This window comes from Phaethon aethereus (genome assembly GCF_964289735.1).
Source record: "Phaethon aethereus genome assembly, chromosome: 2".
NCBI lineage: Eukaryota > Metazoa > Chordata > Aves > Phaethontiformes > Phaethontidae > Phaethon > Phaethon aethereus.
The window spans coordinates 125,188,074-125,260,162 of NC_138582.1; the positions used below are offsets into that span (position 1 = coordinate 125,188,074).

Sequence of the window (72,089 nt, forward strand, 5' to 3'; positions counted from 1 at the left end):
CTGCAGCCACAGCTGGCCTTCATGACATTAGCAACATTAGAAACAGGGCTGAAGTGTCCTCAGAAAGTCTTATTCACAGCCTCCCTGCCTCCAGGCAGCTCCACTACACCTACTTTATTTCTATTTCTGGAGAATAAGACATGTACGTTGCCTGTTCTTAAAAACCCTAGTGACAGACCCTGAGCATACCATTGGCAATCTTTTTTTCCAGTACATCTATCCTTGAAGAATGTTTGTCCTAATGTTTAACCTAAAATATCCTGGTTGCAATTTCTGCCCATAGTGGACACAGAAAACAGGTTATTTCCATCTCATCAGTAACTTCTCACTGATTTGTGCACTGTTGTCATTCTACTCATCTTATTCTTCCCTAATTAACCAATCTGAAATAATTCAGTATTTTCTCTTGAACATTTGCCCCTTGACATTCTGTTTGCTCTCCAGGTGGTCCACATCCTTCTTCACATGCAACATCCAAAACTAGCTTTACAGCTGCTATGCAAAGCAGAATTCCTTGCCAAGTCTTGCAAACTCTAATCCTCATAATACATCCCAGCAGGATGCTTTTTTTTTTTTGCAATAACAAGCCATCGTTGACTCACACCCAATGTGTGACCACTCAAAGCCTGAGTTACTGTTGTACAGAACTGCCACCTAACCAGTTTTCCCTACCAGCTGATTATTCCTGCTTAGGTTGGTAGCTGTTTTTGTTGACTAGCTTCCCATTTTTTTTCATATTTCTAATTGAAGACAGGTTTTTATTCTGTCCCTGTACTCCAGCATACGTATTCTTTCCCAGTCTGATACACATGTGAATTCAATAAGCATTTTTCCTTCTATAAGTATTCCTCAGGTCACCAGATTCTGGGTCTGTGCAATCCAACTTGATACACATTTCCATTTTGATAGAGAACCGCCCTGTTACTCTGGTTTCCCAACAAGCTTTGCATGCACCTAGCTGTAGATCAACGTAGAAGACACTTTATTAATTTGTTTATGGGAATCACAGGAAAAATTACCTGAAAAAAATCAAGACATATCACATCTATAGCTCTTCTCTATCCACAAGACATGTCAGCCTGTCGTAAAGACAATCAGTTTTTTGAGACGTGATTTCTTGCTGACAGTTACTCATCCCTATGTTATTTTTCAGGGATGTACTATTTTTCTAGAAATTTAAATTAATTTGCTTAATCCATAATTCCATACTTCCTCTTTTTTCTCCTCCCTCTCCTCCACCATGCTTGTCACTTTATAGCCTCCTTCTACCCTACTTAACATCCATAACTTCTGAAAGACATTGATTATTGACACTGAGATTCTGTTAGAAGATCTTTAAATATGCTAGGACGAAGTTAAAGAGAGACTTGAGGTCAATTTGAAAATACCTGACTTCAGTACTCTACGCTATTCTTAACAGGGGCTAATGCATTGGTTTCCTTATTTTACTGATCTTTTGTAGTGAAGTCTAGAAGATACTGGCTTCCTGACACCTTTTAGTTTTCTCACTTCACAGTTAGAGAACGCTTTCTACCTCATACAATTTGTGGGCTTATAGTGTGATGTGGGTTTTTTTATTTTGCTTGCTAGTTGCATTTCATTTCATGCTTGGATCTTTTTTTATTTTGCCCCTACATGCTTCTGTTATATTTTTATTCTCAGCCCTAATAGCCTAACCTGCTTTCTCCTTCCGTATAGGTTTGTTTCTTGACTTTTGAGTGATTTAGCCAAGCTGGTTTCCCAACTACAGTTGTTGACTTCACTTCATAATGAAAACCTGTGTTTGTCCCCTTAATACTAGTGACTCCTGTATACAAGCTTCCCAGGGGACCAAGTTCATGGGGTTCATGCTGATCCCACTCCTCATTCTGGTCCCGCAGATCACTAACTCACTCTGCCATTTTATTGACAGTCTCATCTAGTGTTTACCCTGACCTTTTCACCTAGTTGCTTCTTAGTGGTTGTAATCAAAACTAGAATAGCCTCATTGGTCTGTGTGGACTTCTCCAGAAAGCCTAGAAGAAGTCTCCACAACCTGTCACCAGCTTGTGTGTTCATGAAGGTATTCACATTCACAGACGAGTAAGAGAAAACAGAAGGCTGTGGCACAAAGATACTGCTTAGATTACACGCCGCGTCTCATGCAGCTGAATGTCTCATTGACATGGGTTCTCACAGCTGGCACATATGATCCAGGCAGATGCAGACACAGTCACAATACCCTTGATGGGAGCAGCCTTCCACCCACCTGAAAACATGAGACCTTGTCTCTCCCCAGCCACTCCTGTACCCAGGAGGGAATTTCAGGTTAATCACGTGAGTCATGTACTCTGAGATAGCCAAGCATGACAATATGGAAGTTCTGGCTAGCAACACAGCCTGTCACAGCCTCAGCTGTTGCCGATACTGATATATCAACAAAGATGTATGCAGGCATTGCTCTTTGCTCTTCACTCGCTTCTTGGAGCACTTAAACTTCTCTTGGCCTCCCCATAGCTTGCTCTTGCACACAGTTACACAATTTCCTACCACAACTCCTGTGGGCACAGTTTCAAAATGGTGCTATAGGGGCTCTGAAAAGCAAACCCACTCTGAGATGTTGTAAACAGCAACTCAGTCAGTACTGCTATTTACTTTGCTTACATGACATGACCCTGGTGAAGTAACCAGCAAAACTTTTCTTACAACTCTCCTCAACTGCACCTCTTTTGTTCAAGTGCCAAGACTCACAGATGCTTATTTGCCTCACCCATTCATTTCAGGACCATCCCCTCACAGGCATGGCTACAGTCTTGTAGGCTTCCCAGTCCACAGCCAGCCTGCTCCCAGAGCAGGATCAGACATGAGTCTTGGAAGGGGCACAAGAAAGCTTGCCCACCTGCACAACAAGAAAGTGAAAGGACAACAGGCTGAGACAGGTTGTTTCCCTACACGGGGCAGGCCTCAGGCACAAGGACCATAGGAAAACACTAGCCTTGCTTCAAGAAGTGTCTCCCGTATCACCAACATCCCTCACAGCTTCCAGAACTTCAGGTATCTGCAGAAATACCCTCCTTATGCTCACCAGGGGCAGAACCATGTTGTGTGGAAGATGTTGGCAAAATTCACGTGAAGGAGGACCTCCAAGTAGTTGAACACTTTCTGGTCAACTTACACTGATTTTAAACTCCTTTCCCACACCTAGATATGTCTAGGAAACAGGATCACATGGAGCAGTCACACTAGGAACATAACAAGCATGCTGCCATTGGTCTCAAACTGCCACTCCAGTTTGCAGGGGAGCACTGTGACGGTCTACAAAAAAGTAAGGCAAAAAGTTGAACAAGCTGCCTGTGGGCTGCAGTGCCCCTGTAGACCACTGGGGTCTAAGAGTGCCCAGTAATATGAATCTCCAGACTCCACTGAAGACTGACATGGTTATTACTTTTCCTTTCTTCACTGACTTATCCAAGGCTGAGACATCTAGCTGTGATACTACCATAATACTGAGGTCCAGATCCAGGCAGCAAAGGCTCAGTTTATGTCAGGATTCCTCCCGCACCTCAGCAACACCAAGAGCTCTTCCCAGAGGAATACAGATGACAGGACTCTGGACAGACTTCCTCATTTACTCATCCTGAAAGCTGTGTTAAATCTTCAGTCCTCCAGCCCTGTTTGGGCTTCTGCTCAGACCTAGCCACAGCTAGCTCCAACACCTGCAGCTCCAGTCCCTAAGGTAGCCGACTAACATAAGGGTTCTCCCCTGAAGAAGCACAGCAGGTAAGTCCTCCAGTGACAGCAAGGGATGGATAGGAGTTCCCGGGAACATCCTATGACAGCTTCAAGGTCTTCTTGCCATCATCAACAGGTTAATTTGCAGAAACCAATCAGTTTTATTATGCTTTTTCCTTGTTATCCTAAGTCCCCACAAAACGTCAAAATAAGGTGGCTCTCCTTTTCAGCCTGGGCACCTGGGATGCAAGGCTCAAATTTTCAGCTGGAAGTTATGCCTGAACTAAAACAGTGAGGTTTAGGTCATGTTCTCCACTGAGAACATGTGGAGTAGACACTCAGAGGAAAAGGATCTGTTGGAGCAAGAAACAAAGGGCCTGCAGAGTCTGTATGGTAATAAACTATATGACTGCTGAAGGACCACAAAGATGCAACTGATATGAGCCCCTTCGTTTGTGAGCTGGGATGCCATCTTAGCTTTTGCTACTAAATCAGAATAGGCATGGTATACAATGTTCCTTTCATCAAGCTGCTGGTTTTATCACTTTCATATAAATAACATAGACAACCTTCTCCCCTTGGTCTGTATATACCTTCTCTATGGTTTTTGCTTTTACCTTTTTTGCTTTTGGTTTAGACTGATTTTAGCAAGCTATGGTGCAGGTTGGAGAAGTAGCTCACAAAATGGGTCATTATAAAAAATGTGGGTGATAAACACTATTGCTCTCTTTTCATGCTTCATTAAGTCACAAGCTCTAGCTGACAAGTACCTACTTCTGTTGGATCAAAAGTAGGATCACAAGCATAATACATGTAATATAGAAATTGTGCGTATTTGAAGAATACTGACATAGACAATGGTACAACCGCAAATCTTAAACAGCTAAGAACAATGATACTGTGAACTGACCTCTACCATAGATAGTCTGAAAGTTGTTATATGAAATCCAGAGTAAGCAAGTTGGTTTTGACACTCAAACTGCTGTAATGTCATCTGGAGTCTTTTCTCTAGCATGGAGATTGACTTTTTTTTTTTTTAAATCTCGGTCCAGGACAAGGAGGATTTGTGAGATCAGCTGAATTGCTTTTCTGCTCCCAGCAAAGGGAACTTGTTTTTTCTTCTGATGCTAGCAGGAAAAGATGTTTGCCTTGAAAAAAAAGTATTAACAACAGAAGCTATAAGGATAACAACAAAGTGAGCAGACATCTGTTGGGTTTTAAAAAAAAAAATTATTTTATCACTGTGAGAGAGAAAAGTCTCTCTATTTTAACCTTATCTATGTTAGATGATGGGATCTGAAAATAAAATTCTGGCTTATAATAGCAACCTCTCGTTAAAGAGAAAGGCATTAAACTAATTCAATAAAAAGGGACAGATGCAAGTCCCACTAAAAATCAACATAGAGAAGTGGGAGACAGATCAGCATCAGGGACCATTCCTTTAGAGACATTTTCAGTGTCCAGAGGGTCCCGTGAAACACAAAAATGGAAAAAGTCACCTGAACTATTTGCTTCTCATTATGATACAGCTGTCCTTCATTCATTTACACATCAGCCAACTGATGCATGACCCTCACTTTTCTATCAGCGTTATTGCAGTCATTTCTTCATGCACAGAAATACAACTGATTTATCCACATAATCAAATCGGCTCCAAAGAAACCCAGTCATCTCTATCAAAGGCTGAGATGTACCAGAAAGAGGGGCTGCTAAGTGAGTGTGGGCTACTCGTACATTTACATTCTTAAACAAGTGTAACCAGTTAGTGCTTGTGTGAGCACCACTGATGTAAAGTCACAGAGATAATTGCATCTGAACACTTGAATATTCCAGGAGTAGGGTGTAAGTCTTGCTTATGAGGTTTTAAAATTACTATTCCACTGAAATTAAGAAGAAAAAAAAAATCGTAGCATTCAGAACTATTATTTCAGGCCATTTGCAACTTCTAGAGAGCATTGTTGCAAGTGTTTGCCAGTGATCGTATGCTTGTGCAGTTATATTCACATTTTTGGTAAATAAAATCTTTCACAGCAATAATAAAAAATAGATACGCCCTCCAAACAAAAATGTCAGATTGCCAAACCACCGTGACACAGCCAAACAAACTTTAGCTAAGATTGTGTCATCTCAACAATCACTGTTGTTAAAATTGCAGAATGGTTTTAGCCGAGAGTAATTTCAGCTATTACCAAATTAACCTTATGTCTTTTATCAGAGGATTTCAGAAACCAAAAGAAACAGTCATCAGTCTTCCATCTTTTCTAAAGTGCTTCGGGTCAGTGGCAAAGTTCAGAAGAAATGCAAGACTTAAAACCTTCTCGCCACTCCTTCCACTCACTGCACCTTGCTGCTGTATTTCAGTTCAGGTTTGCCGATTGTTCAAGACGAATGCGGCTCTTACGCAGCTGAGCAATAACGCAAGCTATAGCACGAGGCTCAATGCCGCCCAACACAAGCACATCCCTTTCCCCCAGCATTCTCCTCCCCATAGGCGTGGCTGCAGTTCAGGCTTTCAAAACACTGGAAAATGACAACCGCAATAGGTCATCTACTCGTAATCGTCTCAGGGACGGACACTATTTCAGTTACGTCCAGCGCTCACAATTTGCTTCTTACATGTAAAAACAAACACAAACCGCCAGCCTGAACACCGGCCACCGCGGCTGCCGGCGCTGCGCAACAAGGCGGCAGGGATCTCTGTTTGTGGAGGGGCCGAGACTTCTCCCCGGCCTCTCCCACCGCTCCGGCTTTATCCGCCAGCTGCGCGCTGGCACAGCGGCTGTGCTCTCTTCCCCATGCAACCGCCTGCCGCTCCGTCCCCCTCCCGTAACGCGGGGCGTTGCGCAGACTTTGGGGATACACAAACCCTTCCACCCACCCCCCTCCGGCCGCGCGCGGCGGCGCTCTGGCCGTTGGCTCTATGGCGTGGGTGGCTGCCGCGGGGATGACGCAGCCGACGGGCGGGCGGGCAGACGGGAGGGAGGAGCCCGGGATGGCTGGTGCTGCCGCCGTTGCGCTGCCCCTCGCTGCGCTGCCGGCCGCCGCTGCCACCGGTGCCCCTCCGCTGCCAGCTCCCGGCCGCCGCGCCGCCGTTATGGCCGAGGAGGAGACCTCCAGCGAAGGGTGAGTGGAGCGGGCCCGAGGTGGCCCTCGTCCCCTCCATAGGTATCCTCGGCGGGGCGAGGAGGCCTGTCGCGGCGCCCCGGCCGTTCCCTGCCGCTTACAGGCTTTGCCTGCCTACCTCTTCCCGCCGCTGGCGTGCCTCGCCGCAGCCCGTGCGGGGAGGGAGGCCGCTGGGCGGCCGGCGGCGGCCGTTCCCGCGGGGCCAGGGGCCTGGGGCGGGGGCGCTCCCGCCTCCCCGAGAAGCCCGCCGGGGTCCCTGCCCCGCAGCGGCCCCGGTGCGGCCGCCCCACCTGCCCCTGTGCGCTCCTGCATCGCCTCACTGCTCTCTCTGCCCCTGTGCGCTCCTGCATCGCCTCACTGCTCTCTCTGCGTGCGGGCACGCTGCCTGCCATTTTTTCTGCCGCCCAGACCGCCTTCCTGCTATGGCTTCCTCGTGTATGTACAGATGCGTCCTCGCACGGGCAGCTTCCCGGGAGGTTTTGCCACCAGCTCCGTGCGAGCGCCGTGCTCTTTGCTGCTTCACCTTCTGCATACGAGCTTCGTAGTTCCTGGCCCAGCTGTTGTAACTGCACACCTGCCTGCGTGTATACATGCGCATTTCGCTCTCTTCTTCACTGTGGCGTATGTACGCACTTTTATTGTGTACATCTCTTATCTACCCTTCCTTTGCACTCCAGGCTCCAGTATGCGCACACCTGTATGTACTGTTGCCCCATGCTTTTATGTGCCTTTGCAACTTTACCTGTATATACAAATATCCTATCTTCTCATTCTATCTGTTCTATACATTCATGTAGATGTAGAGCAGACAGTAAGGCTTGTCAGCCTCTCTGCCACTGTATCATCATTCTTCTGTGTAATCCTTGATACAAGTAAGAGATGAGAGCACATCTTTAAATTGCAAACCTATATTCTGTGGCCCTAACTTTTCCCTTTTCTAGTACTGTATGCCTGCCTCGCCTCCAGCTATCTCTACTGACCTTTCCTTTCACTATCCCAAGTCATTCACATCTACCAAAATAACTCCTCTGGCCTAAATTATCCTGCCCCTATTCTTAACATATATCCCTAATACTTGTTTGTAACTACTTACTCACACTCTCGATACATGACTTCATGACAGCTATTAATCACTCTTCTGCCTGAAATTACATAGTTCCACACTATATCTTTTGGCTGTGTACATTCAAATGGTTCCATAATAATCAGGTTACTAATCAGTGGTCTGCTCTTCTTCCATTCACATATTCTTTACTTGCATACACCTTCTCATGCCTTGTCTTTCAGTGTATGTTGTCTTTCTCATTGTACACTTCAGCTTCCAGTACAGATCTGTTCTTATACCCTTCCATTGCCCCCAAATATATTGTCTAACATCCTTTATCGCACTATAGAATAATATAGTCATCCTATCTTGGAGTATGTTCACCAAACATACCTAATATGTCTGCTGGTCAATTATCTTCCAGTTTGTCCCATAATATTCTATGGTTCTAGTCCAAAAAATACTCTATCAGAAAATATCTAGCTGTGTTGTAGTCAAACGTATGCTGTATCCCTTCTGTCACATGTGTAAAAGTGTCTTGTTTATATGAATTTTTCCTATTTCTCCATCCTTTAAATATCAGGTGGTGTATCTCACTGCTGGTTGCCTGGCCCTCAAAAAATCATTAATTGTGTTTTCTTCTTTATATCCCTTCTCTCATAATTGTCCTGTGTTATTTTGAGAAACTCCACTTAAAATTCTTTAGCCACTTCCATGAAAATCACGCTGTGCATTCATGACTTCATATCAAGGATGTTACTATTTGCGTGTTGTCATGTTATGTGTCTATTCTATTATCTTTCAAAACTATGTGCATTCTCAGTCTTGTTCTCTTTTTAGTCCTTTTTCCAATGTCTGGCGTTGGTATTTCATCTTACGTATTTTGCTGCTTTGCCAGCTTAATCTGTCCAGAACTGGACTATCCAACTTTTCCAAACTACCTGTTATGCCTTTATCACCATATATATACAGCTTTTTCTTTTCAACTATAAACTTCAAAGGCTTCCCTTTCAAAGCACTATCCAGTTTCGTCTCCACTGTAACTGTGCTCTGCTCCTTTCCTCAAAGTAGCTTTTAAAAATAATCTTCCCCCTCACCCTGCCTTCTGCAACATTACCCATTTGAAACTACAGTCCCCTTCTTGGTTCTGTGTTCTTTCTGACCTGTTCACATTCATAAAGATATACATATGTGTAAAGCCTCTTGATGGTTTACGGGTTTTCTAAGTAAGAGTCTTAAAATAGCTCTCCCTCAACCTGTTTGGTTTGTTATGTTCATTCAGCGCATTAGCCTGGACTGTATTAGCTGTCTGGTTTGATCACACAGAGTGCCGAGTGCTGCTGAGACAGTGCCAAGCACCCTCAACTTCAGTAGCCTGTCAGGATTGTAACACTAGATGATCTGGACCTAGAGCTAGGAATTGCAGGCTAAATTTTCAAAAAGGTTATGACAAGTTCCTCATCATGGTTTACTCAGATGGATAGCTTTAAAAGGGGGGTTTGCTTTCAGGATGTTGTCACTGTCCCACTTCTGAGCAATCAGACCATTTAATGTGAAATCTTTCAGAGTAAGCCCCCCAATTCGCTAAAGACTTCTAAGAACAAAATCTCATCCGTCTTTTCCGTGAATTCAGAAAGTGCATTAGCTTTGATGGAATGTTAGTGCTCCAAGTGGTTAGTGATTTTCTTGGTCTGTTTCTAACAATAGTCAACATTAGCATTTCCTCATCTTTTCAAGTTCAGCAAAGTTTGGTACCCAGGGGAAATTTGTAAACAAGGGAAATACATTAAATATTTTTTGATCTAAAACTCTGTGGCAGTGAGAGGAGGAGTTAAAATATGCCATCAAAACCCTGGATTAAATTGCTAGTGACAGGTATATACAAAGAGTAAGTATGAAGTTTACTTTATTGCTTTGAAAAAAGTAGTGTGACTCAACTTGTTATGCAATACACTCAGTTTGTTGAAACCTGGTAACTGTATAAGCATGGTGAAAACAGAATAGCAGTGGCTCAGTTATGTTCTAGAAGATCTCAGTTGAAAGATCCTCATGACATTGTCCTAACTTTGAATGAGAAGATTGACTAAACAAATGCTTTGGTCTTCATTGTGGGAGGGATTGCTTGGTTAACATGTCACCTGCTAACAATTTCCAAACCTCTTTACAGCCTTGGACCTTCTCTGCATAGGTTTTAGATGTAGATTTCTACCTGTGAGGCAGACAGCCTAGCATAAGCCTTTTGCCAGTATCGAATTCACTTAATACGCACTCTGGATTCAGCTGGACTGCTTATGGCTTATAACTAGTAATAACAGCTACTAAAAGTGTGTACATATACAGAAAAAAATGCCAAAACCGGAATGCTGCATTCTTCCCCCTTGAGATAAGTGGAATAGCTTTCTTTAAGACAAAAATTTTAGGAGATCTGCACTTATGAGCCTACATCAAGTTGCTTGCAAGCGGCCTGTAGTCTCACAAAATAATGGCTTGGAGTAATAGGTAAAAACACACACTACAACACCAGTAATCACAATTATTTTTATATTACCCTTCAAACTTGTTTGTACTATAGAATTCTTTTCATAATTTTGAACTGAGCTGTTCTATTAATAAAAGGGGAATAGTCTGTTAGGCTTAAGAGCCTATGTCTGCCTGTTAGTAGGATGGTTCACAGGGAAATCATAACGGTATGTTAAAGCATCATATTACAGCTTGAAGGGACACTCAACTCAAAGTTTTTGCTTGATTTTTTTTCTCGTGTCATCTCGGTTTTAAAGCAGTGTGGTGCAGTGTGGTAAGCACATGTGGGAAAACATTAAAGGACGTTTCCTTCCTCTTTTCTGATTCTGTCTTTTTCGCTGGCAGGGTTGTGTCAATCATAGCTTTGGTGCTTAATGCCTTTTGCGTAACATTTGTGTGCTCATCTGAAAGTATATGTATGATCAGGTTTTCAGGCATTTATAGGATTGTTTCAGTTTTCCTGTCCTTGTATGAATTTGGGAAGGGAAAGTCTGTGGTGATCAGGAAGATCTCTCTTCTCCCCCAGCATAGACTCAAGGCAGAGAGGGAAAGAGGGCAGTATATAATAGGAGCTATCTTCTCATTCCAGTGGCAGAAGAAGGTGATGGCAGCATGGTTGTGGCCCTGTCCCTGGACAAGGAAGAATCTCATCTAAATGCCCCCATGAGAGACTTGATTAAACGCTATAGGAGATAGAACTTCAGTTTTTCCTGGCTGGCCACCATAAACAAACATTATGGAAAAAAGTTAAGAAAAAATAATGCCGTGAGTGTATAGAAGTAGATGATCCGTTCAGCTCTTTTTACTTGGTTTTAACTACTCTTTGGGTTCCCTTACTTATGGGTATTCTTTGACTTAGGCTTGCGACAGAGATTCAGAGTTTCTTATTTGTTAAATTTTTTCATTTGCTTCACCCATTTCACACTGGTCCTCCATGGTTATATGTGATGTACTTACCTTTGTGATGGGGATTTTTAGATTTCAGTTAGATCCATTTATACATGTACCTACCACTTTTCAAGCTCCCTCAATTTAGCAAGAAATTAGATACAGGATTGCTGGCAGGGAGTCGCTGAAGGACCACAGCCTTGATGAAGATCTGTTCATGAGGTGACAGTGAGGCCCCTGGACTTTCACAGTTTAAAAACAAACCAAGTAAAATTAGGGCGTCCCAATACATTTAGTTTATAATTCAACAAATACATTTGTGATTTTTCAGATAACTCTTCAGTTCTTTGTAGTTCTTTATGCCTTAGGAAATATCATCTAGAGGTTTCAATGCCACAGGTTGGACACGTCTAGGCTGAGAGGTCTTTTTCCTCCACTCTTTCTGAAACTTGTTCTTGTATTAGGCAATAGGAAGAAAGGCCACACCAACATACTCCAGTGAGCTGTGGAAGGTCTCCCCCTCGCTCTGAGCAGCAGGGCATCCTCTCAGTTGCCATTCCAGTGGCCTGTGGAAATGCTGGTTGCCGCCTTCCGTGAAGCAGCGTTCAAGTGTGTGGTTTCCGCTGCCACCACTGGGCATTGCAGGTGACCCCATGCTATGTGCGTTTCACATTTCATGTATATAGTAGATGGACACAAATGTTTATGGATACTGCCACAAGAGAACAGACACTTTCAGTGTCTGGCCTGAAGGTTTGCACTGCCTCCCGTAGAAGATCCTACTGTCCTTCAGTGATTATGTGGCCAAGTCATCTGCTATGACAGAAATCCCCCATAAATAAAAAAAAAATCTGATTAGATTTATCAGCCACCCAGCTCAAGTCTTTAAAAGAAGATATAAGAAGCGGAGGGAGGAAGATAGTAATTATGTCGTAGCTTTTAATTTACATTTAGGATGTTACTAGTGGGCGGTAAGGCAGGTTAAAGAGGCAGCATTAGAAAGTCTGCTACTAATTGTGTGGGTCAGATGAAAGCTTTCCATGTATCAAGCAAAGACTCTACTGCAAAAGTTGTCAAAGTAGGATTAGGATAAGGGTGAGTGAGGTGAGTTGTAGCCTCAGTGGAAATTAAAGTGGAGTCATAAATGCTGTGGGGTTGCCGTAGTGTTGGTGACTGTGGGTCATTGGAGAACGCAAACTTTAGGCAATGTCGTGTGCGTTTAGGTATGTTCAAAGTGTTTTAGAGCCTGGTAAGGGGCTAGTAGGTCCAGTTAGAGACCTACTCCTTCAAAAGATGCTGTCAAAAGACAACATTTGAGCCAGCAGGATCTCTGACTTTTCTGAATATTTATGGGACAATATGAACAACTTTCCCAACAGATAAATTATTAAAGCATCTTTTCTCTTCCTTCTTATATAGCGGTTTATTAAGATTGCTTGTTGAGGAAATTTTCATTTTCTTGTTTCATAACTTTTGAGTATTTACTTGCAACTCTGACGTTCTTTGAGGATAGAGTTTTGTACATGATTTGTATTGACAGCTAGAGAGAAGAGGGCATGAGAGGAAAGGTGAGTGTCTGCCTTTGCATTGGCTCTCAAAGATCCAGATGAGAAGCTGAGCAGCAGGAGAGAGGTCAGTGGAGAAGAGAGGTTTGTGATTCAGTGAAGCTGTGTAAGGGAATGAGGTCAGTCTGGAATAAGGTTAAGAGGGTGAAAAAGGAGGATTTTTAAGTGACATCAAGAAAACATGGTGAGGAATGGCGGAGGAGGAAGGTAGTCTGAATGAGTTGTAATAGAAAACTCAGGATCATAGGAGACTACAGAAAGGAGGGGAAGATACAGGCATAAAAATGCATTCTGTAGCAAAAGATGCAAAAGCGCCTATTGCCATTGAGAAAGTCCACTCATACGTTGAAGTGATGAAGAGAAGGGTATGCAATGAGGAAAAAAAAAGAAATGGAGTGGGTTAGTGTTAGCAGACTGTTATAGAGGGTTTTTTTTAATTACATTTAGTAAGTGTCTTACTGACACTAAAGGCTTATTAATTATATCAGAGCTTCCATAAGGGGACATTTGCAGTGGCTTTTTAAACCCATTTAACTTCTTACCTATTTTTTAAGACTACTTACATTTCCTCAACATCTAAAGTATTTTTAGTCTAGGCATGTACACAAAACAGTCTGTTATGAAAAGGGTTGTGCACTTCTTAGATTTTCCAAGAAGTGGAAATGAGGCTAGATAGCCAAAAATGTTGAATACCAGTTCCTGAAGTTTGACATAGCTAACTGTTAGTCACCGTAGGTGACTATAATAAAGGAATGCAACATAGAAACTGTTCTAATGATCTGCAGTGAAACAACCTGTCTTTAGTGTGCTTTCACAGTCGAGTACGAGTGGGGTTTGTGTATAGTGAGTTTGGAGCTAAATAATCATGTGCTTTAGATAGTCTTTTATCTGTGTTCTTATATGGCTCCTTATGGAAATGCCAACCATATCCTGGGCCATATCAAAAGAAGCGTGGCCAGCAGGTCAAGGGAGGTGATTCTCCCCTCTACTCTGCTCTGGTGAGACCCCACCTGGAGTACTGCATCCAGCTCTGGAGCCCTCAGCACAGCAAAGACATGGACCTTTTGGAGAGGGTCCAGAGGAGGGCCACAAAAAGGATCCGAGGGATGGAACACCTCTCCTATGAGGACAAGCCGAGAGAGTTGGGGTTGTTCTGCCTGGAGAAGAGAAGGCTCTGGGGACACCTTACTGCAGCCTTCCAGTACTTAAAGGGGGCTTACAAGAAGGATGGGGACAGACTTTTTAGCAGGGCCTGTAGCCATAGGACAAGGAGTAACGGTTTTAAACTAAAAGAGGGCAGGTTTCAACTAGATAAAAGGAAGAAATATTTGACAATGGGAGTGGTGAACCACTGGCACAGGTTGCCCAGAGAGGTGGTAGATGCCCCATCCCGGGAAACATTGAAGGTCAGGTTGGACGGGGCTCTGTGCAACTTGATCTAGTTGAAGGTGTCCCTGCTCATTGCAGGGGGGTTGGACTAGATGACTTTTAAACGTCCCTTCCAACCCAAACTATTCTATGATTCTATGAAAAATTAAAACATGCATCTCCTGTTTAAGTTCTAATTTAAATTGTGTATAATACACTAGGCAATATAAACAAAAATAAGCAGGGTAGAGTGTGGGTGGGCAATGGTGCAGATTTATGAGAGGTGCCTATTGCATGTGTGTTCTGTTCTTGTCCTGTTTGACGGAACTCAGGAACAGTCTGAAATGTGGGCCTCTGTTATGGTAGGTATGAGAAGGCTGACAAATAAGGTTGAAGTAAGGTTGAGGTTATGCAGTATCTGAAGGGCAGCAGGAGTACATTGGTAGGTGGATGAATAAAATGAAAGTAGTAGAACGTTATGGAATATCTGAAGGGCAGGAAATTTTCATTTTCTTTATTTTAATTATGCTTTTCTTCACAAATTCTTAATGCAGTGTGTTGTTTGTAAAAACACCTAACAACTGTGGCAATGCCCAGTTCTATCAGACATGAGTTTACTGTGGAGGAGGCAGAGGGATGTAGGTCCTCAGTGGTACCTAACCTACCTGTTACATGTGATCTCTGTCACAAGGTTGAGTAGTTTTAGTGGGACTGTGCAGCTTCCCCCTTTCCTCTCCTCTGCATCTGCATCTTTATCTCTCTATTCTGTATTCTTCCATACCTGGTCTGTAGTTGCTAATATGATTTTTCTCTAGATTGTGTTTGATTTTAGCTTTTAAATCAAAAAATGAAATAATGGGTCCTTAGAAGAGATGGAAGGAAATAACTGAGGGCTTGCTTAGCTGGTTACTATTAACAGTTAGTGGACTGTAAAGTTTTTAAGGGGAAGTGCCTGTGTGTTAGGGAGTGTGTTGTTAAGTTAGGGAGGAACAGCGTCTCTGAAAGCTTATTGGAATTAATTAGTTCTCTGCTCTGTAGTGTATTTGTGGCCTGGCTTTAACCTGACTGCAGAGAAGACTTCGTGACATTTTGAAGGATGGTAGGACACTACCCTTGTTTGTAGATTTGGAACCTATATAGCAGTGAACAGTAATGGGAAGAAGTAATAGCTTTATGACTATTTTAAGTTTCTTCCTTATTGCACACATGCTTAATGGTTTCTTGCACTGGGTACCAACACAGCTATTTTGTAAGCAGTGTGAGTGTTACAGGTTGCAGGCTTGGCTGGCAGTCCACAGATAAACTTCATTCTTGTGGTACGTACTGAAAAAGCACGTGCCCTGAAATGGACACCTTTAGGTATAGCTAGAAAGGGGAAGGAAGGCGTGACAAAAACACGTAAAAAGGATACATATGGATTAAAAAAAAAGGCAGGCAATACTAGGAGACAGAGAAGAAAATGGGGAGGGGACTGCAATGATGCAAGGTATACAGCAGGGTGTACCTATGGCTGAGGTTCAGTACGAGAGGGAGCAAAATTGTATGTCCTCTCCACTGTCTGAATGCTCAGGTTGCTCAAATGAATTTAAATAACACGGTAAACTTCAGTATCACTAAAATAGCCAGAAAATGCTCATTGGTTATGGATTCATGTTCATTATTTACATTTTCAGGTTAATTTTGATAAGTGATATCCTGTGTAGCACTGTTAATATAAATAGAGACAGTAATAAAATTTGCTTCTGAATTTTTACATTAATTCTGATGTTGAATGTTCTGAATACAGAGTTCAAGATGCAGTAAGTACATGAGGAATGCATTGTTTTTACCTCTGACCTAGTGTAGCAATATTCTGCAATAACCTATCATGGGCTTTTTGTTGGAATAGGGCTGATGTACATTACACTTCCTAGAAATATTATGCAGAGGTTTTCAAAACATTCTATTTTAACATTACTGAAGTGCCCAAGAGTTTCACAACATGTAATTGCATGGAACATCTTGGCTTGAAACTCATCTAAACAGAACTTTATAGGCAGGGTTATAATGTCATCTGCAGGAAAAAATTGGTTTCCTTTTTAACCCATTCACAGCAATTTCATACATTTTTTGGTCACCTCATGAAAATGGTAAACAGACATTTCTTAAAGGATTGAGGGTTTTTGTTCCCATACCATATTCCTAATTCTTGCTTCTGGGTCTTGCCTCTTTACTATTCTCCTCAAGGTCTTTTTCTGAGGATTACAACATTTTTGGTTTTTTCATGCAATGATTATGAAGTGGAACATGGAATATTATTCTTCTCCAGATGTTTGTCTGTAACTGTCAGAGCCTAATTTTTGTCCTAGGAACATCTCATTCAAATTGTTGTTGTGGTTACCACATCTGACTTCTACTGTATGGGCAGAAGCTCTGCTCCTGGATATACAGCCTTTGCAATAACAGTTACTGTATATAGATTGTGTATGCTTGAATGATTCTGACTGTATTCATTATTTTCAGAAAACTGAAGCATTAAGGAACATGCTGCACTTTGGGGACAGGAATAAAGGATTACAAGGACTCCTAAAATTGGTTATGCTTTTAAAGTTCTCATGAAACCATATCCTGAGCCGTGTTCCTGAGACATCCGTGCCCAGTTAAACCCAGGCTGACTGAGGTCACAAAAATGATCCGAGGGATGGAACACCTCTCCTATGAGGACAGGCCGAGAGTTGGGGTTTTTCAGCCTGGAGAAAAGAAGGCTCTGGGGACACCTTACTGCAGCCTTCCAGTACTTGAAAAGGACTCACAGGAAAGATGGGGTCAGACTTCTTAGCAGGGCCTGTAGCCATAGGACAAGGAGTAACGGTTTTAAACTAAAAGAGGGCAGGTTTTGACTAGATCTAAGGAAGAAATTCTTCTCAATGAGGGTGGTGAACCACTGGCACAGGTTGCCCTGAGAGGTGATAGATGCCCCATCCCGGGAAACATTGAAAGTCAGGTTGGACGGGGCTCTGAGCATCCTGATCTAGTTGAAGATGTCCCTGCTCACTGCAGGGGGGTTGGGCTAGATGACCTTTAAAGGTCCCTTCCAACCCAAACTGTTCTGTGTTACTGTCTGTCACTGACAGCTCTGACTTAAAAGCTTGCCGTCCTCCACCTTGCGTTGCTAGTCTTTTTTTTGCACCTTGTTAGCGTATAGGTCTCCTGGTTAACTGTTTGGCTTCTCTGTAGCTGGGTCTCCATAATTATATGTTTTAAAACATAGTTTCTTTTAAAGCTGAATCATTTCACAAACCTGATGGGGAGACAATCCACAAAACAGTTGAATTGGCAAAATGGAGGGAATAGAAAGCTTTTAGATCTGATCTGCTGGTAGTGAAGATGACCTGAGCTTCAGGCATTACATCACCCAGCTTACTGCATACTGACAGCAGCAGGAATAAAAACGCAGAAGTAGGGTGCTTCTCGGAGTTGGACTAACACACGGACTTCTTTGTGTGTTTTATCTCATTTTTAAAATTGGCTTTCCTTGACTTAACAGACTAACACTGAATATTAACTGCAGCCAAATACTTCTGTCAAAGGTTTAAGTCTAATATATATTTATTTGCTGCATCTTGTTCTCAGTTTCATGCAGAGTGTCTTGCTTTCATATGATAAACATATTTTTCTAATTTCCTAAACTTTCCAAATGTGATTAGGAAATTCGAGTCCTCTTTTATGCTAATCAGTTATGCATTCTGTCATTTTCAATTAAATGTGGTTTGCTTTATAGTTTTTACTTCATTTTTTAATTAATAAAATCTCACCGTTATATTCTTACATATTCTTTGAACAGAAGGAGCATTTACCTTGGTGTTTAAGAAGTTATTTTATTTACTTCTTTACATTAAAACTTTCTCCATCCCAACTTTCCCTCTCGTAGCAAGATTTCTACTTTAAAGTAGTACCAAGCTTGAATATGTAATTTTATTGGATTTTTAAGTGATTACTGTTGTTGAAATGCTGAAGAGACTGCTGGCTTGTCTGCAACCACATAGAAGAACTTGAATTTGTTCATAAAAGTAGATCCACAATGACTAAGTGACATCCTAGTTTTAGTGGTACTACCTTATGTGTTTTTAATTTCTTATTACTATTAGAGATTTAAGATTGTGTTAGCAAACAGAAAAATGTTATCAAATTTCATTCAGAGATATGCAGTTCCAATATATAATAATCTTAAATCTTTCTTGAGTTGAAAATAGTTGCCAACTTCTGTATCTCCTGAAGTTTACTTTTTAATTTACTGGAGTTTTAGAAACATGTTTTCTTGTTCTTTTGCACACTAGTTTGAAATAGGTTTATTGCATTTTTCTCCAAAGATGTTTGTTTTTTTCCAGTGATTTTTTTAAACAACCTACATTCAACAGAAATTCTCTTGAATGGGAGTAAATAGAGAACAAGATGGAACTTAGATAGATATAGTGAATGCTGGAAAGAAAAATATTTTTCTTTGCTTAAATAGTAGGATTTTTGTGATGGTAGTGTTGCTGGTAAATGTTAATAAAGAAACATTAATTCTTGCCATAATCAGTCATGTAAACAGCACTCAGTGTTCTGGTGTTGCAGGCCATTAAATTAATGAAACGGGAAAGGAAAAGTTTATTGTAACTTAACTCTATTTTGGACATAAATTAGCCAGATGTAAACTTGCTACTTTTCTCTGACATTTTGGCACACAAAGTGCTATTTGATTGTGTCATCCTTGACTGTTTCTTTTGCTTTGTATTGTTTCGGGTTATTACCTGTAAACTTGAAATTTAGTAAACAAAAATAGAATTTGCTGTGAAAACTTGATGTTGTTGACTATGGAAAAAAGCACATCCTACTTACCTCTTAGGCTTTGTGTAGACTACTGCTGATGCTGAGGAAAATGCAGAAAACATTCAGTAAATAGACTTATTTCACTGTTTCTCTAAAAAAAAAAAGAGAAAATAAAAAATAAGATAATGAAAAGGGTGAAAGGGTATCTCTGGTTATTTTGCTTAAGCATCCATCCATCCATCCAAAATCCCATGTTAACTATAGAGTGTTCTTAGAGCATTACAGTAAAACAGTTTTACTTTTAAAATTGTCACTTCGCCCCAAATTTGATATGTTGACCTCTTGCCCCATTATGAATAGCTGATGCTCCTTTTCACTCCTTCCATTTTGCCCATTCTTAGTGTTTCTGTAACAATTGAAAGGGCTGAGTCGCTTTTCCCTGTGAGTGGTTGCTCATTCTTTTCATTATTGATCTCTTTTGAGTATTGCTTATAGATTAATGATAAAATTTAAGTTTTTAGATTTTGCTTTGATAAAACATTGAGCACTCTAACCTCAATTCAGCAGGACACTTACATATATGGCTAGTTTCATTGAAGGACAGTGTTTAAGTGTTTTTATCTGATGGAGCTATGTAAGACACTAGAAGAGTAAGCCTTTGATGTTTATCATATTTAGATTTCAACACATTGGCAGTTCTGAATTCCTTTGCCGGCACAGCGCTTCAAAAATACTTTATGCAGAAACGAGATGGGAGAGCCTGAGCTGTCTTTGCATTACCTTTGTTTTTCTGTTATAGTGCAAGATTCTCTCAATTTGGGGCTAGCTTGAATTGATGGATGTTCAAAACTGCCATGCCAGCTGGATGGCCCTGAAAATCACAGTGCCATTCCTTTTGCTGCTGGGCAGAAACAGTACAACAAATTCTTGGCATTAATTTGATTTTTTTTTTTCCCCTTTCCTTATAAATAGGTGGAATTAATTCTGAGGGTCAGGAGAGGAGAGGGTTAGGGTTTTTGAAAGATCAGCTTGATTCTAATAACATTTAAGGTTAAAAGGAAAATCTTGAAATGGTTTACCAGGGAGTTCACTCTGTTTCAGCTTTTTAAGTTTTTGAGCTTGTTCCCTACCTAAAATGTTGGTAGTTTGCAACACTCACTGTCTGCAGAAATTCAGTTACAAATATAAAATGTATTATTTGCTGAAAGCAAGACAAAAGCAGATAAGCAGCTCTGTTGCTCGTGCATTCAATTACATTCCTGTAATCCTTTGTGAGTTATTCTATAATGGTTGTGTACCCTGAGCTGTGGCCTTCCTACTGATGTCGTTTTTAAGCCCAAATAATCTTCATGACAGGAAAGTCTATTCTCCACACTTTTGTCATTGGCGTATGTTTCAGCACTCCCTATACTGGGAGTTTTGACTGCCTTACTAACTTCGAAGTTCTTAGTGAAAAGCCAATTTTATATTCAGTACTGTAGAAAGATCTCTGCACGTCCTGTGTCGATGGGTCAGCAATTTTTGACAAAGCCTCATGTAGCAAATAGCGTTGCTTTCATTTACTCTGATTTAGTGCTAAGCTCTGTTGCTTACAGGATTTTGTTTCACTTTTTTGTCACATAGGCTTTCCATAGATTATTACAGCCTCTGTGAGATGCCTCTGTTAAATGATTTTAAGCTTAATACATCTTGTAAGCCATGCATCCATGTAACTCTAATGTAAGTAAATTGTAAACTTGAAAAGTGGGAGAATGAGCTCCATGGATGTACACTTATATCTCCTAGATAGAGTTATAAGCAACTTCTGCTGAACATTCATTGAACATTTTTATATGGTAGAGCTTCATTTTTTAAATCCGCATTATAAGCCAGAAATCAGATAGACTGTTCAGCTGTTTGAGTGCATACTTCAGTGTTACAATAGGTGTTTTCAGTTCTTCAGTATAATCTAAGCTTTCATGAACTTTTTGTGGAGTATGTCAAATTTGTAACTGGCTACGGATCCACCAGTTGTCATGCATGTAAAAATTCTCGCCAAGCTAAATAGGATTTATCTAGCTGACAGAATGGTAGTATCTGAGTTACCTATTTGCCATGTTCTTCATCCCATTTTACCTAATTAGCGGAGGTGGATGGGTGGGTCAGGTTCACTATGCCTCTGCCTCTACTTGATTCTCAGTTCTTTTGAAAGTTACCCTTGGGCAATTTAAGCTGTGCTGTGACACCAAGTTCTTGATTTAGGTTAATATTCAACAGCTAAGGAAAAGCAGTATTACCCTTAGTTACATTTTACACAATATTCAATTATTCTTTACTCCTAAAGATAGTCTGAAGATAGTAATAATTATTTATTTTTAAATCATTATTTTCTGTGTTAATTTATTTTTATTTATCTATTTTTATCCTTTCTTATGCTTGGACCCATGGAAACAGGACACTTGCTTCAGCCAGCCAATGTGTTAGGTCCTGGCTGGTGGCTTGGCCCCTGTGTGTAGTGGTTGCAGCTGCACGTTGTCACTTGTCTGTACCTGTGTCCCTTTTGTTTTCATTATTTATTACTATATCTGGTCATCAGCATAGGCTAATGATGGTCTCGCTAATCTTCTAGTTTTGTGCTAGTCTCCTTGACTTTCTCCATGCATAAGGCTGTTTGATGGATGTCTCTGGGGCTTTCCTTTACCTTCTGGTCTGCTTCCGCGAATGTGTTACAAGAAGTGTAGAGGTCTGTTGGCAGAAAGTGACTTCTTTGAATGCCCAGCAGGTCAGCAGCCCCCCACCTGCTGGCATCTGATTTTTCTGGCCTCTGGTACTCCAGACATTTTCAGGTGGCTCTGAAAAGTGTAACTGACCCCAGATAGAAGATGGGAGGAAGCATCCTATGGCATGCTCTGCCCTACTGATTATTGCTTATTTTTGCATGGATGTGCACACTGGTTTATGTTACTGCATGGCCAGAAATTAATATACAGGTTAAATTCTACTAGTTATGTGCCTCGATAACTTGATGTTTAATGCCCATATGTGTACAACCAGAATAAAAATGTTAGAAACTTGGGCTGTTAGTGGCCAGATTTATTTCACGCTTTTTGATATAGCAAGCAGCTGAGCCCAACGGATTTCTTAATTGCTCAAAATACAAGATTCCACTGTTGAGTTTTCTTTTTGTGGAAAGAAAGATGGAAGCAGTGTCTGGGAAGTGGTGGGTGATGTGAGCAGAGTGGGGTCTGCCTCTTCTGGCAGTGGGTAGCTCACAATGTGAAACTACTGCCGAAACATTTCATTTTCTTTCATGTCTTATCTCCTTTGCTGGTGAGCACACTGTCTTGAGAGATCCATTGCTGCTTTTTTGCTGTGATGTAGCTATTTTAACTTTATATCACGGAAATAAAAATGATAGGCCATGGAAGCAATTGACATTCTCATGTGCATTTAGAAGACACATTTAGCACAAATGTACGAAAGAAATGATACCTGTAGAAGACTAGAGTGTCCCTATATCAGAGAAATAATTCAAAAAGATTAAATAGTCAATTGTTCTCCACGTGTGGAAAACATCAGGCAATGTGGTAAATGGTTTTTGAAAAGAGAGGGGGAAACAAAGGATTAAGCCTTGAATATAGGTAACTAAATATTTTCTTTCTAAAATCACTTCTTTAGTAAGCGATCACCTTTTTTGACAGAAAGTTGTCTTCACTTGCTTTTTTGGTTCCACAAGTAGAGAATGACTGAATTGCAAACGTAATTTTTATTCTAAGTATTTCACATTGCTGACTGTCAAGCTATACATGAATGTGATGTCTCTTCTGAAGGAAAATCTCAGTATTTATAAACAGTACTGATAACTACAAAAAGAGTGGGGGTATATGTTACGACTCCCCCATTCTGATACAGTTTTCTAAATATTGTTCCTGAGTACCCAGGTGGCTCCCTGGGACTGGGAAATAAAATTCTGGAACTGTGAACTATGGATTTCATTTTTATTTTATTGTTGGTCATCTCTGCACCATCTTCATGGTGACATGTTACAGCTATGTTTCTGTAAAAAAAAATGTAAACCTTTAAAGTGTCTTTGCTGAATCAGTGGTTTTGCCAAGAAAAAACATATAGTTTTGGCTTGGGGGAAATAGTGACTGAGTTTTGTGCTTCTGACCTGAGAGTTATGAATGAAAATGCCTTGTTGAGCACATAACTAGCAGAAAGTTTCACTCAGAAGGATGATGGCATAGCTATTGTTTAATGATTTACCAGAGCAATTCATAACATTGGACACAATTAGTGATACTGTTAAACTCAGAGTTCAGTTATTTTCTGATGAAATTGCTTTTGGCTGGTCCCAGCTTTAACCTCTTGAAAATTGTACTTTTAAATAAATGTGTAGATTAATGTGGAAGCAAATCACTTGGATGCCCATCCCTGTAAGATGCTGAGTTCCTTCAGTTCTTAGATTGCATGAGGACATGGTATGGAAGGACATACAGCCGTCACTTCCCAGTCTTCCCTCAATACACCATTAGAATTATTCCCATGGTCTGGTGGTTTAGGAGAGTTATTTACAGAACAGACAGGCATCAGTGTGTTTCTCAGAGGAGTAAATAGTATTGAACAGCTGTGGGCATGGGTAATTGGATGATGAATCCTTTTTCATGAGCTATGGTTTTGGGTTTTACTTCTGATGTTCCCTAATATGTCCATGAATCTGAATCAGCATTGTGTTGATTGCGTTGTGTGCCCTCAGAAAACCTTCTACATCATATCATGAACTTAAGCAGCTATGCAGCTGGGGTAGCTCAGCCCCTTAAAAAGGTGGGGAGAAGGTCCTTTGGATAAAGAACTTGGCAGGTGTCGTGGTTTAGCCCCAGCTGGCAACTAAGCACCACGCAGCCGCTCGCTCACTCCCCCTCCCGCAGTGGGATGGGGGAGAGAATTAGGAAAAACCTCGTGGGTTGAGATAAACATGGTTTAATAGGACAGAAAGAAAGAAGGGAACAATAATGATAATACCAACAAAGGAATGTACAAGAACAAGTGAGGCCCAATACAGCAATTGCTCACCACCCCGTGATCGACAGCCCGTCCCCGAGCAGCGATTTCCGCCCCGCGGCCAACTCCAGTTTATGTACTGGGCATGACGTCGGATGGTAGGGAATATCTCTTTGGCCAGTCTGGGTCAGCTGTCCCGGCTGTGTTCCCTCCCAGCTCCCCGTGCACCCCCAGCCTGCTTGCTGGCAGGCCAGCACAAGAAGCTGGACTGTCCTTGACGGCTCAGCAACAACCCAAAACATCAGCACATTATCAACAGTTCCTCATCCCAAATCCAAAACACAGTCTCACACTAGCTTCTGTGAAGAAAACCAGCTCCATCCTGGCTGAAATTCAGTCTCACACTAGCTTCTGTGAAGAAAACCAGTGCCATCCTGGCTGAAACCAGGACAGCAGGCCAGATCTGTAATTTGTTATTGATGTGTTGTGTACACTCTGAAAAATTGGACATTAGTAACCTTATCGTCTACTAACATTAATTGTTGTACAACTAATATTCACTTCTGAAAATACTGTAACTAACTGGAAAGCCACTCAGTGTAGGAAAAAAGTGCTAAAGAAGGTTGGCTGTGAATTTGGTGATCTCTTCCTGTTCCCTATGAGGACTGGTGGGGTCCTACGGTAGCAGCCTTTGCACTGGTAGTCTGAGCCACTTCAAAAACAGGTGAGAGAGGGAGAAGAGGATTTAATCTCAAAAACAAAGGACAAATTAACACCCAGGAAGAGCTGTACCTAATTGCCGTGTCCTTTGAAGCAACATTGGTAAGGCAATGCTGCTAGCTGAGTCATTCCCCCTGCTCTCATGGTCAAGATAGTACTACAAAGATAGTAACTGACAGCTGGAAAAGCAGCTTCTGTTGGGGGAATTAAAATTACTGTTTTGTTTTCCTCTGGGACTTTGTTTCTAAGTTGGTAATGAACGCCCTAGTTTTTTGCTTTCCTAGAATAAACCTGCTTATTTTTCACTTTTTAAATTAATCTAGTGTATAAATCAATTCACGTTAGGCTGGCGAGCACACGGTTTATTGCTTTTTTGGACATAGTAGGTTCATGCAGGGGAATTTGTGTGCAGGCAGACTTCCAAGGGAACTTGAGAGGAGGCTGGAAGCCCCAAGAAGTGTGTTATATCTCCTGCCAAGCTTGTCGGGTCGGCATGAGGATTGATGTCTCCAGGTTCTCAGAAGAATCCTGCTCTGACGGAGATAGATCAGTACACTCTGATAAGGAACACACAGTGGAGAAACAGCGTGCTCTTTGAGGAACGCCCCTGATCATGACCCCTCTATAAAAGTCGGGAGAAAGCAAATTCCCTCCTACTGCACACTCCTGTCCTCCATGGTGTGTAATTTACATGGGTTCTTTTATGAAGAGCAGCAAAAGGAATGTCTTCAAAGCATCGAACAGTGCAAAAAATTATCGTCTTGCTCAGGAATTTTATATTCTGTATTGCTGTTGTAGGTTAGGATGGTTATTCAGCTGGCTTCCTGCCTGGTGTCCTACATCGCTGCTACACCTTAAGGAGGCTGAGGACAAAATGCTAAAATGTAAGTCTTTGGTTTTGAATAAGATTTATAGCTATAACTAGATTTGCTATAAATTTACATTAAACATCATCAGAGAAGTTTTTAAATATGTCTTCTATTCTGTGATGAAATAGTCAGGTTTTGAATTAGATTTTCATTGTTCCTTTATTTAGATATTTGATGGTAGGCTCTCTCCTTTGAAAGACACCTGCTATTTAAAACAGTGGTTTCCATAGAATGTACTTCATATTTTATCAGACATGTCTAGCAGTATCCTTTTTTCCCACTCTTTTTCAGGTGTTGCAAGCACATACAATAAACGATATGTGTATATATCTAATGGAAATAAAATATGGACAGTGACATTCTCTCCGGACCTTTCACATAAAACTCCGCTTGTACTCCTGCATGGGTTTGGAGGAGGTGTTGGACTGTGGGCTCTGAATTTTGATGATCTCTGTGAGAACAGGACCGTTCATGCTTTCGACCTCTTGGGATTTGGACGTAGCAGTAGACCACACTTTGACACTGATGCTCGGGAAGCAGAAAATCAGTTTGTGGAATCCATAGAAGAATGGAGAAAGGAGGTGGGGTTAGAAAAAATGATTTTACTTGGACACAACCTAGGTGGATTCCTGGCTGCTGCTTACTCATTAAAATACCCATCAAGGTATGTGAAAAAGGAATGAAGGAATTCCTTTTCTGTATTTGACTAGTGATTTTAACACAGATTTTATTTCATCAGGCTCTTTATGGATTATCTTTAAGTAAATGACTGTGATGATTTAAAGAAACGATACTGAATTTTAAGCCCCAAGTATTAATTGTGTGGTTTGTTTCCAGGTGAACAGAAATAAGTAGGTACGGTAAACATGCTTCTGTTGACTTTTCTGTACCTCTTTGTTTTTGTTCAGTACCCCCTTGCCATGTCATAAGGCGAAACAGCAAAGACCATATTTATGTGTGAATGTTTTGTGACAACTCTGATCAAACCTAGATTTGTGAAGGGAAAATAGGCCTATTTCTGCCAAACTTCCCATTATTATGGATGACATATTATTAAACTTCTGAACATAATTCCCCTAGGTAATTTATGCCTATATGCTAGCAGTCAGCCTGGTGCACACTGATACCAAATTATTTCAGTGACTGTTTGATTTAAATTGTCTGTATGCCACTTTATATTTCTTCTTTACAAAACAACCCAGCTGCGGCAGTGCTGTAATTGTATTTCATCAGCATTTTCTCCACCACATTGTGGCCAACAGCTAATCCATTTTTTTCCCCTTAAACTAGTAATTTGTCTCTCTTTTTGATATAGTCTGTTTATATAGCCCTTGGTGAACTAGGATCCCACCAACTGAGGTTGTTCTGTATCAAAAAAGGACATTGCTTTTGTTTAGATATACAGAGTGGACTCCTGTGAAAAACTGAATATAAGTTTAGCTTTCTACATTGTGTGGCTGATTCTCTATTATGCAAAGCAAATATCTTATTCTTCTATATTCACATTGATTTATACTATATACATTTCTTTGTCTCTCATTTTGAGGATTTTGAAATAAATTCATACATCCTTTTTCCTAAGACACTTTGCCTCTTTCTTTCCAAGTGAATGACAGCTGGCACCTGCAGCTGGAAATGATGTGTAAAAGTAGGCATGTGTCTACATCCAGAATTGCAATGAGGAAATGCAATCCTCTGCTCTAGAGATGTAAACCTGTTATTCTTTTGGACATATAGCAACTTTTAGCTAACTGTAGTTAGTTTCTTGTAGAGATCACTTACAAGTTCCTTACACATTTTTCTGAGGTATCTATAAACGGTGCTCTCCCATCCCTGTGGGATGGGATATTGTTTTTGCCCCCTGCTGACTTGTGTCAAAAGTGACACTTTATGTTTTCATGCCTCACTGTGCGTAAGTTGGGGTTAATTAATTTGGGGATGTTCCAGTTTGTGCTGTCACATTACTGATGTTTCTCTGAAATTAAACTAATACCATCAAATTAACAAATTGACTGGTAGGATCTTAAGACAGTATTGATTCAAGTATAAATATAAATATAGCACAGCTTTCAGCCACATTATCTAACAATGCATTAGAGGCTTAAGGGATTCTGGATACATATTGTTAGGCAAGTAGATCTGTTCCTCCAAGCATAGATGATCCGTTCATTTACTACATTGTACCAAAGTTGTTCATGGGACATCTGAGGTTACTAATCCAAAAAGATTCCCATTTAGAATATTCCCGGGTGGTAGTGGGTCATGTTTTTCAAATACTACAACTTCTGGACTATGACTGCCGTAATGATTCTCATGGCCAACTTCCCATTATCCTGGGTTATGTTTTAGGCTTGATTACCAAAAGGAGAAATGCCAAATAAGAAGGAAAGTATTAAGAAAGGAAACATGAAAAAAGCTTAGTCTATTTTTATTCATATGTTTGCTGCATTAAGTTTAATGCCATAGTTTGTGCACAGAATGTGTGGCTGTCCTGAATGGCTCCTCATTGCTTGTGCTCCTTAGCCTCTAATCTCTCCTGCTTGGTTTGTATAGTTAAATTCTACCCTATCCTCTCTTACTTTTGGTGTTTGCTGCTGTGTGCAAATACGCTCATGGCTGAGCTAACAACCAAGAAACATCTTTGTGAGCTTAATCCTTTTCAACCCCTCATTTCAAGCACAAATTTTTGGTTTCCCAACTGATTATAGTCCAGAAATAGCCTTTGGAATCACTTCTGGCATCATTTTAGGCACTAAGAACTCTGCTGTATTAAATATCTAATCTCAGGCCTTTGAAAGAGAAGGAAGTCATGAAGGAGAAAGTAAAGATGACAAAGCTGGCATGGAAAGTCACCTTAAATATGCAAAGCTATAGTTGAGTCACCTTTTCAGAAATCAGCAGTATCTAGGACAGTTAGAGTAGGTGTTGTTATGGGATTAAGTGGAAATGGGCGATTCCAATCTACCAAGATGAAATAGATTTTTTGCTTGAAGGGGACTCGCAGCATACAGTGATTGATAGTTGCACGTGCTGGAGACTTCTACTATGCTCTCTGTACTGACATTCCTTTGAGTAATAATTTTATAAATTGTCTCTCTGACGTTTCTTTCATGACCTAAAATCAATAAATTTAGAAAACATCTGCTAATTTTGCTCTGTCTCTCTCAGTTCAAATTTTACTTTGATAAGATGATTTTTCAGATAAATAGCATCTCTTCTTACAACAGAGATCTTAGATGGCTTGGAAAATAAAGACTTTTAGCAACTCTACTTAAATGAAAACAGATGCAATTATCTTTTCTCTCAAATTAAACTGCTCCTGCAAATCATATTGACTGAGTATATAGATCAGGCTATTTCGAAAAGGCTGGCCTTTTTCTCATGTGTCTATGACCGTGGGTATCTATTGAATACTGATTTTCTCTTTGTGACAGGAGCTTCCAAGTTCCTGGCATTCATACATATGATTAGTTGCAATTCAGTGTCTTTCTGATTAGCAATCAAAAGCAAAACCATTGATGAATCAGAAACTAGGTAATAAGCCACTATGATAGAAGTGACTAAAACAGGTTGTGTAGTCCACAGATAGCATGTTTCTGTTGTACTCAGTTGAAGAAAAATTAATGTATTCTAAACCTCTGAACCTTTTTTGCCAACAGGGTCAAACATCTTATCTTAGTGGAGCCATGGGGTTTTCCAGAGAGGCCTGACAATGCTGAACACGAAAGACCAATTCCAATCTGGATTAAAGCACTAGGAGCTATATTAAGTCCATTTAATCCATTAGCTGGGCTGAGGATAGCAGGACCCTTTGGTGAGTTTTAGCTACTCTTAAATACCGTTTCTGTTTTCATTAAACATAAACACGGGGCACATACCACATAAAGATAAGCTTTGTTGCAAGCGCATATCACCCACAGAGAAAAGAGTTGGAGGAGAAAGTGGGAGGGGTTGAAGGAAGATCACAGAATCATTAAGGTTGGAAAAGACCTTTAAGATCATCAAGTCCAACCATCAACCCAACACCAACATGCCTACTAAACCATGTTCTGAAGTGCCACGTCCACACGTTTTTTGAATACTTGCAGTGATGGTGACTCCACCTCCCTGGGCAGCCTGTTCCAATGCTTGACCACTCCCTCCGTAAAGAAATTCTTCCTAATACCCAATCTAAACCTCCCCTGGCACAACTTGAGGCCATTTCCTCTCGTCCTATCGCTAGTTACCTGGGAGAAGAGACCAACACCCACGTCACCACAACTCCCTTTCAGGTAGTTGTAGAGAGCGATAAGGTCTCCCCTCAGCCTCCTCTTCTCCAGGCTGAACAACCCCAGTTCCCTCAGCCGCTCCTTATAAGACTTGTTCTCCAGACCCCTCACCAGCTTCGTTGCCCTTCTTTGGACACGCTTCAGCAACTCATGTGTTTCTTGTAGTGAGGGGCCCAAAACCGAACACAGGATTCGAGGTGCAGCCTCACCAGTGCTGAGCACAGGGGCATAATCACTTCCCTAGATGAACTCTTTAGTTCCCTAGATGAACTCTTTAGGACAAGAGGGCAAGCTCTTTCTATTAGAAATACTAGCATGGTCATTTATAGCAAGTTACGTTATATTATTGTAGGCTACAGTTATAATGAGTCAGATTATGTGGACATCTGTTGGGGAAGCCTGACAAAGAGGCATGAATGAGAAAAGGTTTTTTTCTGGTTGCCTCCGGTCACAGTCCATTTAGTTTCCCTTCCAACTGCAGTTTGATGGACAAACAGGATTTCCAAATTCGGTTAACATGAGAAGGCAGTCTGTCATAAACTCATTTGTCTTTGACCTGAGTATAGGGAAGTTAAATTGAAACTGGGTTCATTTAGCCATTTTCTTATTACTCTAGCAAATTTTGTGGGTCTCATTGGTGTCCTGCATGAGTGAGGAAGTCTGTCCTTCATATTTCTACATTTCTTCAGCAGCACTGATGAGATGTTAGTTAAACTCTATATACCCTAATACTAGGACTAGGTAGAGATGATCAACAATACTACAGTTTTAGTTTATGGGGGGAATGGGGAGAAGGGTGTGATCAAAGAAATTCATCACATGTATTCCTTCTACAGGGGAAAGAGGTTATCTGTCTATTACTGTAGTACTCTACTACAGGAGTATCTGCTGGAGAGGCTTGGAAAAAGATACCCTTCAGGCCCCTCACAAGTGACAGTTAACTCACCTCTTCATCATTTGTAGTATTCAGTCTGAAGTAATTTCTAGGCTTTGTTTACATTTAAACCACATCTGTTTCCTAAATCTCCTTCTATAGAATATATCTTTTAATATGCTGATCTCTGATTGTTTTCAGGAGTGTGACAAAATTAGCTTTTCAGACAAGCAATATGTTTTGTACAGACAGATTTCTTTTTTTAAAAGTAAAATGTTAATTCAGTTAATAAAACAAGCTGAAGCATACTGAGTGATAAGCACCGATTTAATGCCTTTTATTCAATAACAAATGCATTCATAAATCAATACATGTGGAAGAGTTCAAAGCTGAAGTTTTCTCCCTTGGCAAGTCAGTGCAATCAAAACCATGCTGAAGAAACAGACCCTGTCTTGGCAAGGTATCCCCAACCTAGCCTCACCTATAGGTTGCTGTGGAGGGTAGTGCTTTTCAATATATTTCATCCATTTGTCACTCCACATGTTAAAAAAGTTTTCCATCATCAGCTTAGTGTGTGATTCTTGACAGGTGAAGCATAGTTCTTAGAGAAGGGTAACTTTAAACACTGTGCTGCAAGGTAGGCATCAAACGCAGCTTGATGAAGGCACTGAACCAAACCCAGGTTTTCTTCTGCATGCACATGTGCTTAAGCTGCTGGGCAGGCTGTAGCTATCTGATCCTCATTATAAAGCCAATTGCTGTTGTTCAAAGGTATGTTAGGCACTGAAATGTGAGGCAGGTTCTTTGGGATATCACGATGGTATCACATGGGTATTTAAACAGACTCGCAGGCAGATACTTAAACCTGGGAGAGAGGCAGAATCCAGAGATACCTTTTTTCTTTGGGTGGTTTCCACTTAGTTGATTTGCATGTTTTCTTTCACTTAATCTGGAACAGTCACCCAAGAGGCTCACAGTACAGGGGTTTCAGTGCCTAGATTGGATTTGTGAATTCCATTCCTAGAGCTGTACACTTGAAAACTCCTCAGGACAACAGTAATGTCACTGTGACCACACCCTTTCTGCAGAACTTGGAGTATTCAATGTTAGTATTTCTTTTAGCATTTCCATAGACACCATGGAAAACATCAGCCAGACAATTGAAGATGTCTTCAATAAACATTACAAGAATGAAACAGCATGATTTCATTCCAAAATTTGTTCCAAGGTGCCTTGACTCCTTGTTTCATTCTCCCCTGTAAATTCCCAGGGAAGGAGAATGGTTTTCCCATTGAACCTGCAGACAAAACATTTTTAATCAAAACAGAAAGTGAATTCTAAAATTTGGTAACTTTCAGTTCCCTGGTTATTGGAAATGGGGACATTGTGGCCTCTATTCTGATAGCAGGGGAAGACACAGAATTAGTCTCTTTCTTCCAGGTACTCTTATTCCAAGCCAGCTGTATTGTTTATGTTCAAAAAAAACCCCAGACAGACAGACAAAGACAAATGTCAAGCAATTGAACTCTCTATAGAGAAAATACAAGCACCAGAGCAAATTCTTAAATGTTTGCAAAATCTTCAATCGCTTCAGGACTTAAATTGCTGTTTCATAAGGGAATTATTTTCTCTTGCACTGTATTATTTTTCTAAACTCATTTAAAGCGTACATAAGGACGTGTTGCAATAGTTTAATCTCAAGGTTACAAAAGCAGAGATCACTGTGACAAGGTCTACATAAGTAGTACCAGGCCTTTGGCCAGGGACAGGTGGGAAGAAGTGACATCATCATAATTGCACAGATTAACAACAGTATTTTCAGTTGATAAACCCAAGCGGTAAACTGCGAGCCTATCTCTGCAGGGGTGAATGATACTCTTAGACTAAGATTAGCCTTTGGTGAGGCTCTTTGTACCAAAGATCCATCTGGTCAACGAGAAGAAGGTTCTTTCTTAAATAATTGATTCAGAATAGGGACTTAACTTTAGAAAGCCTGACCTAGGCCCCGAAGGGACCTGCTTCTCTACTTTGGCTGTTAAGGGAGCATGGGGACAATAGCTTTCCTAGGTTAAATCTCTTAATTTATACCAGTTCTTGTGCATGGTGCGTTGACTCTGGCTGGATGCCAGGTGCCCATCAAAGCTGCTCTATCACTGCCCTCCTCAGCTGGATGAGGAAGACAATACAATGAAAGGCTTCTGGGTCGAGATAAGGGAGATCACTCAGCAATTACCATCACAGGCAAAATAGACTCAACTTGGGCAAATTAGTTTAATTTATCACGAACCAAATCAGCGTAGGGTGATGAGAAATAAAACCAAATCTTAAATACCTTCCCCCCACCCCTTCCTTCTTCCCCCCACCCCTTCCTTCTTCCCCCCACCCCTTCCTTCTTCCCAGGCTTAACTTGACTCCCAAATTCTCTACCTGCCCCCTGAGTGGCACAGGGGGAGGGGGAATGGGGGTTGCAGTCAGTTCATCACACATTGTCTCTGCCACTCCTGCCTCCTCAGGGGGAGGACTCCTCACAGACTTCCCCTGCTCCCGTGTGGGGTCCCTCCCATGGGAGACAGTTCTCCATGAACTTCTCCAACATGAGTCCTTCCCACAGGCTGCAGTTCTTCATGAACTGCTCCAGTCTGGATCCCTTCCATGGGGTGCCGTCCTTCAGGAACAGACTGCTCCAGCGTGGGTCCCCCGCAGGGTCACAAGTCCTGACAGCAAACCTGCTCCAGTGTGGACTCCTCTCTCCATGGGGCCACAGGTCCTGCCAGGAGCCTGCTCCAGGATGGGCTTCCCACAGTGTCACAGCCTCCTTCAGCCACATCCACCTGCTCTGGCGTGGGGTCCTCCCTGGGCTGCAGGTGGAGATCTGCTCCACTGTTAACCTCCATGGGCTGCAGGGGGACAGCCGGCCTCACCATGGTCTTCACCATGGGCTGCAGGGGATTCTCTGCTCTGGCGCCTGGAGCACCTTCTCCCTCCTTTTTTACTGACTTTGGTTTCTGCAGAGTTGTTTCTCTGACATATTCTCACTCCTCTCTCTGGCTGCTGCTGTGCAGTTTTGGTTCCTCCCCTGCCTTCTTAACTCTGTTATCCCAGAGGCACTGCCACTGTCACTGATGGGCTCAGCCTTGGCCAGTGGTGGGTCCATCTTGGAGCCGGCTGGCATTGGCTCTATCGGACATAGGGGAAGTTTCGAGCAGCTTCTCACAGGAGCCACCCCTGTAGCCGCCCTGCTACCAAAACCTTGCCACACAAACCAAATACATTGTGTCTTATGCTCATGTCAAGATTTCTACATCTGTTTTTCAGCATAGACTTCTGTTCTTTCAGCTAAACGCTAGTTAGATGAACTAGCTTCAGAAGACTGTTCTGTAAAATGAGAGCACAGACTTACATCTAAGGAAGAAAAACAGCCCAGCTTTTTCAACAAAGCCTTCTGGTTCTGAAAGGTGGGATGCTTTTGGCCCACCTAGTGCTGCTAGAGCAAGAAGAAAGACGTTGTTGGTATCACATGAGACTAAACTGGTGGCAGAAAGATACTCTGCTTTAGCCCTTTTGCTGGTGCCCTTTGCATGTTTCTTCTATTGCTGCAGTGGCCCTTCTCAAACATTCCCTGTATGTATTCAGCAGGGATTGAATTGCTCCTCTTCTGGTGCAGCATAAAATCTTTTAGAATATTTATGTTTCATTCCTGTTTGATGTAATGCCATCATGTTTACATAAGGCATGCAAGTGGTGAAACAAAGCATTGGTTTAGAAGTCATCAAGCTTAGTCACGAGTTTCAATGGAATGTGTTTAGAGGGTTGTAACAAAAAGTGTTAGGCAATCTGTGAAAGTTGTCTATACTAATTCCCACTCTAACAATGTTTTCTGTATTAACAGGATTAAGCCTTGTTCAGCGTTTAAGACCAGATTTCAAGCGAAAATATTCATCAATGTTTGATGATAACACTGTGGCTGAATATATCTATCACTGCAATGTACAGTCACCCAGGTGAGTATGAGTTTCCCAGTGTATGTTTTGAAGTCTGTCTTTCATTTACTGAGTGCCTGCTACTCCCTCCAATGGCGGCAGCAGCAGTGTGCATGCTTTTCTTTTTACATTGTAATATTTATTGTATTAATTGAAGAAAAAAATAGCATTACACTTTTTCTGAATTCCAGAAACTGATAAATGCAAAAGCTATCCTAATTCTCTATTTCTGCTAAACTACTTGTGTGTTAATTCTGAGAGAGTTTGGCCACTGATTTTTAATTTAAAAAATTGTTAAAGTGGTTTAATTTGTAAATAATTTATTTAAAAACTTTAAAAATAAGGCATTCCATTCTTTTAAGCATTATCACACAGTACGGTAAAAACATAGGCTCTTTCTGTTGAAAATTACACGCGCACCTTGAAAACTTAAAATAGTAAAAAAATCCCAGCCTCATGTACTATTGCACTCCATGTTACCAAAAGGCACAGATACTCCAATTTAGAAGGCAGATCCAATGGAAATTTAATTGTTTTTACCCTTTTGAATTACTTGAAGTGGTGAAACAGCTTTCAAGAACATGACTATTCCTTATGGATGGGCAAAAAGGCCGATGCTGCAACGGATTCCACAAATGGATCGAGACATTCCTATCACTGTGGTCTATGGAGCACGTTCATGTATAGATGGCAATTCTGGCAGCACTATCCAATCTCTGAGACCAAATTCGTATGTGAAGACAATAGTAAGTTGACTTTTAAAGCGGTTGTTTGTTTATTGTGTGGATTTGTTTAAATTTTATCTATGGTTTTTATACCAGCTGTGGAAATGCTGGCCCTTTGATTTGAAGCCCAGGGTAATAACTTCTGATTTCTGTAACAGAGAGAGAGAAAACAAGTGCTAAATCAGGGAAAACCTAGACAAAAGTGTACTGAGTTCCCAGAGTAAGAAGGAAACTTACTGTAGCACTAGAAGCTGAATTAGATCTTTGAGCAGAGTCAGTCTTCTGCTCTACAAAATATTTTGCTCTACAATATGCTAATACAAGTAGTTTTTGTGGTCACTGGTAAGTATCTGGGCTTTTGTCTGTGTTTTAAACCACAGCAGTCCTAATATCTGCATATATGTATGACATAGCGAGGAGGCTCTCATAAACTGTTCTAATCTGTTTGTATAATGCTTTTTTTTCTCTGATGAGTGGCTTGTACATGGTGCTTAGGTTCTTGTAAGCATCTTTCTTTAAGTCATTAGAAAAATACTTAGTGTTGTCTTCCTAGCTAATACATTCTTGTTTACAGGTATGGCATTATCATTTAAAATGTGTGTACTTGTAACTTGATGCAAATGTGCACACTGCATTTTTTGTTCATTTCTCTAAAAACAAACTAATTTAAAAGTATTCTTCACTCATTGTCACATCAGTCAGCCGTGATAACTGCATATGCATATATGTTACAGTGCTATGAGGTGGTAAAATGGAATACACCAGCTGTCTTCTTACTGATGTCCAGAACTATCTGGACAGAAGTGTGCAATATATGATGTTGATAGTATACTACAAGTCGTTCAAATAAAATTTTAGGATCTTACTATAGCTGACATCAGATATGGAACTCGGAGAAAAGACATTGTTACCAAACTGTTTACATGCATTAAAGAGCACGAATACATTTCATAAATGTTGACATCCAGACTGAAAGTGTCACTTTAACTGCTTAAGCAGAGAGAAGGTTGTAATGAAAAGTTGCTCTTAGGAAGTGGGACAGTATATTGTAGGATAAGAATATACCATTCAAGCAGATTTTTCTGCCTGGCCAAGAGCATTTAGAAGGGACTGTGGAAAACTTCATTGTATTCCAGGTTAAAATTTTGTCAAGCCAAACAGAGATTCTAAAAGGTAAAATTGGAATGGTAGAAGTTATAGGGACATTCAAAAAAGCGTAAGAGGGAAAGGGTTCTCATGAGGCTGAGACATGGACTGGCAGTGCCATCCTTGGTAAAATGCACAGAGGTTCTGGGGTATTATTATGGGTATTTATTTCTAATTAATTTCTAATTTTTACTTTGAGTTTGTGGGGTTTTTTAACACAATAACATAGTTACAGTTTATGGACTTCAATTAGAGACTTAAGAGGGAGTATTTTAATGGAGGGAGGGGGGAAAACAGGTTTAAATACAAATCAATATTGGACTGATTATAAAATGGAAAGAAAATAGGTCGGGTACCTTTGCTGTACACTGTGCTGATGATTTGCTTCGTACCAGTTTTGGCAGAGAATGATAAGTTATAGAAATAGGGTAACCACCCTGTGTTGTGGTAACTTAAGCCCTTAATTTTATTATGTAGTTGCTGTGAAATAATCCAGGTCACAAATGTGGCGTTCCCTCTCCCCCCATATAGTGCATCGTTTGGATTTTACTTGTCCCTGCTTAACATAGTAGCCTTTAATTCGGAGGGTTGAAATTTCCACAAGTCTAGAAAATAGCCAGCAATTTAAGCTTCTAATTTCTTAATCATTTATCCTAGTACCTTCTTCCATATCATTTTTATAGTAAGAGAATACAAATTATTTGATGCTCTCTCTAATGCAAACACAGAACTAAAGAGCAACCTGGCAGAACTATTTGAGTGGGGAATAAGGGGGACAAAGATGAATCAGAAGTTTGATATGTAAAGCATGTTCTCCTAAGTTTGTTTCACAGTGACTTGTGTCCACTTGAATGGTGTTTTTTTTTCCAAGAAGGTGTGCAGTACTACTGCTACAAGCAGTAGTTTACCCTCTTTTCCTGTGTAGCAAAGTTCCTTCAACAGGTGGAACCAGCTTTCGTTTTTCCTTACGTTTACAGTCCTTCCCAGGCTGTGTGATACCACCTCCTGGCAGCAGTTGTGCTAACTGCGAGAGATCAGTTCCAATTTTGAAATTTGTCTTTTCAAGTAATAACGTATCAAGTCAGTAAAGTGTAAAAGTCAGGTTCTTCACGTATCCCAGTATGTATTTATTTGTTTATTACATTCTTGTGATTTTGACCTGTTTCTTTACCTTTATCCTCTAGGCTATCCTTGGTGCAGGCCATTATGTGTATGCTGATCAACCTGAAGACTTCAATCAGAAAGTGAAAGATATCTGTGATTCTGTGGACTGACTGTCTTCTGTTCTTCAGGAAGTCATACAGTAGATAGCGTTTAATAGCAATACTCTCTAGGAAATCACTAAAGAATGCAGAGCTAGTGGAACAGGCTTTGTTTGCACACTGTTTCTTCTGAGAAGCTATTTGCACACTTAAACCACTTAGTGCCTTTTTTGGGGGGTAGAGAGAGATTTGAAGCAAACTTTGTACAGCTTTGAGACTGGTCTGTAGATTATTGGCCTGTCATATATGAAATTACATACAACTTTTTAAACTGGAATTTTCTTCAAAATTTAATTGAATTTTGCATGTGTTGAACTTCTAAAGATGCTGAATTCTCCACTACCAGACAGAACTGTAGAGAACTGTATTGATACAGATACAATGTATAAAATACAGTTTGGTTTCTTTATAAGTGTTTATATTTTTTAGTTGATCTTTCATAACAAGAATATGAAATTGCTTATACATTTTATTTTTGGAATCCAGAGCTCCATATATAGTATTTTAAGAGGGTTTTTTTTTTTTTTTTTAATTGGAGTGATAAGAGCTTATGAAGCAGATGTTGGGAGAGAGACAGGGCCAAAATAACGAGCAGTGTCTGTCACTAAAATATGTGTGTTAGATTGTAAGGAATTGAGGCTCAATGGTAGGAAATCTTTGTTCTGTTGGATTTTATTCCCATTTATATCAAGGCATCTTTTTCCATCTGTGCAGCTTTTACAGAAGGCTCAGTTTATAAAAGAGTCAATGATGTCACCAGCACTCATGCTTCTATAAATATTTTGATATGTTGATTTCAGTGATGTAAAATACAGAAGATGGCTTGTTAGTTACTCTATGTGTTTTTAACACTTTACTGCAAGATTTGTTACTAGCCTAAACCTGACAATTGTAGATAAGTTGACAAGGCTTTGATTAGGGCTTGAGAATAGCCAATTAAATAGTGAGCATAATTCCCTTTTTCTTTAGGTAAAAAACCTAGTCTGCTTCTTAGTAAATTTGGGGCAGAGGAGAGGCAGGGGAGAATATTGGTGTTCTCTAACTGGGAACTACAACGGGTTAGTGTATTTTAGTTAACATGCAGCCTCCTTATAGGAAGGATTATTACTGGAATGAACAATACCACTTTAACAAATTATAATTCTATTTCTTGGAGATTCTTTATATAATTATATATTTAATTAAGTATTTCAATATCAGAGATAATCCAGTCTCTGCATCTTTTTGAAACTGTAGTTTGAGGTTAGTTCTTCACATGCTTAGTAAATTATATTAAGCAAAATACTTTGTCACTTTAAAGCCAAATTTTGTGGTGATTTGTTTTTTAACAAGTTTACATAAAACTATTGATCTGCTTTTGAATGTTAAATTGACTACTGAAGAGTTCTTGATACTTTTATACATAGAGGATTTGAATTAATAATAGCACCGTCTTAAAGCTTCAGTGGAATTCCTTGCATTTTTTTCTCAAATTAAGAAATTGTTGCACATATTTATGATGTGGAAGGCAAGGAGGCAAAGATACCTAAAATACTCAGGAAATACTCTGATTATGTTCCCAGCTGAACATCTCTCTTTCTGAAGGAGATATTTGTCTATATGGTGCTATGTAAACATCAAACAGTCTTTGTGACTGCCTTGACTGGTAGCACTTAATAGCTAACAAGCTAAAGATTTTAATTAACTCTTGAATTAAATTACTTTTTCAATCAGCACATGCAAGAATTTTTAAACAAAATTTTGGGTTATTGGCTAAATCTTGAGTTCAAAATGGAAAATCAGAATATCAGTTATATTTTTGAACATAAGCTATAAATTATCAGTCATTTAGGTGCATGCCTTCAGTATGTATTTCTTCACCCTTTTCAGTGTCTAATTTGTATTTATCAACTTAAACAGCTGTTTTAATTGTGTGTAAAAACCTAATGCAAAAATAATTCTGTCTCCTCCAAATAACAAAAGGTGAAACAAACTATTGGTATTTTCAGATAGCACTTACTGATGGGAAATCTAGATTCCACATCAGAAGATGGAAGTAGGGATAAAGATTGCACACTGAATGTGAATATTGTTTTAAATATCCCTTGCTTTTCAGCTTGTTGTACTAATAAGACTTACTGCTTAAGTTTTGCACAATAAAAAAAAATCTGAACTGTTATGTTTGATTAATGTTAAGACATGATGTTGCTTTTGTAAAAATTGTTGTAATTAAGCCCTGGAAATCAAGAGTAATTACTAAGTTGAGCTAAAGCATCCAAAATACATTGAAAATACGGTAATGCTTATTTTCAAATGTCTCAATGTTCTTAGGTTTTCTTCTATTTAACTGAAGCCGGTAAGCATTTGTCAGCAAGTAGCTGCAAGCTCAAAATGATGATTGTATATACAAAGAAAATGTTTGTTGGTTACCTTCCAGGCAGTATTAGATACTGCTGTGAAGGTCAAGATGGAATTCTGAATATCCTATTGTGTGCAACATAACCCAATAAAGTTACTTTAATAAACATCATAAGAGGTGCTGAGCAGAAAATGAATGGCACAAACTGGAGAGACTTGGGAGCTAGACCTTCTGTGAGCAATTACTATTTAGGAATAAGCTCAGTTTCTCCAGAAGTTCTTCTGTTTCAGTGCAATGACCAGTTGCTTAAATGTACCACGGCGAGCACTGAACACTGATGGTGCTATTTTTATTGCAGCACTATAAAATAAGAGAAGAATCACAGGCATAAACACACCCAAAGATCTATCCCGTTCTAGCATCAAAATGAAGACAGCTTTGTACCAGAGACTAGGGCATAACAAAAAGAATCCAAAATGTTAATAAAATCCAAGATTAACTGTCTAAGTCTCCAGGACACAGTCTTCTTCCTGAGGTGGTTGTGATAAAATTTTATTAAAGTAACTTAGTAATATTTTGTTTGCATGGCTGAGTTCATCTTGTTACTTACTGAACCTTGCCAGATTAGATTTTAGTTCTGAAAAACTGGTTTTCAGAGAAGTCATTTATTGATAAGACTCTATAATAAAACATTCACAACCATCACAAAAAAGTCCCTGTTTGTATCTCATTGTGAAATGGAAATGGAGAATGTGAATTCGTAGGCATTGAGCTTGGAAAAAACTGGTCCAAACAGGAGAAATGCCATCATCTGGTTTCACTCAAATTAAACCAATGCTGGCATTTCTTTTTAAACGTTACCTTAAAGGTTGCTACAACTGTTCGTGCTGAACTGATGTGACCGTCTCTCTCTGAAACGCTCTCTGTGGTCCATTTGCTTCCTCAAATTCCCAGCCCTTCCCAATCATAGTTATTCAGCTGTTTGACTGGGAGTAAGACAAGATTAAATACAATAAAACCATCTGGAATCAATGTATGGGCAGACATATTCAGGATTGCCTATTTTCATAGAATCAGAAAATGGTGTGGGTTGGAAGGGACCTTTAAAGGTCGTCTAGTCCAACCCCCCTGCAATGAGCAGGGACATCTTCAACCAGATCAGGTTGCACAGAGCCTCGTCCAACCTGACCTTCAATGTTTCCCGGGATGGCGCATCTACCACCTCTCTGGGCAACCCTCATAGTGAAGAATTTCTTCCTTACATCTCATCTAAATCTACCCTCCTTTAGTTTAAAACCATTGCTCCTTGTCCTATGACAACAGGCCCTGCTAAAAAGTCTCCCCATCTTATCAGCCCCCTTTAGGTACTGGAAGACTGCAGTAAGGTGTCCCTGGAGCTTTCTCTTCACCAGGCTGAATAACCCCAACTTTGCTAGCATTCATTAAAATGTAAGCCTCCAGAAGCTTAAGGCTATTAGTGAACTGCTCTATGAATGGGTAATTTCTTAGGGCTCCTCCAGCTGTTGGGTTCTGTTACGTTGGCCAGTTCACCGTCAGCCCATCCTGCGCTGTTTAAGCATGGCAGCATACCCAAGTTGCCAGGAGCCTTCATCTGGGGTTTTGTTTTGTAGGAAACTCAAGTGAAACTTGTCAATGGGTGAGTCACTAAAGGTAACTGGAGGGAGACATGTAGTGGGACTAGTGAGAGCAGAACAGGACACAGGTGTGAGCAGCAGCTGCTTTCTGGTAATAGTGGCAGTAGATGAAAATGGTTGGAGACTTCAGGTTTTCAGGCAGGTGATGGATGGACCAGTGCACAGAGCAGAGGCACATAACTGGAATGACAGCGTGCACCACAAGGAACAGTAAGAGCTAGAAATGAGCAATGTAGCTGAAAAGAGCAAAATTCAGCTGAAGCATGGCGGGGTGTGAACGTTTGCTTCAAGAGCTGGTTCAGCCCTGGGTGAGGATGAGGGAAACGGTGAGGGAAAAGCTCAGGGGTACCTAAAGCAGAGAGCGAGCGAGGGCTGCCAAACAAGGCGAGAGAAGAACCTGGCTGACGTGCATGGGGTAGGTGTGAAGTTCTGGGCTAGAGCAGAGGGTCGCTTGCTGCTGAAGGAGCGCCTGCAAAGAGACGACAAAGCCCCAGGCAGCCAGCATCTGTAATCCAATTAATGGTGAAACTGAAGTATCTTGCATAGTTAATTCCTCATTGCCTTCCTAAAACACTGAATCTTTGTCTTAGCTATAGCTTTCTCGCTGGGTGCTGGAGGTAGGCAGCAAGCTAGTGTTTACTGTTTGCATCTCCAAGCTCCCTTTGCTCAGTGTTATTTGGGCTAGCTGAGGCTGCCCCACAACACCACAGCTTACTGAGGTAAGGAGGATGCCTGCTGCACCAGCTAGAAGGAAATACTGTCTGGCCAGCTTGGATCTACGGTGTGTGGGGCACTGTAAAGTTTTGGTATCCCTACTTTAACTAAAGCTTGTCTTCTCAATGCAAGTGCTCCTTCACAAGCTGGAGGCGGTTGCTTCAGACTGGTACACGGATGAGAAACATTTAAAGAATGGCTGTCTTCTGCAGTGCTCAAGAAATGATGAGGAACAATATTCTCACAAGTCAAAAATGACCTGATGGCAAAGCATGAGGTAGGGGGGTGTCCTGGTTTAACCCCAACTGGCAACTAAGCACCACGCAGCCACTCCCTCACTCCCCTCACAGCGGGATGGGTGAGAGAATCGGAAGGGTAAAAGTGAGAAAACTCGTGGGTTGAGGTAAAGACAGTTTAACAGGTAAAGCAAAAGCCACACACGCAAGCAAAGCAAAACAAGGAATTCATTCACCACTTCCCATGGGCAGGCAGGTGTTCAGCCACCCCCAGAAAAGCAGGGCGCCATCACGTGTAACGGTTACTTGGGAAGACAGACTCGATAGCTCCAAACGTCTCCCCCCTTCCTTCTTCTCCCATCTTTATATGCTGAGCATGATATCATGTGCTCTGGAATATCCCTTGGGTCAGTTGGGGTCAGCTGTCCCAGCTGTGTCCCCTCCCAACTTTTTGTGCACCCCCAGCCTCCTCGCTGGTGGGATGGTGTGAGAAGCAGAAAAGGCCTTGACTCTGTGCAAGCACTGCTCAGCAGTAACTAAAACATCCCTGTGTTATCAACACTGTTTCCAGCACAAATCCACGACAGAGCTCACTACTAGCTACTATGAAGAAAATTAACTCTATCCCAGCCAAAACCAGCACAGGGGGGCACTGGACTGCCTGAGGTAAGATGAAAAATCAAGATGTACAGCAAGACTTGTCACTAAAGGTCATAAATCCATCTTTTACAAGAGGAGTGGAGCGCCTTGGCTATGTTCCATTTTGCCTCATTGCCTTTTGATCACAGGAATATCCTACCTTAAGATTTGGACGTAGTCAGTAGAATGTAGAAATATAAAATACAGAAATACTTGTCACATATATTTTAGAAATAAGAAACACAAGTAGCAAGGATGTACTACACTGAAATTAGACATTTTTGGATACGTACATAATTTATGATAGTAATTAGCAGCAAGATGGAAGTGGTGACAACACTAAAAGTTAGGTGGTTTATTTTATGCTTCACTTGTAAAGGAAAGGTAGCAAGCTGAAACAGCTCGCTCGGGGAAGCTGGGTGAGGGCTGTGAGGTGGAGCGTGACCCCAAATGTACGCTAAGAAGTAGACGTGCTTTGAAAATGAACTACTGCAAAAGCAGAATCTCCATATATTTACAGGTCTATTTCTGCACTCTTGAATTCACCGACTTGATGTGTAAATGACTGGAGCTGTATGTGGAGCAAGATGAGGCTATCACTTCCTTTGTAGCTTCGTGATATTTAAATGCTTGCCTGATATCCAGCAGCCTTTCTGCTTTGACTTTATTTAAAGACATTTGCGTTCCCTCAGAGCTCAAACCTAAAATGGAGGCTAAACAGCTCAGTGGATGCGAGTCCCTCAGCCAGAGCACCCCTCTGAAAAGGGGATTATTGCTCACGTTTACCCGAGGATCACGTTCGCCTCGGCACCTGCCAGGAGTGAGATTGATCTCCCTCAGCTCGTCCTGCTGGACGCCGAGCCCTTGTGTTCGACCACGCGCCGGTGGCCGGTTTTGTCTCCTGCGTGCCCCCAGTAGCTGCTTTAATAAATACAGGGTTAAGGAAGATAACCGTTCTGCAAGCGTGCGGGTGGAAGGAAGACTCCGGCAGTGGGGTCATGCATGGGGGAGGAGGACCGGCATGCGATGGCTCCCGAGAGCGGTGGGACGGTAAACCCCACCCAGCCCCTGGCTCTGGCGTGTTTCCAGGCTCGCGGGGCCCGAGCACCGCGCCGCTGCCATCTCTGCTCGCTGTACGCCCCTGACCCAAAATGTAATTCCCCGCCCTGAGCTGCCCTGAGCTGCAGGGTGAAACCTCGGAGCCTCTTGGGCGTCTTAAACACCTCTGCCCAAGCGATCCGCCGGCGGTTAGCCCCTCGCAGCTGAAGCCTCAGGAATACGTGGCTGTTTCTGCAAAGAAGCTCCGCAGGGTAATCGTGGGTGCAGGTGAGGCACGGAGAAAGACGAAGCGACAACCCGCCGGCCGGCTCAGCCTCCCGCACCGACCCCTGCCCAGCTGCCAGCCCCTCGCCGTGCCCTGCAAGAGGCCCTGCCCAGCAGGTCCCCAGCTCGGGCACCCCTCTCCCTGGCCACAGATCCGCAGGCTTTCCTTCCCGGAGGCCTCCCGCGCTTCAGCCGCCGTGCTGGTGGGTAACTCTGTTCCACACAGGCAGGATCAGGCCGTGCCGGGACTTGGTGCATCGCCCCCAAGCTGTGTGGCACCCGCCATGCTTCCTGCCAGCCCAGGCCCGAGCCGGGACCTACTGTCACTGAGGGCCATGCCTTCTTCACAGAAAAGAAGAATTCAGGTTTGCCTCGGAGGCCGTTGTCACCAAAATCTTGCATAAACTATTTTATTTTTTAAATACTGGAAGATTTCAGCAGTAGTTTTGGGGACAACAATTATTAACCACACAGCAGTGTTTGCCTATTGTAGAATGGCTATAGATTTGATTTTAAAAGGTATCTAAAAATAGTTTTGACTTAAATGCTAAAGCGTTAGTGAGAAGCTGTGGTTGTTTTCTTTTCCCCAGTGATATCTGGAAACAGATGAAAATCCAGCCAGGTGAATTAATCCAAACTCTCATAGAATCACACCTTTAATTAATAGCCAAATGAGTACAAAAGCATTTCCCCTTGCCCCTTCAGTTCAAGCCAGCTCCCAGCTGGGGCTGTTCGTCCCCACCACCCCGATGTCTCCACGCACCGTTGGCCACACAGGGAGATTGGCAGGAGCCGGGGGGGGAAGCGGAGGCTCTTGCCTCCTTTCCTCCATCACTTCTGCGCAGAACCTGCTAGAGGGGAGACCTCCTCCAGGCTCCTGCTTCTGCACGGCACTGCCTTGCAGGAAAGAGCTGCGCTGCCATTTCTTCTTCCACGCCTGATAGATTGATACCTATAGGTGTGGGCAGGGGTGAAAAAGGAATTTCATCTGTTTGATTTACCCCTGTCATACAGGAAAGGGAGAGTCGTGGAAGGGGTGAGTGCGGTGTGGTCCCATTAACGCAGACCTCTGTAGTACCACATCATTGTGTTTTTTTATCCTAATGTCTTTTCACAAGGCAGAAATGAAACCCACGCAGAAAGACTAGACATCGGAAAGAGGAGGGGGAGCACAAATGAACCTCCTCTGTTATTATAGACCGGACCCAGAATGAGAATAAATGGCAATAAGAGGAAAAATAACTGCGACAGAATTATTAAATAAGGGGCAACTTTTAAAGTGGCTCCAGTCTGGCTTCTAATTTTGTTCCTGTAATTTGATTGTGGGTTTAAATGGGACTGCTTAAACATTAGCTACTTGACAGGCAAGCAGCAGCAGGTAAGCGGTGCTGCAGCAAGGGCCAGGGCCCAGCCACGGGCAGGCTCTGCCAGGGCTGAACGCCCCGCCAGCCTGCTGAGAGGCAGGGCTGCCGCCGCCTTGGCTGCAGAGCCGGGGAGAAACTCCCTTTGTTTCAGTGAGTCTGTCACCGTCTGAGACCCGCAAAGATGGGGAGACAGAGGGGGCTGTGTGGGGCACAGTGTACGAGTAAGGCAGACGGCATCTCCCCAGCCTGTGCCAGCCTTGCCTCTCGATACACCCTGCTCGCTCCGGGAGTTGCAGCAGCCCATCGCTGGCCATGCCCTAGGACGAGCGGTGGCAGCTTTTCTGCTGCTTAGCCAGAGCTCCGCAGAAGATTTTCTAGCAGGCCTGCATCTGTGGGTGCATGGGTGTAACAAAAAGGGAGCTCAAAGAAAAGAACACTGTACAAAAACAGAGCAAAATTAATTCTTGAGATTGTATCCACCCATTCGTAAAAAAAATATGAAGGTATGGCTACAGAAGCCTGTTAGGTCCTGCGACTGGCACCAGCAGCTTGGCTGAGTGCAAGGGTATCTCCAGCCTCCGTTGCAGCCTGCCACCACTGCATGTCACTGTTAGGACAGCGCGACACCGGGATGGCGGGCAGACGTTTGTGCAGCTCCGGTGGGGACAGACCCTGCTGTCCCGGAGGGAGGGAGATGGGCTGTGGGAACCCAACACCCAAGGCCCATGGCGCCGGAGGGACAAAGCAGCCGAAAGGCTTAGGGCCCTCTGCAAACATGGGTTGTCCCCGAAGGGACAGAAATGAGGAGTCTGAGCTACATGTTTAATTGAAAGGGTGGGGTGTTTTTTTCTGAGAGAGGCACCAAAGTAGCACCTGGTGTTGATAACTGGGGACAGGGCAGTAGGAAGTGCACTGCTGGCTGTTCCCAGTCAGTCCTGGCCCTCACTGGGGCAACTGGGGCTGCACCAGCTGCTGCCGAAGGGAAGGGACAGTTCACCAGACCTTACCCGTGGGGCTGGTGACCGTGAGAGCTGGGGCAAGGTGAGGCTGCTTCCCCCACCTCAGCTCCCCCACCCAGGATGGTGACCAGTCCATGGCGGGGAGCAGGATCTGGCCCCGCTGCGACTGGAGCGTGGGTCTGGCTGGGATGCTGAAGGGTGCTGGGGCAAGCCTGGCAGGTTTCGAGCTCACCCCAACAGTTTAGGAGATTACTGCCACGGCCAAGCCCAGGTGGGCATTGTGGTGCTGGATGTGACTGCCTGGCACCCGCCTCCCTGGTCTGGGTGCTGATGGTGTGAGAAAAAGTGACACCCTGGCCCATGCCCGCACCCTCCCCTGCACCCCTCCTTCCAATCAGAGGCGGGAGCGTGGTGACAGAGCAGACGAGGGATGACAATTTCACGCCAAAAACACCTGTTACAGAAACAGAGCACAATTCACAGGCCAAGGGGAAAAATTAAGTGCCTCGTGTCCTGGGCATCAGTCATCGGGGGCACGGGTGTTAAGGACAGGAAAGGGTCTTGTTCTCTGCCTCCTTGTTCCCGTGTGCTGCCAGGACATCTAACGACGCCCAGAAACAGGCATTTTGTGCTGAGAGGGGAAGGAGAAGTATCTCAGGCTGCAGCAATGTCACCTCTTCTTTTGATGGGGGATACAGTAGGAGAGGTGACGTTGCTGCAGCCAGGAGCATTTTTAGGGCACATTCTCATGGTGGCCAGCAGTGTCGTCACACATGAAGCCATGTTTCACCTGGCCAATGCCTGTATTCATCCAAAAGCATTATAGTGCCCAGGTGGCATTTGAAAAGATGGCCTGGGTGATGTCTGTGGCATCCTATCAGTCCTTGGACTGACCATCTCAGCACCTGTAACACTGTGTCCTGGTCCTGCTGCAATCCCTGCCCTCCATGATCTGACACCACCAAACCAAGGTGCCCGACCCTATGGCCATGGCATATCTTTCTGCAGGAGCCGAGGTTAGGACAGGAGCGATCTGGCAGCCCAGCACTTGCTGCAATACTGAATTTCTTAGAGCATCTCAGCCTGAGAGATGCCCAAAGATGCCATTTGAGTATCTCTCAGGCCAAGATGCTCTAAGAAATTCTGGGACATTTGAGCATCTTTCAGGCTGAGATGCTTTAATCTTAAAGCTGCTCGGCAGGTCCCCCCAGCACACGTGCACAGGTTGCTTGTCTCAACAGGATATTAAAAAGAAGATGTTATAAAAGCAAGGCGAGGTGAGGCTTAGCTCGCAGCACCAACATTTATCTCCTCTCCGCAGCTCACGTTCAGCACGCAGGAAACATCTGCAAACCCACACCTCCCTCTCCTCATGCCCTCCTGGAGGAGTCTGGCGCTGCGATGGGGGTTGAGCACACTGGTCCCTTAGGTCATTTTCTCACAGGAGACCAGGAGACCTGTTCTGGCTCTGGCTGGGGTACCCAGTCCTGCCTGCACTACTCTGTAGGTCTGCCTGCCTCCTGCTGCGGGTGGCTTCTCCCCTCCACGGACATCTTTCTTGTACGATGTCACTTGTCTCCACCCCTGTCTCCTTTTGCTCCTGGCTGGGTTTCCTGGTGGCATCCCAGACCTGTCTCACCATGCTGGGGGCTGTCAATCTTCGCCAGGGTTTCTGTGTCCAACCCTGCTACACCAAACCCCCATCACTGGCCAAGTTGCGTTTATTCCCTTTCACAAAACTGCCCCCCAAAAAAGTCCCCTTTGCAATTTGATTCCCACCAGCTCCAAAACTGGTTCAGCACCCACGGCAAGTGGCTTTTCCCATGACTTTATCAACTTTATCTTCTTTCTTCAAGAAAGAAAGGAGACGAGGGATCACGTCCCGTTGAGCGATGGGCACCGACGATGCCCACAGCCAGGGCAGGGTGTGGAGGACGAAGCCCCCAGCAGCAGGAGCAGCCCTGGCTGCCTCCCCGCACAAGCCAGCGGGCAGTCACACAGCGTTACCCACCATGACACGAAATAGCATCTCTCCATTTTAATATCAAAAAGCTGGCCAACACTCAATGCGTGAAGGGACAAGTTAAAATAACTTGCTGTCCGGCTCCTGCTCCCAGTGATCAGGCGCATGTGCTCTCAAGGTTTCTCTCTATGGTGGCTGCCCCCTCTAAAAATTTTTTATTCCCATTTCCCCCAACACCCCAGTCATTTTTTCTCCCTTGTCCTCTCTTCTGGTTTTACAGTCTCTGGATAGACAGGCTCACAAAGAGCTATTTTTAGGACTCTAAATTACTTTTCAGATCTATTCTAAATTTATCTCCCAATAATCTGAAGTCTTCACATCGCAGGAGTGGGAATCGTGTCTGCAAAAGAAGGAAAGAGTTTAAAGCCCGGTTTACCAGGCTGGACCAGGCTACCACTATGGCAGCCTCTTAGCCTTCCTCCTCCTCATCCCCCACCTCTCCCACTACACAGCCCCTGGCTGTCCCGGCCGGCCTCTGCCAGGGGAGAAGGGTGGTTACTCCCACCCGAGCAGTGGCAGGGGAACAGGGGTGCCCTGGGGAGGTGGGGGGCATGGGGGAGCCCAGGGGCTGAGGGGTATGGAGCAAGCACCCCGGGGTCCCATGTTAACCGGGTGCCAACTGGGGAGCCGGGGGGATAGCTGGATTTGCAGCTGCGGTGCACTGAACACTGATGTTACTTGTAGCTGCAAAGCTTCCTGTGAAAAATTAAAAAAAGTGATGTTTATGAAAATTAACCAAGAAATTGGATGTTCTTGAAGAAGACTGCACCACAAGCCCAAGGCAAAGCTAGGAAGGGGAGGCAGGAGGCCCGGATCCCTGCTGCGTGATTCCTGCCGGTTGCTTTTACGCAGAGCTAGAAAATAGGAAAACTTTCAAATATTCCTTTGGGGCTGGGAGCCCTTTGAGCCACTGCCAGCTTCTCCCTGCAGTGCCTGAAGGATAAGCCTTTTCTTACCACTTCTGAATGTTTCACACCCCCCTCAACCAACCCATCGACCCCCAAGTCCTCAATACTTGCCCTTTTCAAAAATCACGTGCCGATGATTTTATCTCCGGGCCTCGGACGGATGAAACCTCGGGCTGTCAGTGCGAGGCTGTGTTCCTGTCACCCTGAGCCACAGAGCCGTGAGGGCTAAATGCTCTTAAAAATAAAATATTCCCTCCCCTGTCCTTCCTCCCAGCTGGTTCCCAGCCAAACCAGCAGGACGATGCGCTGGGCCAGAAGAAGGGGAGAAAAGGAGAAAAGGAGGGAAGGGGTTAACCCTCTTCCCATGGCAAAGCACTGAGGCTGCCTGCCAGTTCTCAGAAAAGCTGCAAGTCATGCTGCCAGGACGAGGAGGAGGTTGTGAAGTCTCTGGGACGCTCTCACCAAAGTGCCGCAGTACAAGCCCAGCCAGGCCGGCATGGCAGGCGGGGGAGGCGGCGGGGAGGGGACCCACCCAAGCTGGGCAGGGGGGAAAGAAACCCCAAGCGGGAGCATCCTGGCAGGACTGCAAAAACACTGCTGTCTTCAGGTTTTCTTCCTCACCTTCCTCTCTCCTTTGGCCCTCATCCTTCATGTACCCCAGCCCCAGCATCCTGGGTGCTGCCCACTCAGCCAAGAAACCTGGGGAGCGAGATGGTGCCACGAGCCCAAGGTGGGAGCAGGAGCAGCCGCCTCAGCCCTGGCTCCCTGGTGCACAGCTCCCACGAGGAGCACTGGGAAATATTTTGGCATTTGGATACCCTCTGATGGGAGGAGAGGTTTGCCAGGGGTGCACCAAGCACTGCCTGCCTGTCCTGAAAGGAACAGCAGGGACCGTGCCTGGCCTCCTCCTCCTTCCCCCCAGTCCCAAAGAGTCCCCGGGCATCCCACACCAGTTTCCAGAGAGAAATGTGCTGGAGCTGATGGGACGTAAGGGGACACCTTGCTATCAACACCCATTTCCCAGGAGGAAAAACATTTTCTTGGAAAAACAGCAGTGGTACATTATAGGTGGAGAGAAAATAAATAACCCACCAAGGTAAAATCTCAGTAGCAAAATACAGGGCTCTCCCCAGGGACATCTCGGCTGCGTCTCGGCACGGTGGCCGCACGGAGCAGGTGGTGGATGCCCAGAATGACAAGGTTAGATTAGGCAGAAGATAACCCCCTCTGAAATGGTGCCACTCTGGAGCCCGAATTTGCAGGTTTGGGAAGCAGAGGTGGCGAGGTGGAGGAGCAACACGAAGCCACCAAATGGCAGAATTCCCATTTTGGGGAAAAAAATTCCCCTCGTAGCAAGATCCCACCTTGATTTTGTTGCTTGGCAGCATAAAACCTGCCCAATTAAAGGCATGTAAAACCGGCAGTGTAATTTCCTGGCTTATATTTTTACATTTAGAGCATATTACATCCAGCAAGACCAGGGAAGCTTTGGTCAATTAAGATTAGCTGTCATTTTGCATTTATTACCGTCATTTATGAATTCTCCTCTTTGCCAACAGGCAGAAGGAGAAGATGGTGCATGAAATAAATAGATAATTGACGGAGAAGCTTGTCAGGGCCCTGATTTCTATCCCCCTGTCATCTCTGGCTCAGCTCTGTCCTGTGAGTCAGCTCTGGAGGGCTCTGGAAAACCATCGCTGTTTCAGCACCGCTATTAACCTGTACATATATCCTCCTGCTGGCACTTGGGGTGAGTCAGGGGGACATGAGCGAGGGCTGCCTGCCAGCCAGGGTGCCGCTGCCTGTAACCTATGCTGGTCCCAAGCCTCTGCTTGTACTGGGCAATGCTGGAGAAAGGTGTCTGGGCTGGAAGGACCACCAGGCTGTCCTGGCACGGGGGTTTCTGGCTACGACGGCTCAGGGTGAGACCAAAGCAGCTCCCTGCCATGCTACGGATGGGTGGGAAGGAGAATATTTGGGTATTTGCAGAGCTCCAGACTGGCACAGAGACTCCAAGACACCGGGAACATGGGGCCAGGTGGCACATCTGTGCCCCAGACAGCATAGGGGCTGCACAGATAATGGCCAAATTGAGATAAAGCGTGGGGAATATTTCAAACATATGTACTTAAATGGGCTGTCCCAAAGGCCCTGTGCTCCTGGGGGTGCATCTAAACCTTCCTTGTCTTTTTACCCCTTGCTTGTGCAATTGCATAATAACAAAATGACCTTGAGACAGAAAAATGAGCTGGTTCAGGTGATGAGAGCTTGTGTAACGCTGTACTTCTGGCAGGCCGTCACTCCAAAAATGTATGTCCCTAATCAAAGGTAGATTTAAAAAAAATATTTCTCTCCTCTGCTACCACAGCAGTATTTCTAAGGCACGTGTTATTAGCAGCGCATTGCTGGGCAAAGGGGTTAAACCTATATGTCTTTTACATTGCATGATGTGTACCTCTCATTTCTGCATAGATCTGGAGCGACGATGAAATAGCTCATTACTCATCAGCGGCAAACAAAAAGTACCATGAATCAAATTAATGGTCAAGGGGGAAAAAAGGAAGATTATTGGGTTCCCATTGTTCAATGTCTGTCTTATCTCGCAGGAACGCTGAGGAGCAAACAAGCCCCCCCCTCCCCGTCCCGGCTTGTGCAGAGCACCTACCCCGAGCCAGGCGCTCCGCAGTCACCCGCGCAGTGAACTCTAAGCCCTTCTGCACGGTTAATAATTAAAGAACTTGCTGAAAGCTAAAGAAAACAAACACCGTTTGATTTGCTACCTAAGGGGAAGATTAGGGCCACTCTTTATGTTCCCGGATAATGGGTCTTGCAAAGCTCACAGAGGTGGTGCTGGTCAAGGTGGAGATGGGAAGAGCCACTATCAGCCAGCCTTATCTGGTGACCCACGCTGTGAGCTGGGCAGGGCTCCTCGCCGCCTGTTTGCAAAAGGCTGACGCAGCCTGCCCGAGCGCAGCCTTGTCAATGAACAGCTAACGAAGGCAGCCTTGTCGATGACCAGCTAACGAAGAGGCAAGAGGCAAACGGGGCGCAGCCTGGAGGCCACCGGCCAAAGCTCACCTGGTACCAGCCCTGTGCATCCTTTTTCTGTGGGAGGGAAGACACCACGGATCTCATCCGAGTGGGTGTGAAGGTACTGGGACTACCCCGCTGAGGTCTCATCCCTCCCCTGGGTCTGCCCCACACCTGTATCTGTTTCTGAACATGGATTGGAGTTTTATCAGACCATCTTCAAATGTACATGTGGTTGCCACGCTGTTTCTGACTTCTTTTAGTTGTGAGGCACACTCCTCACACGGGTAGCTACAGCCTCCCCCCCCGCCAGCAGCAAACATTCATGCCAAAGGACTTGATTTCTCCCTGCATAATTTCTGTGTGCTTCACTTCAGACATTGGTCCAACACTGAAGTCTTTCAAGCAGCTGGACAAACTAAACTTGGAATTATACTGACTCTTCTCTGAATCCTATTTTGCAGTGTTATGTCTTTGGGGCCACCAGAGACCTTCAGTTGCATGGGGAAGGACTGCTGCCCTTGCTTTGAGTCACTGTCATTGCTGATGAGAAGCTCCCGCACCCTTTCCTTGGAAAAAGAGATGCCACAAAGTACAAGGCAAGAAAGAAAAACTTTCCCCTTGGTACAGCTGATGATTACATATATATTGTATCTGATGATTGCCTTTGACTACATGGGCTAGGATGACTCCTAATAGTAATATCCTCTGTGGGGAGCTGTGGAAATTCTGTCAATTCAAACCCCATGTGCCACCTGGGACCCTGTCTTGCTCTGTGACCCACAAAACACAGCTGCCAGCTCCGCTGAGCCACTGAGGGGACCATGGGGCAGCTGACGCTCGGGGAGGTCTGCTGCAACACCTCAGCTGCCTCCTGTACTTCCCCCATCACGGTATGTGGCCCATTGGTGGAAATACACATTATTTTCAAAGCAAACCCCCTTCTACCATTTTTCCCTCCCAGAAACACTTCCCAGGAGGCCCTTGACCACACCGGGAAGCTCCACCAACAGCAGTTTCCCTGTCCTTACAGCTGAGCTGTCCCTGGGTTTCCTCCTGAAGCCCCTCAGCTCTGGATGACTCGGGGAAACCTTTTGCTTGCGATGCTGGGAAAACTCAAACCAAACCGGCGTGTTCTGCGTGATGAGGTTGCTGCTGAGAATTACGACATGTCTTTGCACTTGGAGAAGGTGGTGAGTGACTGGTGCGGCTGCAGCAGATCTCTGGCAGAATTACAGCACTTACTCTTTTGAGTAGAGGATGGATTTTCAAATCATTTGCAAATAAATTGGATAATTTGCCTGAGTTAGAAGTACTTTGAAAAATACGTCCTTTGACAAATTTAGCAGCAGTCTTCACACTTCTGCCTTCTCATGAGTGTGCCAGAGGAAACGTGTAGATGTTTCTCCAGCCTTCCCTTAGGGACAAAGTATTTCTCACAGGCTGCATTCACGGCCTCTCAAAGGTCGGTAGGTGAGTCCCTCTCCTGCTGTTGAGCACTGAAGCTTTGTCAGCCTTTGGGAAAGGAAAAGACAGTAATGTCTGTCCCAGAGGTTGTCCCATTTCATAACGGATGGAGCTCCCTTTTGGAAGAAGGGGGGTCATGAGTTTGCACAATTCATCCATCCCTTGAAGAAGAGGAAGGTGGAAGCACATGTCTGCTCTGTAACAGGGATAATTGCTGGGGCAGGAATGGGCTGAGTACAACTGAAAACTATGGGAGCTGACATTTTGGAAAAGCACAAGGGCTGTGAAAGGAGCAGGAGGATGGGGCGGAGGGGGCACCCACACACCTGCATGGGGCTTGTGTGCGCAAGAGGTATGGGGAGAGGGGGTGGGCAGGAGGACGATGCCGGGGCATGTGAGGGGACGTGAGCTGCAGAGGCAGCGGGAGGTCTGTGGGGCATGCTGAGTTGCCTGCTTCAGGAGCTCTGCTTTACGAAACCAGCTCTGCTTCTCTGCGTCCCTGCAGGAAGCCAGAGCTTACAAATGAGCATGCTCATGAAAGACCAGAAATGTAAATACAACCGGTGTTCTCCAGATTTAAGTCGTTACATTTCCTGAGTATTATTGTGTTCTTTCTGCATTTCACAGTCACTGTACAGATCTGACATTTTTCAACCTGGGCAAAAGAGGGGACTCCTCAAACTGATACATACACACTAATGCTAAATGCATCCGTGGATGCATGGTTAAAAGAAGAATACCCGAATTGCACGTGCGCCAACCCCTGCCATTATAATCTGAAGAAGTGCAAAGATGGCATAAACATCTAAAAAAGTTACAGTTAAGGCACCCCAGATCCCTGACTCTGCCCAGTGTTGATAGCATCAGAAAAAATAAAAAAAGCTTAACTAAATTATATTTTAGAAATCAGGTTTATCTAGCGCTAGTCTGAAAACTTAGCTGAAATGTCATAGTTATATGATTACTATACAGTGTCTCTAAGGAGAAGAGTTAAGGTTTGTCTCAGCCTACCTAATACAGAACTCCTTACTCTCAATAAGTTTGGGATTTTTTCTTAAATACAACAATTATTTGTGTTTTCAGGATTCACAACATTTTGTTCTGGCAGAATCCAAACACGTCAGTTACGTACTTTTCCTTAGGTATGGATGCTCTACCTCATCCCCCTCAATATCATAAGCTTTTTAGTTTTCCCTGTTGGGAATAGAAACAAGGAAGCCTAAAACTGTGGCTGGGGCGTTAATTAAGATTATGTACAGTATTTTTCCACCTTTTAAGGTTTCTCTTGCTCTTCTTGCTTGCGGTCATTGTTCTCCATTTCCCAGGGAACTGGGGTTTGGGTGGATGCACTAGGGAGGTGCTGGCAGAGGGACATATGTCCTTGTCCCTCTTATTTATGGATGCATGGGCAAATGCACATGGATTTGCATGACAGTGTAAATGAAAAAGCCTTGTTAACCTTTCCATCTCCCCTCTCCTCCTTGGGACTGCTGCTGCTATGTGAGCACACATACAGACACCACATGGGAGGAAAATGGGATGAAACTCCTGGAAGGTCTCTAGATTTAAAAGGGGACACTACAAGGGAACCAACCCACCTCCCGCTTTCATAGCCCTTGGGGTGAAGCAGTAGTTTCAGGACGGTAAGACCCTGCTGCCCTCATGCACATGGTCCTTGCCCCCGCCTGTAAACGATGGGTGCGATCCGGGTGCTGTGCTCATTGGGGTTCATCAGCTCTACAGGGAGCTGATGGAGTTGTGGGGAGCCAGGCACAGCCCCATGGCTGGCCCCACCGCTCAGCGCTCCTTTCTCATTGCTACCCCTGCAGACTGCAAGACATCCCACCGCACTGTCCCACCTCATTTCCTTTAAGGAAGGAAGCCACCCAGCTTCTTCTGGGTGGTGTTTCCCCTTTGGGCTTGGGGCAGCAGGTCTTGAGGCTGCACCCAGGCAAAGAGATGGGCCGTAGGGGGCTGGGGCAAGGAGACAGGACCTCATGTCCCTGCTCTTCACGTGTTGGAGCTGACCTCCAGAGAAGGCAAACTGCTGACCACAGATCTTCTCTTCCTCCTCCTCCTCCGCTCACTCTCCAGCAGTAATGCACATGTGCTTTGTCCATAAATATATTATTTTGTGTTCCTGCCAGCCCAGACTAATAGGGCTAATGTTTCCTGAGGAGCAGCCCAAAGCTACATTAGCCGCAGATGTTTGATTGATTTAAAACAAAGAGCCCGACCGCCAAACTGCTCCATATGGTTTCTCTTCCTGTCACTTTGCCTGCAGGGTTATCTCTGAAATGCAATTAAGGTGCTTAAAAGTACATTTTCAGGAAGATGCAGAATTGATGAGGGTGGGTTTGCCGATGGGTGCCTCCAAATTGTTCGAGCAAGAGCAAGGAAAGTCATGCCCTCCCCTTAGCCGCTGCACACATGGTTTTTCCACTTACATGAGGATCTTAAATAGGAGGGCAGGCCAAAAAATGCCCCCATTGTAAAGACTTTGCCGTAGTTGTACTTTGCTAGTACTCATGTCTCCTGATATTCTGCTCATTTATTATTGAAGTCAAACATTTCTCTAATTAGATATTTACTTGGAACTTAAGTGCTGCAGAGATTTCATTCAAGCGCACCTCTCCCCTGCTCCCGCTGTCTGGGCACTGGCGTGTCACTCCATTGAAGACCCGGCGATGCTGCTGAGGACGAGCTGGGCTCTGCCTGTCTTTTGCCGTGAGGAGGAGGGTGCTGGTCCTGCCTGAGCACCGGGAGACTGACGCCATGCCCAGGGACGCCCGTACGCCGCTGCAGACCCAGCACGCCAAGCCTGGCTGCTGAAACCGTCCCCTGGTCCCCCGCAGGGCTGAGACCCCCGCTCCGTCCAACTTCCACCAGGACCACAGCCTCGTACATCCTGTGGGGCTGAGGCCAGCAAAGGAAAGTTTGGTTTTTGCATTAAAACCTCTTTGGTTTTAATGCACAGGGTAGATGTTTGTGGATGAAAAAAACGTGCTTCTGTATGCAAGACCTCCATCTTCTCCTTAGTTCAGCTGACTCAGGCAAGCAGCGACCCTTTACAGCCCATTTTTGAAGAACTTAAATGCTTTGGTTTCTGAAAACATAATTTTTTAAAAAGTAGGATGAGCCACCTGTGGTGACCTGAAGGACTGCCAGGTCCCTTCTCTGGACCACAGGCAAAAAAAATCTATGGATTTGAGCAGGGAATCCTAATCCATGGTGCAGAATTAATTTCATATTAAAGAAAACAGAAATAATTACACCGCAACAGGTCTGAAGATTCATGGCAGCAATACATGCTGTAAATATACAGTAGCACAGGATAATTATCTGGTGCTCGACTGCCTTCAAACTAGACCTCTGTTAACCTTGTCCTTACCTCTTTCAGAATTAAAATCCTAAGGTAATTCATCACAGAAATTCTTGGTAACTTCAAGTATAATTGCTAAGTAATTTTCAAGCACATGTAATTACCATGCCCGATTAATCTCATCATGAGTCTTAAAGCCAGGTTGTTTAATGGGCCTTAGATGTAAATAAACTCGTGTATATATATGTATATATATGCATATGTGTGAGCCTGTTTGGACTGGAGAGAAGGAGAGTGGTCCTTAGAAATGCATCTTTCTCTGCAGCCTGCTCTATTCCCTAATCAGGCATTTGTAGAAATATTACCTTGGCTACTGCATAGTCCTTAAACCCACACGCGTGATCAACGCTATCCAGATCTCCATAACCATAAAGTGAAGTTATTCACAGAAAACTGATTGTACAAACACCGCCATATTGCACCGTGTTTATTTTCTTTCAAGGGCTTCCAGAGCAAATGTTCTTCAAGCTCCAAAGAAGGGGAGAAGCTTGTTTTCTTTTTTTGCCCATGCTGCAAAATCAACCTGAGGTCTGAAGCCTCACCTATTTTCTCCTCTTGGCTTTCATATCCCCTCAGGGAAGGGAAAGACAGATTATAAGAGGCTGCCCAGTCTTTGCTACCCTGGAAGATCAAGAAAATGAACTTAGCTGCTTTCTGATTCATCCCTACACCACTGATCATCAGTAATAAAACAGTGGAAAGACTCAGCCCTTACTGTGTTAATAGATTAAACAAGGTGTGCGGGCTCCCAGGACGTGCAGAAACCCTGGTCCCTGCACCTTCATGGCAAGCACGTCTCCACCAACTGGTGTGAAACCACCTGCTGCACCCACAACTTTGTGCTTGGGCGGTGGGAGCAGAGACCTGTTTCAGCTCATGACTGCTGGCGGGTGGGAGAGGGGACCTTGCCTCTGCGCGTGTAGGGAACGGGGAAAGCACCATGGAGGGTTTGGTCCCTTCGAGGGTGGGTACAAAGTGTATTGCTGGGAAGGACCTTCCAGATGGCCTCAGCAGGGCCGCACGGGAAGCCTGTCGGTGGGAGGCTCTGTCCCGTCTGTGGGTGCAGGCCCACGCCCCGCGCAGCCAGGCCGGCCGTGATGGCAAAGCGAACGCGTGGGCAGGCTCCCGCTCCCGAGCGGCAGCACCCACCGGCGTCTGCTCTTCCCACGGGGCAGGGCCACTGCAGGACCGGCCTCTTAGGGCTAAGAGCGACGTGGCTGTTACCGGCTGCTTGGGGATAGCGTGCAACATGCAGCTTGTAAATTGAGAGAAGTTTTGCCTGGAAAAGTCTTTGTTTGGTCACTGTTAGGTTACAGAACAGAGGTTAAACACCTAAGGCCTGTGGTGCTTGGGGAAGGTGTCAGAGTAACACGGTGGGTAACCGGAGTCCTCCAACGCGGGACAAATTTGCCCCCAACACTTTGCCACAGCCGCAATCTGACGACATTTCCTCTGAACCGAAGACCCCCGCAGGGACCCGAACACACAACTCAGAAGCCTCACAGCCAGAAAAGCCTTACTGGCCTGTGATCCTCAGAACTGAGCAAGTCCTTCGGGCTTCAAATGCGTTTTATAGAAATAATTCTAAACCAGCTTGCTAAAAAGGACAGGGAGCAAGATTCACTGTACGGAATATGAGAAAAACATCTAAAGACTTCTAGAGAGAGCAAGACAATTTTTTTTTTTCCCTCTCCCACGTTCTGCAACTTCACATTTCTGTACAAGGTTGAATCTACAATTTCCTGCTCTTTCTCCTTTCTTCCGAAAAAATTATTTTGAAGAGAAGCGCCAGGAGCGCTGCCAGCCCGGCAAACGTAGCGCGAGGCGTTACTTGCAATAACGGTACCCGCCCCGGCCCCTGCAGACAGCACTGTCCCCGGCCTGCTCGCCCTGCAGGCCTTGAGACCTGTCCTTGAACCCTGCGGTCCTCGGGGCCTGCGGTGCCTGGCGCCAGGATCCCTGGTCTCCGGGACAGCCCTGTTGGGAATAGGAAATAGCGGTGGCACGAAGCCGCTTCAGACCCTGCTCTCACTCCTCTCTGAGCTGCAGCAAGTTCAGCTGGTTCTCAGAGCTACGCTTTATCTCCCCTCTGGGAGGATTCCGGGTCAGCTGTATTAAAATGCATTTATTCTTAAGGGGGTTAGTAATCTGACACAATGGTGATGTACGAGTGAATGGGGAGAATACATAAATTTCTAACAATGCGGGAAGAAGAATCCCAGAGTTTTGCTATCTGTAAAAACGGAGCACGGGATCTGTCACTTCATGTCATGACAGCCAAATTAAACAAATGCAAGCTGACGGGAGGAAAAGAAACAAAGGACTTCTATCCAATTACTTCCAGAAGAATATTAAATTATGGGGGCACTTGCTTTTGTGTTAGCAAATAAGTATTTAAATGGACCTAAAGTCCTTCATATTCTGAAAGTTGGGTTTATCTGCATGGGAGAAATGGATGCTGGGGACACTCACTCCTGAAAGAAAACCGGAGGGCAGACGGCACCTCCTCTGGAGGCTGGAGGCTGACATGTGTGGATTGCACGGCCGGGAACGGTGTATCTACAGCTCTTGAGATGAGGGTGGGGGCAGTGAGAACACCTGGGCACCTTGTTTTGGAGGCCTTCGTCACCACTGCTGAAGCAATGACTTGAGGGCATCACAGGAGCCCCTGAGACAGACATGCCTTTGAGGCGGTTGAGCAGTAGCTCAACCTCTCTTTTCGTAGCGCGCAGCCGGTCGACTTTGGTGACCAGTAGCACAAAGAAAAAAAAGTCCAGTTTCTGCATTCAGAAGTGTCAAGAGGATGATATTATGGCTAAGCCCTGACACGCTGGGGGCAAGCGGAGCTGCTAGTGCTGCCGTTGCGCAGCCATGGAGGAGGGACTCCGAGCATCGCTGGCGCGGAGGCAGCGGCCCAGGGCTTTCTGCAGCAGAGCCCTGAGAGGCACAGGGAGGAGACGGCTTGTTACCACGCGGCATCGCTGGGTGCCGCGGGATGCACAGCCTGACCACCGGCCAGGAGGAAGCAGCAGGGAGAAGCCATGGCTGCCTGCACCACCCCTCTGCAAAACACAGAAATGGTGGCTCCACATGCACGTGGAGCACGTGTCTCCCACGCAAGCGGGACGCGCAGGGTACAACACAGGTAGTTCAATGGAAGAAAAGGTTGACCCTGTCACCCTTGCTGTGTGCCCTGGCCTCTCTGGCAGCAGGCTCCAGGCACTCCTGCCAAGCACTGAATAGGATTGAGTGCAGCGTGCGTTGGAGGTGGCAAATCGTTGATGGCCAGACGGCAAGGGCCAAGTGTCCTGTGCTACCTACAGCATCAGGAGATGAGAAGCAGTGTACACAGATGGACTCATTGCACTCCTGGAGACAGATCAGCCACAGAGAATATTTCCTGCTGGAACAAATAAGGGTGTGAGATGTTTGCGAAGGGTACAGCAAGGGACAGAAGAATACCAAATTTAAGCCATGTGAAAGTCCAACCTCACCCTAGGAGAAGGTGAACATGGTCCTGAAACTTCTTGATTGCAAGATCAAAGCGGTTTGTTTGACCAAGTCTGTGAGACGTGGACTACACAAAGGCTCCTCTCATAAGAAATACATTTAGGAAAGACAAATTCTGGCGATCTCTGGTGTATCTGATGTGCTGCGCTCAGGCGAGTGGTCAGAGCAGGCTGCCGCAGGACTGAAATGCGTCACAGTGAAACAGGAATGTGAGTCAAAGACACTTTCCCCTGGGCACGCGCAAGGAAGAGGAAGGTGAAAGTGTCAGGAAACATCAAGACACTCATGAGAGAGAGAAAACAGAGAGTGAAAGACAGCTGTGAGCAGTGATGGACGATGACCACGCGCTTTCCCAGGGTGCAGGTAGCTGCCCACTGCCACAGCCCTGGCCAGCTGCCTGCGTAACCCATGAGCTCCTCTGGCAGCAGATGGCCCCAGCCTGGCTTGTACAGACAAGCTTTGGGAACCCCAAGCTGCAGGTTGGTACCCAGGACCCAGAGGATCCGTGCCTGGATCGACAGGGGTGCGACGCCAGCTCACAGGGTGCTGAGGAGAGGTGTGTGCCCAGGGGAGCAGGACAGCACTGCCGCAGCTTCTTAGCCACCTCCATCTCCCCCAGCAGCAAGCAAGGCAGGCAAAACGGAAAGCTGGGGAGGGAGGATTGGGTGGATCAAAGCCCCTGTACCCCAACCTCCTCCGGGACATCCTGGCCAACGCTTCTCCAGCTATCTGTTTCGCAGGTGAGGCGAATGTGGTGGTGGGTCCCAGGCAAAGGGAAGCCTTTGCTGGCCTCCTCGGCCATGCCTGCTGTGCAGGCAATGGGCAGATGGCCAAGGAGCAGCTCTGCCCCTTCCTTGGCAGAGCTGGGAGGGCAGCCGCTCCGGCAGCATGGGGACCTGCCTGGCTGGGGACGCCAGGGCAGGAGCTGCTTGCATCTGACCTCTGCACAGCAGCAGCAGCCTTGGCCAAATTTTAGGCTTATTTATAAATTTTTCTGCCTTGTGACCTCTGCCTGTGCAAGTCCAGGAGTGTCCCTGTTTAGGGAGAAGCTGCGGAGAGAGCTGCTTTGGGTCACGGGCTGGTATGACCAGACCTTTGTATCATTGAAGATTAAGGCAGGGAGGGGGGGAAAAAGAGAGAAGGCCAAATTCCTTTGTCGCATACCCTGCTGTAAGTCCAGAGTAATTACATTAAATGTAATGAGCCTCCACACTTCCTCCCCTGCTCCCACTTGGGAGCAGTCATTTGCTGCTGGCCAATTCCTGCAGCAAACAATGCTCCTTCCTGCAAAGTTGGCAAAGGTCTCTTGGCCAGGGGACTGCAGAGAGGAGCAAAAGCTGCTGCCCTGCCCTGCCCTCTCCTCCTCCTCTTTCTCCTCATCCAGGGAGAGAAGCAAGACTGCCCCTTTGCTAAGGCATTTAGCAAGCCAACCTCTATTTTAACTACACCCAGGCTTTACATGCCTCTCTGGTGCTGCTGGTTCCGGTTCCCACACTGACACACCTCTCTGCACCATTTTCCTCTCCACCTACCTGAAGGAGGTTCTTACCTGAAGAAACAGCTCAGTAGGTTCTTCAGGGCAACGCCAGCGGCTCTTGCGCAGGCTGGCGGTGGCCAGCACTCAGGTGTCCCTTGCGACGGGCCAGGGAAGAGGGAAAGCTGGGGAAAGAGACGCTCCGGTTCCGAGAGGAGGTGGTGAAATGAAGAGGTGCAAGAGCAAGGAGCAGAGCAGCCTGACCTCCCCGAGCCCAGGAGTAAATGGCAGGCAGGCAACCGTCAGTTTTCTAGACCTGGGCAAAGGCTCTCCTACCAGTCCAGGCAGAGCCCACTGCAGCCCATGTGGCGAGACACTGGGCACCACGAGAGCATCCTGCCAGTCAGGCAGGTCTGCTCCAGGCACGGGCAGAGAAGACCATGAGCAGCAGATAGAGGCGTTTAACCCTCCCGCTTTGTGCCCCTTAGATATGATCCCTGCAGGGTTGGTCCCCTGCATCTCCTCATCACCTGGGTGGCTCTTGGAGATGTTCCTCCCTGTTCCAGGGAGCTGTGGAGCTAGATATAATAACTGCAGAATCCCATACGTTAATTTGAGGACCTGGAGGAGGTGACAGCAAGGGCCCTATGGGGATGATGAGTAGCTATATTTAAGCCTATCAGTTTCACCAGAGGAAGCTTTGGGACCTTGGCGTAAGAGCAAAGCTGCCTTCAGCACTTGGGCCTCCTCTCTGCTCTCCTTCTGCGAGTGGGAAAATATTTTCAGGCATGTAAATCAATTCTTTTGTGCTCAATCCCACTGCACATTAAAGCATCGGAGCTGGGATGCATCCACACTTGGAGCAAAGCAGGGGAGGGAGACGAGATTCCCCCCTTGAGAGCTGTGCTTTGGGAAGAAAATCCTCCAGAAAAAAACAGCCCGCACTCCGCTTTCTTCTGATGGTGCGGGCTGATTTGTGCTGTCTGTAATTGTAATCAAAGTTAATTTAATCCTGGTGTGGAGGTTGCTGAGCAACTGAAGACATTTATCCAGAGGAGACAGGGACTGTAATCACATCACCTCAAGTAAAGTTGGGAGGGCAGCCACGTAACCCTGGTAATGCCCGGGGCAGAGAGCCGCGGGTTGCAGGAAAGCACCAGTATTCGTGGTACAGAAGCCCAGGGGAAAGCACTGGGCTTGTGCCAAACTGTGCTTTTTACTGTCATTCATAAAGGTTGGCTCAGGATGGGAATAGGGCTCCATATGGGCACCGTACATGAAAGCACAGCTTCCCCGAGAACAAGCAGTGAGTGCTGCCCGGCCACGTTCCTGTAGGCAAAAAGAAGGTGCAATGCCGGGAAAATGGTCAAAGTCAGTTTGTGTCACAGGTGGCCCCTTGATGCCTCCTTTCCCCTGAAATCCCAGTGTTTCCTCACTGGCCAAGGAGCTGTGAGGCCTCTGGCTCAAACCAGGGAGGGCTGTGCCATCACCCCCAGCCCCGGGGCTCGGGGCTGAGCACCCTCAGCGTCAGCAGCCAGCGCCCCAGGCCCGAGGGGGCTGCCCGGGGCCGCGGCGGAGCAGCCTCCCCGTTGCCAGAGGAGGTGAGCGGCAGGATGCTCCGGCGCTGCCGGGGAAGCTCCTCTGCGCTGGCTAAGAGCCGGCGTCGCTCGGCGTCTGCTGGGCCATCGTCGGGGCCGTTTGCTGGTGGTGAGGAGGTTTCGCGCGGCCGCCTCGGTGGGCACCCGCTGTTGCGGGGGGGGGTGGCTGCCGGAGGCGTCGGGGCCAGCCTGATGAAGTGCTTCTGCAGGGAAAGAAACCCACTGGGGAGGAGGGGTCCTGTCATCAGTGCCTCAGCAATCAAGGAGACATTTTCCCCTGTTTTTTCTTTTTTTCTTTTTTTTTTTTTTTAGGTTATTATTTTCTCCGAAAACAAAGCACTTTCAAGGAATTTAAAGGCCTGTGGGAGCACTGAGGGCAGGAGGGAGGTGGCAGCTTGCCAGGGAAAGGGACCACAGCGTGGTGGCATCCCAAGCACACCGAGTGGCTCCTCACCCCAGCTGCTTCCTCCTGTCAGACCTCCTCCAGCATGGCATTTTTTTAGAAAAGTAGATACTGTAGAGTGACCGGAGTCCAGCTGCTGCTGCGCCGGCTGGGCTGGCTCAAAAGACCATTTGAGGGAAAAAAGGGAATTGTTTTGCTTTTTTAAACAGGCATCTTGGGTTCCTAGCAAAAAGGAGGAGCAGCTTGCTGAGCTGGGAGAAGAGCATGGCTTTTCAAAGTAGATCTGTGCTTGGGTATGCCCGAGTTGCTAAAAAGTTGGATGGATGGCAGGAAAAAAAAAAAAAGACAGTGCACCGAGAAGCAGCATCGCTGCATGTCAGACCTCGTGAACCAGCGACAGCTCAACCCAGCAGATGCAGGAGAACAGAGGCAGGTGAAGCTTAGTTTCAAGCCATTTCCCAAACACCAACTTTTCAAAACCAAAACAACCATAGGATTTTATTTAGCTTTTTTCCTTGCGTTGAAGTTTGCTACATTTTCCATAATTTTGCTTTTCTTCCCTTGCCTGTTGTGCTCCAAACGGGCGAAGCCGGGTCATCTGTTTCCACCACGGAGCGGCCATCTCTGCCTCCTTCCTCCCACACCGTTGGCGGGCAAAGGCAGTAAGTGCACGACAAGTTGGGTATCTCCCTGCCCGCCGCCTGCACCCGCACCCTCCAAACGTGCCCGTCCTGGGTGGACATGGCTCTTCCCCGCTGCGGGAGACATCGCTCATGCTTGTCACCCGGGGAGTTGGCCAGTGCCCACTGCTCGCTTGCTCTGCTTCCACAGAAGGGAGGGAAGGGTAGGGCAGTGCTGAGATGTGCTTGTCAAAAAAAAAAAAAAAAAAAAGGCAGAGGAGAAAACGTGAACAAAATAAAATTTCCTGAGAAATTTTCATTTAGAAAAAGGAAGCATGCCATTTTTAATCAAGATGCAGTTTTGATTGAATCTCATACCACTGGGGTTGCCTGAGCTTTACTTTCACACCCTGGTTTTGGTCAGCCTTAGCGCTAACAGTTCCGAACAGGAGATGTTTTGGAGCGGTTCCTTAAAGGAAACGGAGGGATGAAGAAACGCAAATGACTTCATGAAACCCAACCGTCAAAATAAAAACACCTGCTGATGCACAACCTGCACACCACCACTGCCCTTTGGTCCAAAGGAAAGTCCATCTGAAGTCCCACCAGCTTTTTTTCGGCACCTGGCTGCCTGGCAAGCGGCTCTGCGAGCCGGGGGGGCAGGAGCTAACCTGTTCCTGGGCGTCTGAGGACTTGCATGGGCCCTGCCTATGCTTTGTGGGCAAGATTTTCCTGAGGGGGCTGAGAGTACAAGACCTACCCGGGTGGCAGGTTGGGTTTCAGGATCTACCATTGTAGCTCGTCCTAGATCTCTTTGGCACAGTTGCTGCTCAACAGGTAGGGACGACAACCAGCCAAAGGGTTCCCCCTCTTGCAAGGAGATGCAAAGCCTGTTCCCACCTCAAGTTTATATTTATTCCCATGTTACAGACTGTCTTTTTTTTTTTTTTTACTGTAGAGGAAATATTAATTTCATGCTTGGCTTGGTTCTCAAGCAGGAGCCTTCTCCCTCCCGCATCACGATGTGGGTTTTTTCTCCGCGTCAGGAGCTGCTGAGCGATTACTCGCCTCTCCCTGGGGCTGAGGGGACGGGCTGCAGGCAGCGGGGCTCCATGGCTGCTGAGCACCAGCACGGGGACAGCAAACCCCCCCCACCTTCACACCTGACCCTGTGTGCTAACCGGTCTCATCCCCGTGCTGGAGCCCCATTGTCACATGCTGCATTTTGGAGAAATTTTGGAGAAATGTAGCGTGTCTCAGCTTTGCTTTAAATCCTGTTTCCTCTGGTAGAATCCAAGCTATTATTTGATCGTGCTAAAATCTCTTTGCATTAGTTGCCTTTTTTTTTCCTGGACAATTGCCTCCAAATCTTCAAACGTGTAATGTGCTTTCAGAGCCTTGGATGGTCCATTTACAAAAATAAATACATACTTATTTTGTATGTATGCCCAGAAAAATACCATATTTAGCTTTTTCTTAATTTTTCTGAGCGACATTTGTTCCTAACACCTTTATAGCCCTCTGGTTTGCTGAAATTTCTTTCTTTAAGTAAGTAAGTACAGAGAAAGCAAATGCAGAAACAGCAGTTTCAGTAGCTGGCTAGGCTACAGAAGATTTCTGCTGACATACATGCTGTGCCTATGGCTGAATTAATAGTGCCACTGAAGCATTTGTATTTCCTGCTTTTTTTCACTCTGACTTTAGAAATGGAAACACAGCAACACCTGCACACAGGGAGTACGGATGGAATGTATATGGAGTTCATCTGCAATTTCTACCTGTTGTCTCAAATAGGGTATTGTTGAGGTTACTGGTCCAGAAATGTCATCCAACTCCCCTGTGTTTCTCTCCTACATAGGTTAGGATTTGTCTGTTTGTGGAACTGGTCTTCAGACCAGTTTTATGCCAAGATACTTTCATTGTCTTCAGTAAAGTTTATCTTCATTCATATCAACATAACTGAGAGCAGAATCTAGCCCAGAATAAGGAACTTCCTAGTTCTTCTAAGCAAATATTTTTGCTTACCTGTTATTTTAAGAAAAACTAAATGAGAAATATTTTCTTCTGTGCAAAAAAAATAAAATCATCTTTCAGCTCCATAATTCAGTATCTTTCAGAGCCAGAACTCAGCTTCCCACACAGCAACACGAACCACTCGGAGGTGTCAAGCAGTCTATTCATCGCTCAGATTGCATTTTGATGCTGCTCAGAGTTCCCAGGTAAGAAAATATGCTCCATCATTTACAGCTGTGAACCACAGCAAAAGGCCAGTGCCTTAAAGGGAAAAGAAGGAAGGAAAGAAGAGATGTAGGTTGTTAAGTGAAGGTGGGGAGCAAAACAGATTAAATTGATAAAGCGTAAAGCTATATTATTCACTCCAAGGCTCCATTTAGTCCCTTTGCCCTGGTAGTTTCAGCAAAGTGAAACTCTTGCTAGAATCAATACTGCTATCATTTCGCAAAATTACAGTGGTTCGAATGGAAAACTAGTCATAAATCAACTTCATGCATGGACAGCTGGAGGAAATATTTCTTGCTTTGAAGATTTGGGTGCTTCAGACCTAGTAAAGAGGAATTTGGCTGTCCAAGAACCCACATTTACTGCATTACTTGGAAATAGAGGCTGGTGTTGCATATACAAACAAGGTATGCATCAAAATAGCAGTATGGAAAAGGGCAGTACCTCCATTTTCATCAGATGAGGAAAGAGTGTGTTTGATTTCAGTGAAACTTGGGTGTTTTGGAGATGGTCCCATTCTCTGCTTACTAGACATCCCTTCAGACCAGACTAAGAATGTGTCCTCATTGCTTCTTTTTCATAGACCTAGCCTGGATCCTGTAGATTTTGAGGGATTTTTGCCCATCACTTTCAGCTTAGTGCCTTAACAGACATATGGATGGAGCCTTTCAAGTCATGGCCACTGGAAGATGTCCAGCCCTCAGCTTCCAGGAAAAGGGACTGGACTTGGAGACTGACCTCATCATCAGTATTGTGGGAACACAACCTTGAAGATCCTTCAAAGAAAAGCATGAAAAGCACAGCTGCTGCACATCTTGGGAAGGTCTCACGATGCTCATCCATGTTTTCTTGAGTACCTCTGAAATCAACATTTTCTTGTAGTTCTTGTTTTCCAACGAAGATATATCAGGTAGCGAGAAATTACCTCTGTAGATGCTGGAAGCTTCGCAGGTATAATGCACAGCAGAAAAGGGAGGGATAGTGTCTCCATGTCCGCTTCCTTGGTCTCAGCAGAACAAACATCAGCCCCAGCTCCGTGGCTGGAATTGGTCAGCTGATGCATTAAGCCTGAGGGACTCTTAGACATCCTCGTTGCTGCCGGATCCTGTTCCCTCTTTTCCTGAGCGGCATTGGGTGGCATTGGGGCCGGGGCCACAGGGCACGGCTGGGAAGGCTGTGAGGATGAGGCAAACCCCAAACACATCTCAGGTGTCTAAAATACGGCTGGTATCACAGCTCTGTCTTGAAGCAACAGACCTTTGGGTGTGTTCAACTTTGCATGATGAACTGTGTCCTAACTCAGTGCTGCCAAATTGAGGAAGCAGAGATTTACTACTTCCTAATTTGTTATTGTATCTGACGCAACTCAGTGCTTGTCTCCTCTCCTCTAAAGTACTTGTGAAACACACATATGTGCAATATCTAAGCACCATATAGCTATAATTGTTTATAATGGTTTCCTGTATCTTCTGCATTTAGTGCACTGGAATTTTCTTTTAATTCTGACAGATATTTCTGGAAATTACTTAGTTAAATTTGAATTCATTAAAGAGAGCAATCATAATTATTTGATAAATAGCATCATTAAATCCATTGCACAATAAAAAATTGCAAATACGAGCACAAGTAAATATTTGTAAGAGTATTCACACTGCATTTCCTCTTCTGGCATTTTGAAAAGCTATTTTATTGTCTCAGAACAGAATTGCCAAGTAGCTACAAATGTTCATGCATCATCTGCAAACAAGAGAGAAAGGCGGCTGCTGTTTAATAAAATTTAATTCATCCAACCAGGGAAGGGAGGGAATATCATATGATGTAAACGGCCAGTTAGATGGCATGTGCTCTGATGACTAACGCCAGCCAATTTGCTAACAAAACACAAATAATAATCTGTAATCAAAAATAATTCAAGCGACTGAGGCTAACAGTCACATTTACTCAAACCGTGACCCGTTCTCTTATTTCACTGACATGAAAAAATGAGCTGAGGTTGTTGGGTGAGTTACTCGTCGCGAACAGCTCGGTTGGCTCTGTTTCCAGATGTTTAGAAATTCAGAGAGCAGCAGGGCTGGCTGGGAAGCGCCCTGGGGAGAGGCAGGGTGGCTCTGGGCAAAGAGGGGGAGGACCCCTGCCTGAGAGGCATGGGGTCATATGGAGAGGACCTCATGGGACCACCGCTTGGGTTGGTCCTCACCTCCAGGGTGGTCTTGTACCGCCAGCTCCCCATTGCCCCCTCCGAAAAGGAGGCAGAGAAGAGGAGAAGTGCCTATACCTCCAAAGAGGGTCAAAGGGTGGCGGTGGCCCCACGGGAGCAGCATCTAGCCCCACATCCTGCTGCCCATGTGTAGTGCTTCTTGCCCCATGGGGTCTGTTGCTGAGTCCCAGGCGCAGGCACCCACGAGGAGAGACATCCAGCTGCCCGCGAAGGGGAGCGGGAAGGCAAAGACAGGTTTTTACAGCTTATTTCAGCCAAACAGTCACACTTTGGGGCTGAGGCATTAGTAACACTGAGCAGCCAGGACGCTTTCCTAATGCTTAACGAGTCAAGCTCCACTGCACTGGAACCGAGTCAAGGAGGCAGGAGCCATTTAATTAGAGCAAAGCAACTGACAGCCACTCTGCCGTAAATCTTCCCTTGCCGCCTTTGAGGCCTCTGATCCTTTGCGTCTTAATATTAAATATCTCAATGATGGGAGAGCAAAGAACAAACATGCCTCTGCATTTTGCTCCGGCAGAAGAGGGTGGCAGGGCTTGTAAGGGGTCAACTCGCAGGCCAGGGTAACAATGTGGGGCTCCTTTCCTCCCAGTACTCAAGTTTCCTGGGGAGCTACAAGACGATGTTTTAATCAAAAAGAGTCAATTCCAGACTCAGCTGTCATTTCATGCATGAGGAGAAGGTAAAACACCTTTGCCAACACGTTTGCAAAACCTCTCTGCTGACCCGAACCAGTGCTTTCCACAGACTGCTCCATCAACACCACTGCTGGCACAAGCGCTGAAGGAGAAGAATGATATTCGGGCAATAATATACAGCAGCCTGGAACAGCGTTGGTATCCTGCCTGATAGTAATGTGGGATTTCTTTTCCCAGTCTAGCTGAATCCTGTGATTCCTCTGTGCCTGCCAAAGAAATTAGGATAGGAGTAGAAGTACTCTGATGAAATTTGGTGCATACTGATGTAAGGACTATCCTCCCCTACCGCACTGCTGAGGTATATTAAAACAAATGTGTGCACCTAGTTGCGCAAAGCAGTGAGCAATGGGCACTAATTACTCGCAAATTGCAATAAAATTGCATCTACTGTACATCAGGAGTGGACCAGAGCTAATAATCTCACAGGAGACAGAAAGGACTGATTCCTTCAAGTAAACAGATCCCTGACATGTCTTGTCTTCAGCAGCTGATGGGTGCTCATTCCTTCAAATCCCATGTCCTGTCGTCTTGCCAGGAGGCAGAGTAATTCTTAAGTATTCACCCATTTACACTGCACGCCGAAGCACTGCCCACAAAAAGCAGCCTCACGGCTCACTCCTTGCTGCCGCCGGGTGGTCGGGGTCCTCCCGGCACTCGGACGAGCTGTGTTTCCCACACCGCTGGCAGCAGCAGACTCCCCCTCGGAATCATTTCCACCCGCATGCTCCTTGCCGTGCTGTGGAAGGACCAAGCCATGTGAGCGCTAGAAAGATGCATGCCCAGGTTCCTTCCAGACCCCTTCTCTTCCATAAAGACATTTTCCTTCATCGGTCTGCCTGCCTCCCGCTCTCCTCGTGGTTGACACCAGTGTAGACATCCCCCTGTCTGGCCACTGTGAGGGTCACCTCCCAGCTGTCTCCTGGCTGACTCCTGGGGAAGCCTTGAGCATCTGAGCTGGGTAAGGCATCATCTTTCACAGTATTTTGGACCACAAGCTTCATGGTTTTTTTTCGCCTTTTTTTATAAATCAACTTCTTACCTCTGGCCTGCTGACAGACTTCCATCTCTTGGTTGGCTTTGACAAAATTCTTATTTCCAGCTCAGGGTCTGACCCCACAGGACACGTAAGTGCATTTCAAGGTCTGGGGTCTCTACTGCCTTCCTTTTTATTCCTGTCTTACCATGACAGCACCCAGACCGTGCCCAGGACGCTATGGTCCAACTCTGGAAGAGCACCACGTTCCCCTCCCTGACTCACAGATGCTGCAAGCTGCAGGCAAGGCAGTGAGTAGCAGCAATGAGGGACGGCACACCGTGAGGCTGCAGGTATCGCACAGCTCCGGTGCCCTTGTCCCTATCCCGCTCCTCCCACTGTGTGTCCCGCTCCTCCCACCCATACATCATTTTGATGCAGTCAACATGCAACACCCTTTGTTTGAGGGATTTTTTTTCCGAGG

At 44.8% G+C, this 72,089-nt stretch overlaps 1 protein-coding gene across 1 annotated transcript; it reads left to right on the forward strand.

Moving 5' to 3' along the window:
- Positions 1–6,346: 6,346 nt before the first annotated feature.
- On the forward strand, positions 6,347–37,847 carry ABHD5 (abhydrolase domain containing 5, lysophosphatidic acid acyltransferase; the record flags this gene model as incomplete). Its single annotated transcript, XM_082015137.1, has 7 exons — positions 6,347–6,834; positions 25,510–25,595; positions 25,872–26,244; positions 29,240–29,394; positions 34,612–34,723; positions 35,262–35,448; positions 37,758–37,847. The coding sequence occupies exons 1-7, from the start codon at positions 6,632–6,634 to the stop codon at positions 37,845–37,847; spliced, it is 1,206 nt and encodes a 401-aa protein (XP_081871263.1). The 5' UTR covers positions 6,347–6,631.
- Between the last annotated feature and the right edge of the window lie 34,242 nt (positions 37,848–72,089).